At 42.1% G+C, this 72,089-nt stretch overlaps 2 protein-coding genes across 4 annotated transcripts; both read left to right on the top strand.

The window, feature by feature from the left end:
• The first annotated feature begins 11,483 nt into the window (after window positions 1-11,483).
• LOC129821895 (transmembrane protease serine 13-like) lies at window positions 11,484-23,673 on the top strand. Its single transcript, XM_055879624.1, has 13 exons — window positions 11,484-11,625; window positions 15,074-15,248; window positions 15,994-16,107; window positions 16,523-16,699; window positions 16,856-16,982; window positions 17,306-17,401; window positions 17,668-17,711; window positions 17,832-17,994; window positions 18,770-18,948; window positions 19,208-19,306; window positions 19,788-19,930; window positions 21,651-21,806; window positions 23,180-23,673. Exons 1-13 carry the CDS (start codon window positions 11,608-11,610, stop codon window positions 23,192-23,194), a joined length of 1,506 nt encoding a protein of 501 aa, XP_055735599.1. The 5' UTR covers window positions 11,484-11,607; the 3' UTR covers window positions 23,195-23,673.
• A 5,844-nt stretch (window positions 23,674-29,517) lies between these two features.
• fxyd6 (FXYD domain containing ion transport regulator 6) lies at window positions 29,518-50,741 on the top strand. 3 transcript variants are annotated; one of them, XM_055879626.1, is made up of 8 exons: window positions 29,518-30,058; window positions 45,023-45,076; window positions 48,390-48,410; window positions 48,567-48,608; window positions 48,718-48,810; window positions 48,897-48,939; window positions 49,058-49,107; window positions 49,323-50,741. In XM_055879626.1, exons 2-8 carry the CDS (start codon window positions 45,028-45,030, stop codon window positions 49,370-49,372), a joined length of 348 nt encoding a protein of 115 aa, XP_055735601.1. In that variant the 5' UTR covers window positions 29,518-30,058; window positions 45,023-45,027; the 3' UTR covers window positions 49,373-50,741. The 3 variants fall into 3 exon arrangements, with proteins under 3 accessions (XP_055735601.1, XP_055735603.1, XP_055735600.1); XM_055879628.1 differs by having other exon boundaries at window positions 29,520-30,058; window positions 48,387-48,410; window positions 48,718-48,792; XM_055879625.1 differs by having other exon boundaries at window positions 29,520-30,058; window positions 48,387-48,410.
• The last annotated feature ends 21,348 nt before the right edge of the window (window positions 50,742-72,089 follow it).

Below are 72,089 nucleotides of genomic sequence, written 5' to 3'. Positions count from 1 at the left end.
TGTCTCTGTTGGTTTCTCTTCTGAAAATGGACACCACCACGCAAATGCAGCTGAGTTGAGTTGAGACAATAGTGGTTTGGTGATCCATAACGAGGACCTCTAGCGGAGAGCAGTAGATAGCGCATGGTACATCGAATCTGGTGTCTATCTCCCTCTGGTGGTGATAAGTGGTTAATGCAAGTTAATTGTCAAGCTGAGGGCCACCTTCCCAATCTTTTGATATGCTTTTTAAGATGCACTCTCCTGGAAACATGTAAGAATCATGATACGTCTATGTCTTGTGAACAGATAGCATAAATTAACATATTTTCTCCTTTTATTATTATTACATTAGCCAACCGTTACCCATCCTCAAGGTCTGTGTTCATTGCTTTGTGTTAACATATGTACTGTTACATCGCCTCTGTAAATGCTGATTTCAGTTTTTAAAGTCTGCTTCATATTCTGCTGAAGGCGGCATCTTTTGTTATGGTAAACTTGACCATAGATGATTGTCGGTAGCTCCTTCCCTTTGTTAATTGTACTAGTGTCCAAAGTTTAGGAGGAAGCAGTGGTGGAAAAAGTACCCAATTTTCATACTTGAGTAAAAGTAAATATCCCTAAATAGAAAATGACTCAAGTAAAAGTAAAAGTCACCCAGTAAAATACTACTTGAGTAAAGTCTTAAAGTAAAAAAATTTAGAACACCCACTCACTCAAGGGTTTTTCTTTATTTTTACTATTTTCTACGTTGTAGAATAATAGGAAATACATCAAAACTATGAAATAACACATATGGAATCATACAGTAACCAAAAAAGTGTTAAACAAATCTAAATATATTTTATATTTGAGATTCTTCAAAGAAGCAACCCCTTTTCTTTAATGACAGCTTTGCACACTCTTGACATTCTCTCAACCAGCTTCATGAGGTAGTCAACAGGAATGCATTTCAATTAACAGGTGTTTCTTGTTACAAGTACATTTTTTGAATTTCTTTCCTTAATGCATTTGAGCCAATCAGTTGTGTTCTGATAAAGTACGGGTGGTATAGAGAAGATAGACCTATTTGGTAAAAGACCAAGTCCATATTATGTCAAGAATAGCTCAAATAAGCAAAGAGAAACGACAGTCCATTATTACTTTAAGACATGAAGGTCAGTCAATTCTGAAAATGTCAAGAATTTTGAAACTTTCTTCAATTGCAGTCACAAAAACCATCAAGCGCTATGATGAAACTGTCTCTCATGAGGCCTACCACAGGAAAGGAAGACCCACACCTCCAGACTGAGTAAGGGTTATTTGACCAAGAAGAAGAGTGATGGAGTGCTGCATCAGATGACCTGGCCTCCACAATCACCCGACCTTTTGATTTGTGTAACACTTCTTTGGTTACTACATAATTCCATATGTGTTATATCATAGTTTTGATATATTCACTATTATTCCCCAATGTAAAAAATATAAAAAAATAAAGAGAGATTAAAGAGAGGTTGACAGAGCGCATTTTTTCGCGCGCTCACGTAGGCTTTCCACTTTCCTTCTGAATTTATTTACCAAACGTGATAACACATCACACCGGACAGACAGACTCAGGCAAAAACTCATGACATAAATGTTGCGGCAGCCTAGGCCACACTTAAACATCAGAGATCTGACTTGCTGTATGGGATGAAAACGAGACCATTTTTCCTTCTGATCAACTGTAGGCTACTATTAAGAGCAGCTGCATACAGCCTATGTGCCCTGTCCATCTGGTCAGGGTAAACTAATTGGTAACGTTATGTATTTATAGTCCATTTGTGCGTCAGGAGAAAATGTGAACGTGATCAAATTATGTGTATATTAAAACGTGGGCTGACTAGGCTGCCTATACGTTTAAAATCCAAAATGATTAACTGGAATTAATCAATCAACATAATAGTGTAGACAGTACATTTGTTATAAGGCCTACAGTTGCATAGGCCTGCATAATGCAAACATGCATAAAAGCAAGCTCAGCCCTGTGAGTTCTATTGTCTATCAGTTGTTCTCTCTGTGTCCGGGTAGAGGAAATCCCCCTCTTAATCTGGTCTTAATATAATTCATATGAACAAGTAAAAGGTTGCTGCAGTTTGACAGGGTTTTCACACCCTCTAGGCCAGGAGTTTTTTTCAGGGCAAACTCCAAGTGGGCTGTCATGTGCCTTTTACTGAGGAGTGGCTTCTGTCTGGCCACTCTACCGTAAAGGCCTGATTTGTGGAGTGCTGAAGAGATGGTTGTCCTTCTGTTAGGTTCTCCCATCTCCACAGAATAACTGTAGAGCTCTGTCAGTGACCATCAGGATCTTGGTCACGTCCTTGACCAACACCCTTCTTCCTGATTGCTCAGTTTGGCCAGGCGGCCAGCTCTAGGAAGAGTCTTGGTGGTTCCAAACTTCTTCCATTTAATAATGATGGAGGCCACTCTATTCTTGAGGACCGTCAATGCTGCAGAAATGTTTTGGTACCCTTCCCCAGATCTGTGCCTTGACACCATCCTGTCTCAGAGCTCTACGGACCATTCCGACCTCATGGCTTGGTTTTTGCTCTGACATGCACTTGCAACTGTGGGACCTTATATAGACAGGTGTGCTCTTTCCAAATCATGTCCAATCAAATGAATTTACCACAGGTGGACTCCAATCAAGTTGTAGAATCATCTCAAGGATGATCAATGGAAACAGGATGCACCTAAGCTCAATTTCAAGTCTCATAGCGAAGGGTCTGAATACTCACAGTACCGGTCAAAAGTTTTAGAACACCCACTCACTCAAGGGTTTTTCTTTATTTTTACTATTTTCTACATTGTAGAATAATAGGAAATACATCAAAACTATGAAATAACACATATTGTCACGCCCTGGCCTTAGTTATCTTTGTTTTCTGTATTATTTTAGTTAGGTCAGGGTGTGACATGGGGGATGTTTGTGTGTATTTGTCTCGTCTTGGGTGGTTGTATTGTATAGGGGGTTTGTAGAGTGTATGGGGTTGTGTTCAGTATAGATGTTTAGGAAAGTCTATGGTTGCCTGGTTTGGTTCTCAATCAGAGACAGCTGTTTATTGTTGTCTCTGATTGGGAGCCATATTTAAGGCAGCCATAGGCATTAGGCTATTGTGGGTAATTGTCTATGTCTATGTTGCATGTGTCCACGTAGTCTGTTTAGCTTCACGATCGTTTATTGTTTTTGTTCGTTTGTAAGTGTTTGTTTATCTTCATTAAAGAAGATGTATTCATATCACGCTGCGCCTTGGTCCTCTCTTCAAAGTTACGACGATCGTGACACATATGGAATCATGCAGTAACCAAAAAAGTGTTAAATCTAAATATATTTTATATTTGAGATTCTTCAAAGAAGCCACCCTTTTGCTTTAATGACAGCTTTGCACACTCTTGATATTCTCTCAACCAGCTTCATGAGGTAGTCACCAGGAATGCATTTCAATTAACAGGTGTTTCTTGTTACAAGTACATTTTTTGAATTTCTTTCCTTAATGCATTTGAGCCAATCAGTTGTGTTCTGATAAAGTACGGGTGGTATAGAGAAGATAGACCTATTTGGTAAAAGACCAAGTCCATATTATGTCAAGAATAGCTCAAATAAGCAAAGAGAAACGACAGTCCATTATTACTTTAAGACATGAAGGTCAGTCAATTCTGAAAATGTCAAGAATTTTGAAACTTTCTTCAATTGCAGTCACAAAAACCATCAAGCGCTATGATGAAACTGTCTCTCATGAGGCCTACCACAGGAAAGGAAGACCCACACCTCCAGACTGAGTAAGGGTTATTTGACCAAGAAGAAGAGTGATGGAGTGCTGCATCAGATGACCTGGCCTCCACAATCACCCGACCTTTTGATTTGTGTAACACTTCTTTGGTTACTACATAATTCCATATGTGTTATATCATAGTTTTGATATATTCACTATTATTCCCCAATGTAAAAAATATAAAAAAATAAAGAGAGATTAAAGAGAGGTTGACAGAGCGCATTTTTTCGCGCGCTCACGTAGGCTTTCCACTTTCCTTCTGAATTTATTTACCAAACGTGATAACACATCACACCGGACAGACAGACTCAGGCAAAAACTCATGACATAAATGTTGCGGCAGCCTAGGCCACACTTAAACATCAGAGATCTGACTTGCTGTATGGGATGAAAACGAGACCATTTTTCCTTCTGATCAACTGTAGGCTACTATTAAGAGCAGCTGCATACAGCCTATGTGCCCTGTCCATCTGGTCAGGGTAAACTAATTGGTAACGTTATGTATTTATAGTCCATTTGTGCGTCAGGAGAAAATGTGAACGTGATCAAATTATGTGTATATTAAAACGTGGGCTGACTAGGCTGCCTATACGTTTAAAATCCAAAATGATTAACTGGAATTAATCAATCAACATAATAGTGTAGACAGTACATTTGTTATAAGGCCTACAGTTGCATAGGCCTGCATAATGCAAACATGCATAAAAGCAAGCTCAGCCCTGTGAGTTCTATTGTCTATCAGTTGTTCTCTCTGTGTCCGGGTAGAGGAAATCCCCCTCTTAATCTGGTCTTAATATAATTCATATGAACAAGTAAAAGGTTGCTGCAGTTTGACAGGGTTTTCACACCCTCTAGGCCAGGAGTTTTTTTCAGGGCAAACTCCAAGTGGGCTGTCATGTGCCTTTTACTGAGGAGTGGCTTCTGTCTGGCCACTCTACCGTAAAGGCCTGATTTGTGGAGTGCTGAAGAGATGGTTGTCCTTCTGTTAGGTTCTCCCATCTCCACAGAATAACTGTAGAGCTCTGTCAGTGACCATCAGGATCTTGGTCACGTCCTTGACCAACACCCTTCTTCCTGATTGCTCAGTTTGGCCAGGCGGCCAGCTCTAGGAAGAGTCTTGGTGGTTCCAAACTTCTTCCATTTAATAATGATGGAGGCCACTCTATTCTTGAGGACCGTCAATGCTGCAGAAATGTTTTGGTACCCTTCCCCAGATCTGTGCCTTGACACCATCCTGTCTCAGAGCTCTACGGACCATTCCGACCTCATGGCTTGGTTTTTGCTCTGACATGCACTTGCAACTGTGGGACCTTATATAGACAGGTGTGCTCTTTCCAAATCATGTCCAATCAAATGAATTTACCACAGGTGGACTCCAATCAAGTTGTAGAATCATCTCAAGGATGATCAATGGAAACAGGATGCACCTAAGCTCAATTTCAAGTCTCATAGCGAAGGGTCTGAATACTCACAGTACCGGTCAAAAGTTTTAGAACACCCACTCACTCAAGGGTTTTTCTTTATTTTTACTATTTTCTACATTGTAGAATAATAGGAAATACATCAAAACTATGAAATAACACATATTGTCACGCCCTGGCCTTAGTTATCTTTGTTTTCTGTATTATTTTAGTTAGGTCAGGGTGTGACATGGGGGATGTTTGTGTGTATTTGTCTCGTCTTGGGTGGTTGTATTGTATAGGGGGTTTGTAGAGTGTATGGGGTTGTGTTCAGTATAGATGTTTAGGAAAGTCTATGGTTGCCTGGTTTGGTTCTCAATCAGAGACAGCTGTTTATTGTTGTCTCTGATTGGGAGCCATATTTAAGGCAGCCATAGGCATTAGGCTATTGTGGGTAATTGTCTATGTCTATGTTGCATGTGTCCACGTAGTCTGTTTAGCTTCACGATCGTTTATTGTTTTTGTTCGTTTGTAAGTGTTTGTTTATCTTCATTAAAGAAGATGTATTCATATCACGCTGCGCCTTGGTCCTCTCTTCAAAGTTACGACGATCGTGACACATATGGAATCATGCAGTAACCAAAAAAGTGTTAAATCTAAATATATTTTATATTTGAGATTCTTCAAAGAAGCCACCCTTTTGCTTTAATGACAGCTTTGCACACTCTTGATATTCTCTCAACCAGCTTCATGAGGTAGTCACCAGGAATGCATTTCAATTAACAGGTGTTTCTTGTTACAAGTACATTTTTTGAATTTCTTTCCTTAATGCATTTGAGCCAATCAGTTGTGTTCTGATAAAGTACGGGTGGTATAGAGAAGATAGACCTATTTGGTAAAAGACCAAGTCCATATTATGTCAAGAATAGCTCAAATAAGCAAAGAGAAACGACAGTCCATTATTACTTTAAGACATGAAGGTCAGTCAATTCTGAAAATGTCAAGAATTTTGAAACTTTCTTCAATTGCAGTCACAAAAACCATCAAGCGCTATGATGAAACTGTCTCTCATGAGGCCTACCACAGGAAAGGAAGACCCACACCTCCAGACTGAGTAAGGGTTATTTGACCAAGAAGAAGAGTGATGGAGTGCTGCATCAGATGACCTGGCCTCCACAATCACCCGACCTTTTGATTTGTGTAACACTTCTTTGGTTACTACATAATTCCATATGTGTTATATCATAGTTTTGATATATTCACTATTATTCCCCAATGTAAAAAATAGAAAAAAATAAAGAGAGATTAAAGAGAGGTTGACAGAGCGCATTTTTTCGCGCGCTCACGTAGGCTTTCCACTTTCCTTCTGAATTTATTTACCAAACGTGATAACACATCACACCGGACAGACAGACTCAGGCAAAAACTCATGACATAAATGTTGCGGCAGCCTAGGCCACACTTAAACATCAGAGATCTGACTTGCTGTATGGGATGAAAACGAGACCATTTTTCCTTCTGATCAACTGTAGGCTACTATTAAGAGCAGCTGCATACAGCCTATGTGCCCTGTCCATCTGGTCAGGGTAAACTAATTGGTAACGTTATGTATTTATAGTCCATTTGTGCGTCAGGAGAAAATGTGAACGTGATCAAATTATGTGTATATTAAAACGTGGGCTGACTAGGCTGCCTATACGTTTAAAATCCAAAATGATTAACTGGAATGAATCAATCAACATAATAGTGAAGACAGTACATTTGTTATAAGGCCTACAGTTGCATAGGCCTGCATAATGCAAACATGCATAAAAGCAAGCTCAGCCCTGTGAGTTCTATTGTCTATCATTTGTTCTCTCTGTGTCCGGGTAGAGGAAACCCCCCTCTTTATCTGGTCTTAATATAATTCATATGAACAAGTAAAAGGTTGCTGCTGTTTGACAGGGTTTTCACACCCTCTAGGCTAGGAGTTTTTTTCAGGGTTTAAAAAAACAAACATTTGACCTGATTAGGAAAAACTGGTCCCATCATAGCCCATATAAAACCTTTTTACAACTGATTAATCACTGTCATACCTTATAGGGTCCAGAGTTTTCCTAGTTAGGTTAACAGATGAGGAAAAACTCTGGGTCCCAGGAGGTAAAAATTGCCCCACTGCTCTGGAACCTCTGGTGGCATCTGCTTGCAGTTGTCAGTTATTATCAGGTATGTGGATGATCAGGGCTTTATTCAGGAACGTTTCTTGGGCTGCTTTTATGTTTCAAGTGGGCGAGATGCGCAGTCTGTGTTTAACTTTGTGAATTCTGAGATGTCTGAGTTTAATTTCATGGAGAAACTTGTTGTCCAAACCTACGATGGCACAGTTGTAATGGAATGTCTCTTCTATTTGTATTTACAGCTAAGTCCCCTCCTGTTCCCTGATTAGGAGGTGATGACCACTCCACTCCTCAACCATTGTCAACTTTCTCCTGACATGAACTGAAGCCACGTCTCATGTGCTCACTCATCCACTGGCACATTGAATGTTTCCCCTCCAAGCACTGTGAGTACCCCTATCGATTTTCTCTCACTAATGTATGTAGAGTCAATCACATACACAAACACATTATTACACTGTGTAGTGTATTGTGTTATTGTTTTTTGTCTTCCCAGGACCCGTAAGTAAGCATTTTACTGTTAGCCTACACCGGATGTTTACAAAGCATGTGACAAACAAAATGTCATTTAATTTGATGTTTTTAGCTACTGCCTCTCTCGCTTTGTCGCCTGTCCACTTCCTTTTTCTAGTAATTCAACATCGGTACTATTTCTCTTTCGATCTATGTCTCTGTTGGTTTCTCTTCTGAAAATGGACACCACCACGCAAATGCAGCTGAGTTGAGTTGAGACAATAGTGGTTTGGTGATCCATAACGAGGACCTCTAGCGGAGAGCAGTAGATAGCGCATGGTACATCGAATCTGGTGTCTATCTCCCTCTGGTGGTGATAAGTGGTTAATGCAAGTTAATTGTCAAGCTGAGGGCCACCTTCCCAATCTTTTGATATGCTTTTTAAGATGCACTCTCCTGGAAACATGTAAGAATCATGATACGTCTATGTCTTGTGAACAGATAGCATAAATTAACATATTTTCTCCTTTTATTATTATTACATTAGCCAACCGTTACCCATCCTCAAGGTCTGTGTTCATTGCTTTGTGTTAACATATGTACTGTTACATCGCCTCTGTAAATGCTGATTTCAGTTTTTAAAGTCTGCTTCATATTCTGCTGAAGGCGGCATCTTTTGTTATGATAAACTTGACCATAGATGATTGTCGGTAGCTCCTTCCCTTTGTTAATTGTACTAGTGTCCAAAGTTTAGGAGGAAGCAGTGGTGGAAAAAGTACCCAATTTTCATACTTGAGTAAAAGTAAATATCCCTAAATAGAAAATGACTCAAGTAAAAGTAAAAGTCACCCAGTAAAATACTACTTGAGTAAAGTCTTAAAGTAAAAAAATTTAGAACACCCACTCACTCAAGGGTTTTTCTTTATTTTTACTATTTTCTACGTTGTAGAATAATAGGAAATACATCAAAACTATGAAATAACACATATGGAATCATACAGTAACCAAAAAAGTGTTAAACAAATCTAAATATATTTTATATTTGAGATTCTTCAAAGAAGCAACCCCTTTTCTTTAATGACAGCTTTGCACACTCTTGACATTCTCTCAACCAGCTTCATGAGGTAGTCAACAGGAATGCATTTCAATTAACAGGTGTTTCTTGTTACAAGTACATTTTTTGAATTTCTTTCCTTAATGCATTTGAGCCAATCAGTTGTGTTCTGATAAAGTACGGGTGGTATAGAGAAGATAGACCTATTTGGTAAAAGACCAAGTCCATATTATGTCAAGAATAGCTCAAATAAGCAAAGAGAAACGGCAGTCCATTATTACTTTAAGACATGAAGGTCAGTCAATTCTGAAAATGTCAAGAATTTTGAAACTTTCTTCAATTGCAGTCACAAAAACCATCTAGCGCTATGATGAAACTGTCTCTCATGAGGCCTACCACAGGAAAGGAAGACCCACACCTCCAGGCTGAGTAAGGGTTATTTGACCAAGAAGAAGAGTGATGGAGTGCTGCATCAGATGACCTGGCCTCCACAATCACCCAACCTTTTGATTTGTGTAACACTTCTTTGGTTACTACATAATTCCATATGTGTTATATCATAGTTTTGATATATTCTCTATTATTCCCCAATGTAAAAAATATAAAAAAATAAAGAGAGATTAAAGAGAGGTTGACAGAGCGCATTTTTTCGCGCGCTCACGTAGGCTTTCCACTTTCCTCCTGAATTTATTTACCAAATGTGATAACACATCACACCGGACAGACAGACTCAGGCAAAAACTCATGACATAAATGTTGCAGCAGCCTAGGCCACACCTAAACATCAGAGATCTGACTTGCTGTATGGGATGAAAACGAGACCATTTTTCCTTCTGATCAACTGTAGGCTACTATTAAGAGCAGCTGCATACAGCCTATGTGCCCTGTCCATCTGGTCAGGGTAAACTAATTGGTAACGTTAGGTATTTATAGTCCATTTGTGCGTCAGGAGAAAATGTGAACGTGATCAAATTTTGTGTATATTAAAACGTGGGCCGACTAGGCTGCCTATACGTTTAAAATCCAAAATGATTAACTGGAATTAATCAATCAACATATTGTCGGTAGCTCCTTCCCTTTGTTAATTGTACTAGTGTCCAAAGTTTAGGAGGAAGCAGTGGTGGAAAAAGTACCCAATTTTCATACTTGAGTAAAAGTAAAGATCCCTAAATAGAAAATGACTCAAGTAAAAGTAAAAGTCACCCAGTAAAATTCCACTTGAGTAAAGTCTTAAAGTATTTGTTTTAAAATATACTTGTATCAAAAGTAAATGTAATTGCTCAAATATACTTAAGTATCAAAAGTAAAAGTAAAAGTATAAATCATTTCAAATTCCTTATATTAAGCAAACCAGATGACACCATTTTCCTTTTTTTTAAATTTACAGATAGCCAGGGTCACACTCCAACACTCAGACATAATATACAAACAAAGCATTTGTGTTTAGTGAGTCCACCAGATCAGAGGCAGTAGGGATGACCAGGGTGTTCTATTGATAAGTTCATCAATTGGACCATTTTCCTGTCCTGCTAAGCATTCAAAATGTAACGAGTACTTTTGTATGAAGTAAAAAGTACAATATTTTTTTAAGGAATGTAGTAAAGTAAAAGTACAAATTGTCAAAAATATAAATAGTAAAGTAAATTACAGGTACCCCAAAAAAACTACTTAAGTAGTACTTTAAAGTGTTTTTACTTTAGTACTTTACACCACTGGGAGGAAGAGGTGTTTGAGCTAATGTAAATAAGCAACATTCTATTGAGGCTTTCAATAATGAAACTGAGGTAATTTGACTTTAAAATGTGTGCGTGCGTGCGTGCGCGTGTGAGTGAATACGGGTGCATGTCTGCATGCCTGTGCTTTCTCTAGTAGAAGGAATGCAGTCTGAGCTCATTTTTGTACACCGTGACATCACTAATGAAATATGTTCTACCTGCACCAAAGCATGTACACAAACTCAGTTACACACGGTGGGGGGGACAAAAAACACCTCACAAAATAAACACATTCTTCCCATAAGGAAGCTCTTGTTTTATGACAAAGCACTTTCTATAAATACTGTGGGCTCACGAAAGGCATATTGAGTAAGATATCTAAAGTCCGTTAACTGCGATGACACGGCGCCATTCTATTGGCTTCCCTAAGCACGGTTCATTTCATGAACATCCCTGTGTTACATGATTATGAAGATGAAGTATGTGTATGGGCAACACGATTGTACATTTATTTGAGTTTGATGGTTATTTAAACTCAATATTTCAATATAATGTCTACATATTTGATTGGATCAACTGCTCCGTATTTGGAACAACTGATTTGTGACTTTAGTGACAGAGTTTTTCAAAATGAGGTCCTGAGAAAAAGATCTGCCACATAGGTCAAACGTGGCTGTCTGAGAGGACGCCATTTTGGTTCCTGGCTCTGATTGCCCAGCTGGTGTCACCTGAGCCGGAATGGAGCAGGCCACACGGTGTGAATCAATCTTTGTCTCTCCTTGGCTGCCTTGAAACCGGTCTGGCGGGTGGGAAAGTAGCGCACTGGGACACACCAACTTCAGTGAAGAGGAGATGAGAGAGGGAGGGGTTGGATGGAGGGGGGCAGTCCCACCTGTGTGGCCTGGGTGGAGGTGTTCAGGGTTAGACAGTGAGAGGAAAGAAGGAGTGCCAAATGTGGCGTCAGCTCTGATCACCGTTCTGTGACTGTTTGAGTGGCCCTGTGAAAGCCTCTCCTACCAGGTCTCACCTCCACTCTCCTCACTGCTCCCCCAGCGTCCGATGGCAAAGCATGACCCTGTAAGTCCTTCCTTTATCCTCTCCTCCTTGTTCTCTGCTTCTCTGGTTCTCTATCTGTTTCCCCTGGGCTGACTTCTGTCACCAGCTTCCAAAACAAGACTCTTTTCTTTCTCACACACTGACCATGCTGTACTCGTACTCTCACTTTCACCTCTGTCAGGGTGGGTTATTTAACTAAAAGTGGCCTTTCCTTGTGTATTGCTGATGTTCTCAAAAGTTGTACTTTTTGCCACATTATGGACAGATTGCAGGATACGTGAACCAATTTGTGTTGATACCAGGAGACCGAGGCACAGGGTCAAGCTGGTGTGTAGCTGGAGCCCCATATGATCTCATTGCGATTGCCTCTGTCTCCGATCTCTCTACTGTGTTGCTTCGCATGGTGTTTTGAATTGATGTTGAATCCTCCATGTGGAAAATATTGTGTTGAAAGTCGAGGTTCTTCATCTAAATGGATAGCGGTTTTATGTCTCAAACTAGTCTATTCACCCAGTTTGTGGAACCAAAATACGGGGGTCAGATTGTGAAATAAGGCATTTGGTGGAAATGGACCTCACTCTACCCTGCTACTGTGATGTTCAGTCTGTAACAGAGAGGATTTATCTGTATCGATTAGTGAATCAACAATCAATATGGGCTAGTTCCATTTTACCTACACATCTACTATTGAGCTCAAAGGTACTCTTTGGAATTGAAGTTCAAAGTTACAGTATATAACGACTTCATTGTTTATATGTACGGTCTTCCCTTTGAAATGTAACCGAAACCTAAAACCTGGAACAATGTCTATTGACCTATGTCGATTCAGTTGGGAATTCAGGCAAGCCGGCTCTTCCACCGACTGAATATCCACCTGGGGCAGCATTCTGGTTCGATTGCGTTGGAGTTTGGTGCCCAATGGTCATGAAACTGGAGCTGTTTACCAAAGAAAAGGTTTAGGTTATAAACTGGTATTATTACTGACTGTGCCCTGGAGTCTTCTCTCTGTCACCAAGACAGACAACAGCAAGTCCCATCTCTTTGTTTATTGTTGTGCTCATCATCCTCAACCAGACAAACACTTCGATATGATCCACGTCTGCTGTAGACCTAAAGGATCTAGTGATCCTTGTGATCATCACTACAGCCTAGGCCCTCTGAAATCAAAACTCCACCTAAGAATTTTGCAATGATGTGTAAATCTCCACCAATCCATAGCACATCCACTGTAGATGTAGAGCAAGAGCACACTACTCATCCGTTGTGGCGTTGGGTAATCACTTCTGAACTTGAAATAGCCTTATTCATGTTACCAGGTTAGAACTGAGGGTGTGGAAATCTACTGAGTGAGAAAGGGGAGTGCAGGAAGAACATGTTATTGTTACGTCTCAGGTGTCCTAGGGGGGGGGAGAAGGGCCACAGTCTGGTTTCAGTCAACAGATAATGCAGGCCAGCCGTGATTTGGGGAGGAGTGAGGAAGTTGGGCCTAGGTCAGGTCAGATGAAGTGAGAGAACAGGCATCGCTAAAGTCCTGTCTAGCAACAGAGATGTATTGGCTGTCCAGATGTGCGAGGAGACTCCGCGTAGGAGGAAGTTATAAATATGTGCTCGTGTAAACATGTCTTTTCTGTGGAGCTGTTTGACCCGGTGGGTGAATAAACTTGGTTTGAGCTTTATCTAGTTGTCCGTTAGTTTTCATTCTGTTTATTTAGAACCTAACGTTGGGAATCAGTGTGGAGGTCATTTATGTGTGTGCCTGCATGTTGTACAGGAAGCAGATTCTTTCCATGTCGGTCATTGCAACATAAACATTGCCATGCGCAGATCAGCCAAAGTCCCAACATCAGAACCCGTTAGGGAAGTTAAAAGCAATGTCATCGTCATAAGGAAACATGACTGGAATCCACCCCACCCCCCACCCCCCACCCACCCTGAATAAACACAGTGTAAAGTGAAAAGGTGTCCATTTAGCGTCAAGGGAAAAGAGAGACAGAACTCAAAGGCAATATTGAACCCTGGCTGTCTGTCATCCAGCACCAGGGGGGGAAAGCACACTATCAGACTGACCGACCTGCACCTGTGTTTGAATGTGGGTTACAAATCACCTGCGTGTGTGATACAACCTGGCAGCAGCCAGCCAGGGACAGGGGGACGACCACAACTTCCTTTTGGAATTTGCTGTTCTGTTGTCTCCATGGCAGCCACCTTTCTTCTCCGTGGCAACAATAGAGACTCCTGGGGGGGGGGCAATGTGAGCTTGTCCTTGGCAACGTTGATTAGCTCTATTGTCTGAGATGCTTGATAGCGCTATGAGGAGCAGATGAATATAAAGCAGAAATGAGAGCATGATAAAGAGTGGAGGAAATGAATAAGGGGCCAATTGGGAATCTCGGCACATTGTTGCCTAGAGACATGGGACCTTCCATTGTGCTTGAGTTGGTTATTCAGGTGTTGGGATCTCACACTTGCTCGATGAGGATGATATGATTATGGCCGACAATGAGTTATATCTAACTTGTAGATACTAGAATGTGGTTGTTTTTCACCAATCATCAACCATCTGTAAGCCCTGTTTGCAATCAACATGTGTCCTCTAGGCAGCACCCCCATACACTGTTGTTTATGGAAGAATCGGGGTTCCTGCATGGAAGTTGTTTTACTGGGGATTATTAAAGGCCCAATGCAGACGTTTAAAAAAAAAATCTCAATATCAAATCATTTCTAGCAAACAATTCAGTGCCTTTCTGTAATCGTTTTGTAATAGTTTGTAATAGTAAAAAATTAACTATTTAGCAAAACACTTTCTCAAAAAATACTTTTGCTAAGATTGTCTAGGAGTGAACTGAGTGGGGAGGAGAAACTGAAAACTAGCTGTTATTGGCAGAATGGTTTTGAACTCTGTTATTGGTCTATTAAATATCCAATCAACATTTTCATCTCAATATCAAATAATTTCTGGCTAATAATTAAGTACCTTACTGTGATTGTTCTCAATTAAAATGATCAAAGACAAACGAATAGCTTTTTAGCAAAGAGCAATTTCTCAAGCAAGAATTTTCCTAGGACTGTCTTGGAGTGGTCTGAGTGGGGAGGGGAAAACGCAAGAAAAGCTGTTATTGGTAGAGAGGTTTAGAACCCTCTTTCTGCCATTTTCATATTTTGTACAATTTCAAAGTATTATTATATGAAACACAGGGAAATCACAGTTTTGACTGCACTGGGCCATAAACCTATACCGCCTAGCGACGTCATTTTGTAGGTCCTGTGTAGATTGTATTATCAATCACCAACTATCAGGAAATAAAACTGATTAAATGTTTTTTTTTTACACTTTTACAGTGTTAAATATATACAATATGATACAAAACACTGGGACTTTAAGTTCCCACATGGGCGTTTGATCCGAATATTTCTTTGAATGACTGACTGCTTAACCTTTTGTCTTTTCCCTCTGTGTTCTCCCCTGCAGAACGAGCTCCCTCCTCCATACTACTCCGTTGAGGTGCACACCGCCCCGCCCCTCCAGTCCTATGAAGAGGCAGTCTATGGGGCGGATCCGCGGCACACTCCTCCCAACCAGCTATACTACATCCCCCAGCACCCCCCACCAGTGGCTGCGCAGCACATCTGCCAGCCCAGTATATGTGAGTCGTACTCTCGATCTGCTGACTATCCCAGTTCTGTCCCCGTCTAGTTCCCTCCATTCCTTATTTGCTTTCAGGGGACTACTAACCACCAGTGAAAGTAGGTGTAAAATAATCAGAATTTCAACAGAAGTACAAAAAATACAATACAAAAACATCCTTGAGAAAGAAGTGTGATTTTAACTCCCTAGTTATCTGTCTGCATTATGTGGAGTCTATACACTGAGTGTATAGAACATTAGGAACACCTGCTCTGTCCGTGACGTAGACTGACCAGGTGAGTCCAGGTGAAAGCTATGATCCCTTATTGATGTCACTTAAATTTAAATCCACTTCAGTCAGTGTAGATGAAGGGGGGGAGACAGGTTAAATAAGGATTTGTAAGCCTTGAGACAATTGAGACATAGATTGTGTATGTGTGCCGTTCAGAGGGTGAATGGGCAAGACAGTAGGTGCCAGGCACACTGGGTTAAGTGTGTAAAGAACTTCAATTCTGCGGGGTTTTTCACGCTCAACAGTTTCCCGTGTGTTTCAAGAATGGTCCACCACCCAAAGGACATCCAACCAACCTGACATAACTATGGGAAGCATTGGAGTCATCATTGGCCAGTATCTCTGTGGAATGCTTTCGACACCTTGTAGAGTCCATGATCCAATGTTTTTGCACACTCAGTGTAATGTTTGTATATGGCCTCCTGGGGAAGATATATCTGTTTTGATGTGTATGTTGTGTGTGTTGTTCCAGCTCTTCCTGACAACAAGAAGAAACACAAATGCTGCAATCATAGTGCCAAGTGCTTTGGTGGGTCAGGAGGCATCGTTCTGCTGCTCCTCCTGGCCATTGCCATCTGGCTAGGAGGTAAGGCCAGGGTTGTCGTCATATCTATTCATATGCTGTTGTTACTCATGTATGTGTGCCTGTTTACTCATTTATTTGTAAGCTACTCTCTGATTCAGGAGGGGTTGGGTTAAATGCGGGAGACACATTTCGGTTGAATGCAATTCAGTTGTGCAACTGACTAGGTATCCTCCCTTTCCCTTCTGTATTTGTACAGACATTTACAGTCTTCCTCTGCTACCACTTCCTCTGTCTCTCCTCTTCTCCCCACCCTTACACGTTCTCCGTGCCCCCCAACCTATCCCATCCAACCCTTCCCCTGCCTCTCTCTATCTGTCTCTTATAGCTAGCTACATTATAGGCCTCATGAAGGCTGTTTCAAATCAGCTGTGACATCTCTCTCTCTCTCTCTCTCGCACTCTCTCTCTCTGGGTAGTGCATTACGGTACCAGGTTGGCAACAGCGGCTGCCACCGTCGACCACCATGACAGTGAGGATGAGGAGCACCATGAGAAGCAGTTGAGCGGGCCCGTTCATGACACCTGCTCCAACTCCACCGTCCAATGTGACGCTCTGCGGGACTGCCAACTGGGCACGGACGAGTCCAGCTGTGGTAGGCACACTCTCACACACGACACAACAGACAGACATACGGGCTTGCAGGTAGGTGTACAGAAATGAAAGCCAGGTGGACGAGGTATGACAAGCAGAGAAACATAACCCTTTTCGTATCTTGTTATTCTATCCCCTCCTCTCCCTCTCTCTCCAGTGAGGTTTGGGGCGGACGGTGCTCTGCAGGTCAGAACGTCTCAGGACGGTCGTTTTCTCCCGGTGTGTTACCAGGGATGGGACCAGAGCTACGCCGACCGTACCTGTGCCCAACTGGGCTTCAGAAAGTAAGACATCCCCTTATTTCACAACAGCCATTTTATAAGCTACCTTTAGAGAGCAATCACTTTCTCTCACAACAGCCTTTTTTGTATACGCTACCTCTCAAAGCAACTACTTTCTCTCACAGACATTTGCTCGGTGACGTTTAATTTCACTGCTGCCATTTTCAGTATTTACTCTCAGATTGAATCGCTGCGCTCCTCTCTCTCTGGGGTTGGTGTGCCTGTGGCAAATTGACTTTCTGGGAATGCTTCATGGGAGGGGAATTGATTCTCGTATTGCTTTGGCCGACAGAATCTAAATGTGTTTGTGTGTGTCGACCATGCAGGTCCTTTGCAACCAAGGCAGTGAAATCCCAGCAGTCAATTGGTCTAACCCTGAACAACAGATCGTCTTTACCCATCCAGGGCCAGGTCAACGTCAGGTAAGAGAACTCCTCTACAAACCTTAGCACATATGTATTTACTCATTTTAGTCCCATGTAATGTCGAGGGAATGATGGCGTTAAGTCACACACTGTCGTTATCTGTCATGACTGGTCGGGATGTAATGTTACGGCATCATTATAGCTGCATTATAAGCCTCATGAAGGAAGTTTCAAATCAACTGTAACCACGCTGCACAAATCCCAGTGTGGTTTAATGTTAGATCCGAAGTTCCTGACATGGCTGTGCTTCTGTTGCTGTGTAGCTCGTCCTGCCCAGACCAGAATACTGTCTCTCTGAAGTGTATTGGTAAGGAGCCCTCATCTGTTCATATTTCACCAGGCAGGTCTATATCAACCTTCTATTTGAAGTCTGACTTCTAGTTATAATTAGATACAAACATTTGATCACTTCTTCCCCTTTTCCAAGATTGTGGACGTCAACAGTTGTCCTCCCGGATCATAGGGGGCAGTGTTGCCAAGCTGGGCCAATGGCCCTGGCAACTCTCTCTACACTTTGGTGGATCGCACATATGTGGAGGGGTCCTGGTGTCCCCTGACTTTGTGGTGACAGCCGCCCACTGCTTCCCCAGGTCAGTGACTAGAGGACAACAATGCTCAGTTCCAAACGGATCCCTTGGTTCTAATTCTAGACGCGCTATGTAGACCCTTGGTAATAGCTCCACCGTACCCTCTCTGCTGCGTTCATGAATAGTCGGAGTGAAATCCGACTTTTTTTGAACTCGTTGAGAATGCCAATTGACTAACGGCAAGCTAGCTGCTCCAACCATAAACGGAAAGTACAGCTATAATGCTCGTGAACAGTGTAAAAAACAACAACATATAAATGGATTGTTTTTGATGAATGAAACAACAAAAAGTCATTTAAAGTCCAAAAATGCTGTTGTCAAAGTAATTTCCTAAGTCAGAGTTCAGCATATCCAAAAACACCGGAGTACTCAGGCGATGCTAGGGATTCTGACTTTTAATGACCAGTTAGAGGACAATTCAAATGGATTTTTCCCCCCACTCTGAAGCTTGTATTTCCCGAGTTTCCGACAGGGTCATGAACGCGCCACTAGCCTCAGGAGAATGTCAGTCCTTTTACTTGCACATATCCATATAAAACACAGACTAGTAGTGAATCTGTGCAGCAACTCGCTCAGCACGACTCAAGAATAAGCAGCATGGCAACCCCTCATCACCTCAACAACCCTCACCTTGACAACCAATCTCAACTCAATTATACACCTTATTACCATAATAATAATAATAATGATAATAACATAATCTGTCATAAGCTACAGCCTTGGTTTGAGAAGTAAAGTAATATATGTTTTATTGTATTTTTTCCCGTGCCCATTGAAGGTCGTTCCCCCCGGTTCGTGATGCCAGTAGGTGGCGTGTGTACGGAGGAGTGGTGTCACAAGACAAGCTTCCTTCTCCCTACCTCGTGGAGAAGATCATCGTGAATGAGAACTACAACAATGTAACCAACGACCAGGACATCGCCATACTGAAGCTGGCCTCACCAGTGGACTTCACTAGTGAGTCCCGGCTCTATTCCTTCAATATCAGAGAAACGCTAGGGAAACGCTAGCATCAATGTTGGTACAGCACTGTAAAAATGTTTGACCTTTGAACTCTACATGTCCGGGATGCATCCACACTCAGAATGGTAACCTCGTACGGGTGTGTGTGTGCGTACGTGTGTGTCATTGTTTGTAACTGTGTGTTACGTATGTGTCTGAAGTCAGAATGCCCACTCTGTTTATCTAACTTACTGTTTGTCTTTTTTTGATTCAGATGCAGTTCAGCCTGCCTGTCTGCCAGCCTTTGACCAGACATTCCCCCATGGAACCAAATGCTGGACCTCGGGATTCGGAACAACAGATGAGGGGGCAGGTAGGAAGAGAGACAAGGGAGTGAGAAATGGACTGTACTAAATTAAATAATGCTTATCTAGAGTGACAGGGACAGACAACAGGGACAGACTGGGACCAGAATTCGGACCGGGTATTTCTCACACACTGGCCCATTTCTATCCTCGAGGCCCCCACACCAGCCCTTTTTTTTTATCATTTTGCACAAGAAACAACAACAATCTGGACAGGCCCACTGGGTTAAAAATGAACCAGCCCATCTGGCATTTCCCAGAATTACCAGAATTGCCGTCTCTGTGCTATAAAGAGAGTGATGTGGAGAAAGGAGGCTACACGTGCATCATTAATCCAATCTCAATGTCTTTTCATTGCAGGAAACACATGCTATATTCAGTAGAGCAACAGTTCACATAGTGCAACTAGCCATAGTGTCGCTAGCTGAAGTGTGTGTGTGTGTGTGTGTGTTTGGAGAATGACCGTGTACTGTATGTGTCCCTTCACAGCGAAACCCTCCAAAGACCTGATGGAGGTGGCCGTTGACATCATCGACGTGCGTGTGTGTAACAGCTCCAAGGTATACTCCGGCAGTGTGTCCACCAACATGCTGTGTGCCGGAGATCTCAACGGGGGCAGGGACTCCTGTCAGGTACATGTCCCCATATTGCAGTTGAATTCTTCTATTTACAGGGCTTGGAACTCATTTTATAAACATTGTGTACGTACAAAATATACCCCAAACCATGCGTGCTGCAGTTTTACCGCAAAAGTTGGCATTTATACAAACTGAACTCGGCGTGAGAATATGCTTACCTCCACGCAAACGTCAGACCATGCCTAAACACATTTTCTAGTGCTTGAAGTATTGTATTGCCAGCAGGCAAATAAGTATTTTGTGCAAATACGGGATATGATGACGCGCTTACTATCTAAAAAAAGGGGAATGAGATGCAGCCATTTGCCATTAGTGAGAAGAGCGAAAATGTTTTTTTTGTTTTTGGAATCTAAAATAATTAGACACATCGATTTCCTATTTTATTTCATTATTAGAACCATTGCAGAATAAATTCCTCACCTTTTTTTGGCCGTGATGCATTCACGAAGTAGCCATTTAAAAAAATACCATCCACATCTCATTTAATTGGGCCTAGTAGCCTAGTAAATAGATAGGCTATGTATTTCAAGTTTTTCTGTAGCCTATGCGATCCCATAGGCAGCACGTACAGTTGAATTGAACAGGTGAACAGACAGTTGAATTGAACAGGTGAACATTACAGTTGATATTTTACATTGCATAATGTATGCAACTACTGTGAGAAGCCTACTGTAATTTAAAATGTTTTGAGTAGCCTAGACAATGTTTTAGAATTCGCAGTCCGGCATATTTAGGTTGGGGGGAAAAGTCAATGCAAAACATTGTTGAACTAAAATGTTCTGCTGGCAGGTCCACAACAATTAGCCATTGTTTTCTCTTTCAGAAACTGTCCCAGTTCTTTGCCAGATACAGCATGAGTTATTGCAAAAGATTAAACATTTCTGCCAACACCTCCAAAAACTTCGCAATTGCTCTTTCTTTTAGAAACTGCCGTGGCCTAATTCCAATAGTTCCAAGTTATACAGAAAATAGAAGGCTTTAGTGTTACCATAAAAGTTGAATGGAGGGTGTTTTCCAGGCTGAGTTATAATGCTTGTTCACACGCGCAGTTTTACGTCAAGTCTGATTTATAACGGGAAACGTGTATGTAAGGCTTACACCAAGTTTATAAATCTCAATATTTTTTTGTGTGAAATTTACGCAGCGGTTAGAAATGAGGCCCCTAGGGTGCTCTAGAGGTTTAAGCCGCTGCCTCTAGAGCACATGTACAATGTGCCCGCTGTCAGCATGGCTTCCATTTTGACCGACTAGTCTTTCAGCCTTCCTTCTCCTACCTTTCACCTCAATCTCTCTCTATTCCATTAACATACAAAAAACTTTAAAAACATTTTTTTATTTTTTATTTTACAGAGCCATAAATGCTGAGTTTGTCAAACTGACCTCCGTAAGGACACCAGATGTTCCATGACAGCAACATTCTAAATTCTTCCCAGAGTCTAACTAACTGTCTTAGAACGTTTGGTGCCAACATTACTCATTCAAATTCGGAATTTCGGGAATCCACAGCTGTCCTCTCCTGCTACTCACCAACTCTTGTCCTCATCTTAGACGCCTTTGGGCTGAGAAAATCGTCTCTCCCACTACTCAAATTCCCTTCTACCTCATCTGCTATCCACGACATGAAAACATTACAGTATATTGTAGCAGGTGCTTTCCACACCGTGGCCCCTCACTTCAACTGTTCATTCATCCATTCTCTCCTCTTCTCTCACAGGGAGACAGTGGTGGTCCTCTGGTGTGCCAAGCCAGTGACAACCTTTGGCAGCTGGTGGGCGTGACCAGCTGGGGCAGCGGCTGTGGGCAGAGTAACAGGCCGGGAGTCTACACCAAAGTGTCCAGCCTACTGCCCTGGATCTACAGCAAGATGCAGGTGAGATGAAGAGAAACTACCTGGATTGCCTGTGTTCCATCAAACCACACCATGCAATACACACGTAATACACAGCTCACCTTCCATTGACTTACACTACTTGACCAAAAGTATGTGGACACCTGCTCGTCGAACATCTCATTCCAAAGTCATGGGTATTAATATGGAGTTGGTCCCTTCTCTGCTGCTATAAGAGCCTCCACTCTTCTGGGAAGGCTTTCTACTAGATGTTGGAACATTGCTGCGGGGACTTGCTTCCATTCAGTCACGAGCGTTAGTGAGGTCAGGCACTAATGTTGGGCGATAAGTCCTGGCTCGCAGTCGGCGTTCCAATTCATCCCAAAGGTGTTTGATGGGCTAGAGGTCAGAGCTTTGTGGAGGCCAGTCAAGTTCTTCCACACCGATCTCGACAAACCATTTCTGTATGGACCTCACGTTGTTCACGCGGGGATTGTCATGCTGAAACAGGAAAGGGCCTTCCCCAAACTGTTGCCACAAAGTTGGAAGCACAGAATCGCCCGGGAACAGTGGGTTAACTGCCTTGCTCAGGGACAAAATTACGGATCCAACACTCCTACCTGCCAGGCTACCTGTCGCCCCAACTAAGGGATCTAGCTCAAACTATGAAAAACAGCCCCAGACCAAGTTTCTTCCGCCACCAAACTTTACGGTTGGCACTATGCATTCGGGCAGGTAGCATTCTTCTGGCATCCGCCAAATCCAGATTCGTCCGTCAGACTGCCAGATGGTGAAGCGTAATTCATCACTCCATAAAATGCGTTCCCACTGCTCCGGAGTGCAATGGCGGCGAGCTTTACACCACTCCAGCCGACGCTTGGCATTGCTCATGGTGATCTTAGGCTTGTGTGTGTCTGCTCGGCCATGGAAACCCATTTCATGAAGCTCCTGACGAATAGTTATTGTGCTGACATTGCTTCCAGGGGCAGTTTGGAACTATAGTGAGTGTTGCAACCAAGGACAGGTGATTTTACACGCTAGGTGCTTCAGAACTCACCAGTCCCGTTCTGTGAGCTTGTGTGGCCTACCACTTTGCGGCTGAGCCGTTGTTGCTACGAGAGGTTTCCACTTCACAGTAACAGCACTTACAGTTGACCGGGGCATCTATAGCAGTTTAGAAATTTGGTGAACTGACTTGTTGGAAGGGTGGCATCCTATGACGGTGCAACGTTGAAAGTCACTGAGCTCTTCAGTAAGGGCATTATACTGCCAATGTTTGTCTATGGCTGTGTGCTCGATTATATACACCCGTCAGAAACGGGTGTGGCTGAAATAGCCGAATCCACTAATTTGAAGGGGTGTCCACATACGTTTGTATGTATAGCGTATGTTAACTCTCATTGTTCCCTCTGCAGCTGGAAAGTCTGTGATGCCACCTCCTTTCCAGTGACCTCGCCGCATCCTGTCTCTAAAGACCGCTGGCGGCCCTCTTTGTCCTTCCACTCTGAACATCGCACCATGAAGTCTTCTCAGAATGATACTAGATTGACAGATCAAGATGGATAGATCGAAGGGTCGACAGATGAAAAGATGGCTACTAGCTAAGGGAGTAGCAGGAAAGGCATACTGCACTTTAACACAAGACCATGGTTCTTGTGTTCTTCTGTACCTTCTAAAATCACAAAATGCATTGTATTTACTGTAGTAATGCCCAATGGCTGCTACACTATGTATAATATGTGAATCTAGGCCAATCCATTCTGGGCTCCGATTCCAGTGTTGGGTTTGAATGATTCTAAATCCCATCTGTTTTTCTAATCTTACAGTAAAGATATTTATGACATTTACCTGAGACAGGAGGTTCTCTCCTATGTTTAAAAAAAATTATTAAATCTAATATTTTGGGGGAGACTGCATGCTTATTTCTGTTGCATCTATAAGGAATGTAGAGTGCTTTGTGATTCATCTCCAGAAATGATTTAGTGTTAATTATGTGAAACTCATCGGAAAGAAAGGAGTATAACTACTGTAGGGGACTGCACCTTGTTTATAATGAGGGATACCTGACGAAAACCAGTTACAACTGAAGTATCTGATCAGCGATGAATTCAAGAGAAACACATTTGTGGTTTAACACAGCTGCCGCATATCATCAGGTAGGGCCTAGAAACACTTGTCACATGGTATTGTTGTCACAGAATAGATTTGTGTTGACTCTGGCATAGGAATATGAACTCGGCAAGAAAAAGAAACGTACTCTCACTGTCAACTGTGTTCATTTTCAGCAAACTTAACATGTGTAAATACTTGTATGAACATAACAAGATTCAACAACTGAGACATAAACTAAACAAGTTCCACGGACATGTGACTAACAGAAATTGAATAATGTGTCCCTGAACAAAGGGGTCAAAATCGAAAGTAACGGTCAGTATCTGGTGTGGCCACCAGCTGCATTAAGTACTGCAGTGCATCTCCTCATGGACTGCACCAGATTTGCCTGTTCTTGCTGTGAGATCTTACCCCACTTTTCCACTAAGGCACCTGCAAGTTCCCGGACATTTCAGGGGGGAATGGCCCTAGCCGTCACCCTCCCATCCAACAGGTCCCAGACGTGCTCAATGGGATTGAGATCCGGGCTCTTCGCTGGCCATGGCAGAACACTGACATTCCTGTCTTGCAGGAAATCACGCACAGAACGAACAGTATGGCTGGTGGCATTGTCATGCTGGAGGGTCATGTCAGGATGAGCCTGCAGGAAGGGTACCACATGAGGGAGGAGGATGTCTTTCCTGTAACACACAGCGTTGAGATTGCCTGCAATGACAACAAGCTCAGTCCGATGATGCTGTGACACACTGCCCCAGATAATGATGGACCCTCCACCTCCAAATCGATCGTGTTCCAGAGTACAGGCCTCGGTGTAACGCTCATTCCTTCGACGATGAACACGAATCTGACCATCACCCCTGGTGAGTCAAAACCGTGATTCGTCAGTGAAGAGCACTTTTTGCGAGTCCTGTCTGGTCCAGCGACGGTGGGTTTATGCCCATAGGCGACGTTGTTGCCTGTGATGTCTGGTGAGGACCTGCCTTACAACAGGCCTACAAGCCCCCAGTCTAGCCTCTCTCAGCCTATTGCGGACAGTATGAGCACTGATGGAGGGATTGTGCGTTCCTGGTGTAACTAGGGCAGTTGTTGTTGCCATCCTGTACCTGTCCCACAGGTGTGATGTTCGGATGTACCGATCCTGTGCAGGTGTTGTTACACGTGGTCTGCCACTGCAAGGACGATCAGCTGTCCGTCCTGTCTCCCTGTAGCGCTGTCTTAGGCGTCTCACAGTACGGATATTGCAATTTATTGCCCTGGCCACATCTGCAGTCCTCATGCCTCCTTGCAGCATGCCTAAGGCACGTTAACGCAGATGAGCAGGGACCCTGGGCATCTTTCTTTTGGTGTTTTTCAGAGTCAGTAGAAAGGCCTCTTTAGTGTCCTAAGTTTTCATGACTGTGACCTTAATTGCCTACGTCTGTAAGTTGTTAGTGTCTTAACGACCGTTCCACAGGTGCATGTTCATTAATTGTTTATGGTTCATTGAACAAGCATGGGAAACAGTGTTTAAACCATTTACAATGAAGATCTGTGAAATTATTTGGATTTTTACGAATTATCTTTGAAAGACAGGGTCCTGAAAAAGGGGCTTTGCTAGGCTAAATGAATGGAGGCATGCATTGCTCACCGCATGATCCTCAAACGTGTTTCTTAAAGTGAATTCAAAGGCACTTTACAATGACTGTAATGCCCGAGAAGCCAGTGTTTGTGTCACGGCCGTCAAAAGGAGGAGACCAAGGTGCAGCGTAGTACGCGTACATTCTTCTTTATTCTAAGAATGAACACTGAACAAAACTAACAAAATAACAAAACGAACTGTGAAGCTAGTGCAGACAGGCAACTAAACATAGAATAAGAACCCACAAAATACCCAAGGGAAAATGGCAACCTAAATATGGTCCCCAATCAGAGACAACGATAAACAGCTGCCTCTGATTGGGAACCAATTCAGGCCACCATAGACATACATATGCCTAGACTTACCAACACCCCTAGACATACAAAAAACCCTAGACAATACAAAACAAGCATACACACCCTCGTCACTCCCTGACCTAACCAAAGTAATAAAGAAAACATAGATAACTAAGGTCAGGGCGTTACAGTTTGGAGGACCTCAATTACCTCGACGAACCGGTATCCCGGCACGTTGACTCTATCGGTACCCCCTGTATATCTCCTCGCTATTGTTATTTTACTGCTGCTTTTTAATTATTTGATACATGTATTTATTTTTTTAATGTATTTTTCTTAAAACTGCATTATTGGTTAAGGGCTTGTAAGTAAGCATTTCACTGGAAGGTCTACCTGTTGTATTCGGTGCATGTGACAAATAACATTTGATTTTATTTGATATTGGCACTGGTGTGTCAAGGGCTGGCAAACCGTGCCAATAAATCCTCCAAACACTGGCTTCTGGGGCATTATCCTTTTACTAACATATTCAAATAATGATTGACATATTTTCATAAAAAACTTTATTTTGATGAATTTATTCATACTATTTCATCCTTCCACAAGATATAGGCCCGACACAAATCTAGGGTTGCTAATCAAGCCAGCTGGATGTTCGTTCTATCGGTTCGGTTGCCACACCCAGTCGTTAAGTCTTTTTGTTCTGTATCTATGGACGCGACCCAGTCTTTAGATCTAAATGTTCCATTGCCATACTTGCTGGCAACGTTCTCATCCCTTGCTTGCTAACTAGCCAAATACGGCTAACTTACTGTCAGAATAACAGCACAGTAGCTGCATTTGCATTTGTTTAAGCTGTGTTGTGGAAATTATACACATGGACAATCTTAAATGAATCATTGTTTTTTAACAGTTAACTGGAGAGGTTCCAACAAACTTGATGCACCATAGTACACGTCTGTTAGGAGCTCTATCGGGGAAGTCCCGTTAGATCTCTTATATACTGCTTACAGATACGTTACATAGGCATGATTTAGCTTATTCATCATTCATAATTAAATCATCATTAATGTTTGATTCATGCATGTGACCGACCAATACTGATGCATGCATGTGACAGACCAATACCTCACAAGGTTTGGGCTTACTGCCAAATTGCAGATACTGATAGTGAGGAGTCGTTCAATCAGTCACTTGCATAAACACAGAAATTGGTTATTAAATAAGCACAAACATAACATTTTCCATTACAGCTGTTTTCTAGTGACATTTGGATACATCCACAACAATGAGTTAATGAGGCCCGATTTTGCCTGGTTAAGAAAATGTGCTCACTCGTCAGGACACTGTTGTCCAGAGGAGCTAGCCAACAACAAAGTAACACAATCCCTTGAAACTGAAGCTGGAAAGACTGCAAACTAGCTGTACTTCATTTTGTTTTACCTTTTTTCAATGGACATGTTTTTGTATATATCCATAAAAAATGATGCCAGTTGATTCATGATTTGGCTGAGTAAGACTGGCTGAGTAACACTGCCTGCCTGTCTGTTTGGTCCCGACTCTCCGCTGCTGAAAACGAAATGTTAGTCTAAAAGAAATGTGAGATAATGTCTAGATGCTTTTTATAGTGGAGATCAAGTTTATAAATTGCTTGGCTGGGCTGATGAGACAGTGGATTGCACAATCAGATGGAACAGAGTAAATAGGCATTTTAACGTCGTAGATTTAGCCAGTGATAACTTGTGGAATAGACACCGGCTGGAATGCGGTTTTAACCAATCAGCATTCAGGATTACACCCACTTGTTGTATAAAGTTTAAGGCATTTTCATTTCATTATTATTTAATTCTAATTATGTTTTATTTTTGTAAAATTTTAAGCTAACAAGGTTACCACCGGCTAAATCTATGACGTTGAAAAGGCCTATGCTTTTAGCCATATTCTTTAACAAAAGCCAAATTACCCTCTCATACCCTCTCAAGTCGAGCCCTGGTTTTAACTTAACACACCACGATCTTCACTGACACTGAGATATTTAAGGAGTGCATGGTGACTGAAGGAATTGGCTGACAAAATCTAAATATATTCATAGTAGACTAGAATTTTGTCTGTCAAATAGGAAGGCCTAGCTCTTATTCTTTGAATGGGAAGAAATAGGCTCCAACACAAAGCCCTCCTGTTGTTAGTAGCCTAAAGTCAAATTAAAATGAAGACTGTTTACCGAATTAGGACTTCTCGAAGCCTTTGACTCAACTCCTGAAGTGCCACCATACACAGCACAGTCACTGGTTAGGCAGAACAAAAGGGTTTACATCCAGCTACGTCACTGGTGATAGAAGTCAGTATTCGACATTCATCCATGTCTGAGGATGTCGGGAGATGACATGGAAACCAGACACTAGGGGCAACAGTAAGCGGTGTTACCTTCAAGTAGGTAAGCTTCTGCCTCTGGTGCCAAAAGTTGCATGTTCTAATCCAAAAATCAAAAGTTGCATGTTCTAATCCAAAGATCAAAAATTGCATGTTCTAATCCAAAAATCAAAAGTTGCATGTTCTAATCCAACGATCAAAAATTGCATGTTCTAATCCAAAAATCAAAAGTTGCATGTTCTAATCCAAAGATCAAAAGTTGCATGTTCTAATCCAAAGATCAAAAGTTGCATGTTCTAATCCAAAAATCAAAAATTGCATGTTCTAATCCAAAGATCAAAAGTTGCATGTTCTAATCCAAAAATCAAAAGTTGCATGTTCTAATCCAAAAATCAAAAGTTGCATGTTCTAATCCAAAAATCAAAAATTGCATGTTCTAATCCAACGATCAAAAATTGCATGTTCTAATCCAAAAATCAAAAGTTGCATGTTCTAATCCAGCGATCAAAGGTTGTTTTTGAGATGTTTGTTTTAAGCCTATTTCAAACCTTAACCCTTACTTTAACCATTCAGGGGTTAATGACTAACTTTAAGATTTTGGTATAAATGCCTATATTTTAACCCTAACCTTAAAAATGTGGAGTTAGTGCCTAAACGTAACCTTAATCACTTTGAAATGTAATGTTTGGAACAACTCCACAATGTGACGTTTGAGAAGCATGGATTAACGTCTAATGGCTGTGAAACTGTGAGAGCTTGTTGGCTGGGGCTCATGATTGGAAAGGCCTATCCATTGCCATGTGTAACGCAGTGTAGCTAAGTTCTATACACACCATCCCAAGAGTGCAAAAACTCAGGAAGTACATTTTCTTAGAAATATAACTTAGTCATGTGCTTCTCCGAAGCACGCTCTTCTTATGGCATACAGTACAGGCTATGGATCATTTTATTGAGACCACACTAGGCACACTTGATATTGCACACCCAGCAAAGAATCAGGGATGAGGGGCATCATCGGGCAAACATCGAAATACTATAAATAAGCAACTAATTCTCAAACCCTGAGCAATACCACATTTATGTTATTACAAATCACATGACCCTCCCCTGGATTAAATAAAATAAATACTAACCCTGACTGAAATTGAATAAACATGACCCTCCCTCATTTTCCTCTAGGGAACAATTGTGTACATTTAGACTGCTCCCTAATGTAAATCTCTGTCTCTTGTTCTCTGTCTGTCTGTCTTATCAAACCCCGAGCAATATGATATTTAATCATTACAAATAACACAACCCTCCCCTGGACTAAATTAAAAAAATACTAAGCCCTCCCACTGAGTGAAATTGAAAAAGCCTGACCCTCCCCCATTTTCTTCCAGGTAACAATTGTGTACATTTCCACTGCTCCCTAATGTAAATCTCTCTGTCTCTCTCTCCAGTCTCCAAATAGTAATGGTTTAACACGGTAGCCTACATCTAAAACACAATCAGTGTATATTTGTAACCGGTTGGGTACACCATTCACCGACCGGGAGACGCGCGCAAAGCTACGGGTAGATGGCTAGATGCTCACGAACATCATCAGTGGTCGTGTGTGTGAGGCAGAGAGAGTGAGAGACAGACAGACATAAAGTGATAGACGTCAAGAGACAATTTGGAACCAATAAAAACAGAAGAAACATTGCGATTCTTCAACAAAGACTTTGGCAAAACTACGTTCATGTTTTGCATTCTAAGAGCGCGACTCGACCAAGAACCCTTCGTGGACTGCAATTGAACAGTGAGAAGGCACAGATTATACAAATTGGAACGCTTTGAGAGAAGAAGCTGATCATTGTCGTTGATTGGATTGTGGTCAATCAATTTGTAGCTTAAAGTCAAGATAATAGAAACAGGTAAGAAGATCAATTGGGCATGTTTTCGACATAATTCTAAAGAGGCGTGTGCGTTCTTATATCTACAGTGTGTTATTGTCTGCCTAGTTGGAGCTACATTTTTGTAATGTGGTTTCTGCTCAAACGTGCTAGGGGGAAAAAATGCATTGTTTCTTAGATGTGGGTTTTACTGTGAGTAGGGTGTATTTGCTAATCAATAATATAGGCAACATTTCATTTCCTGAAATATTGATGTGAATCATTTAAGAAAACGTAAACTTCTCGCAATGTGTATAGGCATATAAATTGCATGATGGATATAAAAAAAAAACTATTCACTCATTGCATTTTATTTTATTTCGCAAAAGTAATGTCTGTACGAGCATCATATTTTTTCAAATAGGCCTCAACTATGTGGTGTCGAGAGTTGTTTTTGGGTGCCATCTATTCTAGCGCCATGAGGGTGTGTCCTTTTCACAGTGTGATGTTAGATTAGCCAAATCGTCTCGTGCAGTGCTGCAGAGCAGACACAGAACATGCAACAGTTTGTATAATTAGTCCTAGGCTAAATAGATCTAAATGGTATATAGAACGAATTATTTGAAGCGCTTGAATACTCCTCTGTCTACCACAATACTGGCAAGTCTAGTGGTAAAGCCACAGGTTAGGATCGGAGAAAGTGGCAGACTCGCGGAGCTCGCCATGATGAGCTAGTCTCTTGGCTATGCACATTCTAAAACATGCACATTCTAAAACATATTCATGCACAGTTATGCAAACTACGGCTGTGTCGTAATATAGGTAATATCAGAGACATACTAGGCAATATTATAATATACCAACCGATAAAATTATTCGGGAGTTATTGTCTCTCCATGTCTCCATTTGGCCAGTGACAGACAACGGTCGGGTGCGCGAAAAAAGCTTATCTGCAAATGATGGATGTGGTACAGTAAATAGGCTACAATTATAAAAACGGAGGCACTTGTATTAATCTGGTTGTCATGAGCTGTTGGGTCATTCCACCAAATGAGTACCTTTTGGCTAGTGTAACTTAGTATTAATATTTTTTTTCACCTTATTTTAACGTTCTTTCATGAATAACACGTTCGATTGAATAAAAATGTTTTAGCATCTCAAGAGGTTAAATTGAAAAATGACTATAGTAAGTGCCTATTAAATGCCAACAGGATTGACCATAACAGGGTTGACTGTAACGGGGTTGATGATTTCATTTTAAATAAGCCTTAAATCCCCTTGTGACAGGGGGAATGGAAGCTTGTTGTGTGTATCAGGGAGTGGCAGTTAAATGCAACGTTCATTTTAGCCGGTCTTTCTGGGTAACAGGGTTCATTTGTTATGGTCGACCCGCATAGTTTCCCACCACAAAACACAAGAAAATCGCTAAAAGGAGGAGAACCAGATCACCTGCTTTTACACTATGATTTGACTATTAGATGTTCAAAGTTTTTGGTGGAAAAATATTTTTAAAAGGAATAGTTTTACCATATTGTAACGAGCGTTCAGTTCACGTAGCAGGGTAGATCTTAAAATAAAGGACGAACATTTCATGAGATTGGATGAATCACTAATCACATTAAGTCAATTCTAATCTTCAGAAATGACTTTGTCACTTTGTGTTTTACAATGATGGGGAAGACTTCTTCGAGTTAAGTGGGTTAAAATCTCCCTAGAAGTCAGAGGGTGCACCAAGGTACATGTCAAAATGCTGAATTCTGGCACTTTAGCAAGTATTTTTCCAATATTAAAATCCGATTTATAGAATTTTCCGTGTGGTCTGTATTAATTGAAGCGCACTTAATATAATAGATTTTTCAAATTAAATATTGGTGCACAATTTCTACTGAAAATATGAAACGGCACTCTTTTAGTTTAACGACCCTGTTGTATAAAGGCTTATGTTCAGCGTGAACACGCGTGAATGAACATTTTGAATCTCATCACTGTGCGCTACCTCTTTTTTCTCCTCTCCTCACGTACTAGTGTTTCTTGACGCTACCATTTCCAGCCCACCTCCCTCCCCTCGGCACACATTCCTCACCGACAGTATTTGGTACTTCTAATAGGAGTCACCTGATGGAAACAGTTGCCATAGCAATACCCGGCACCGTGACAGGAGGCACGTCCAATGTCTTGTTGTCATGGAGATTTACCATCATCATGATGGCAAAGATGTTAAGCCAAAAGCCATGAGTCTTGCTCCAGAAAGGATCTTGATGACATGTATATTGTCCTAATTCATGATTTGCTTGTTCGGTTTGAGCAAGTTGTAGTAAAGTGATAGATGAGACACACAAACACACACACACCCCAGAGCTAATCAGAGGCAGTTGCATTGTGAAGAGCTACAGGTAACTGCCAAAATAAAGGAAACACTTGAGTAAATGAGGGTTCTGGCAGCTCTGTTATGGTGTGGAGTGCTATGTCCTGGCATGGTTTTAGGTCCTCTCAACCCCTTAGAAGGGCAAGGCAAACGCCAATAAATACACAGCCATTTTGGGTGATCACTTTCAACCTATGGTGAAACATTTCTATCCTGACGGGGGTCTCTTCCAGGATGATGATGGCTATGCCCCCATAGGATGACAATGCCCCACCCCCCCCCCCCCCCTCCCCATCCACAGGGCACGAGTGGTCACTGAATGGTTTGATGAGCATGAAAGCGTTGTAAACCATATGCCATGGCCGTCTCAGTCACCAGATCTCGACCGGATTGAACACTTATGGGAGATGATGGAGCAACGCCTGAGACAGAGTTTTCCACCACCATCAACAAAACACCAAATGATGGAACTTCTCGTGGAAGAATGGCGTCGCATCCCTCCAATCGAGTTCCAGACACTTGTAGAATCTATACCAAGGCGCATCGAAACTGTTCTAGGGGTCATGGTAGCCCAACACCCTTTTAGGCACTTTATGTTGGTGTTTCCTTTATTTCCTCAGTTACATGTATCTTTCATCAGCAGAGAGGCACTCTAAAATCATATTGTCAGTAATAGCGGGGTTTGTCTCAGGTAATAGCAGCTGTTTTTGTTCCCAGAGTCAGACCGAGTGATGGGGTAAATAGATTCTCATTCTGCACTCTCCAAATGCCAATCAACACCTGACCTACCTCCCAAACACATAGATTTGGGAGCTTTTACATGAGCCTGGGTGTCCCAGAGAGATAGCAGTTAGTGTCAAATTGACACAGAAATATCCATAATGGGTACGATCAAGAGAGAAAACAAGCTCCACCGATCAGATCACAACGCTCCCAGATATCATTTCACATAACCATATCTACACACGGAAAATGGTTAGGTCCTAGGTAGAACCCTTTTGAGTTCCATATAGAACCCTTAACCCAGAGGGTTCTACATGTAACCCTAAAGAGTTCTACCTGGAACCAAAAATGGTTCTATCTAGAACCAGAAAGGGTTCACCTGTAGGGATAGCTGAATAACCCTTTTGGGTGTTGTTTTGACCATGGCCTAGACACTTGCAAACAAAGGTGTGAGTGTTCAGGTGTGAAAAGATTCACACACACACAGAGAACGAAGATAAACAACGGGTCACAGCATTTCCGCTATGATGTTTATTTCTATGTTTTTCCCTCCCAGTCCGTCTTCTCCCATATGCTTAATTCATAAGTCATGTCTTGGGCTTGAGTCATAGCTCCGCCCCTGGGTTTGTTGCGTCTACAGAGGGTACCGCTGCTTCTACCTCATTTTCTGCCTGCCCTTCCCCTTCTCCCTCAGACAAAGGGAAGTGCTGGCAGCACCATGGGACTGAAACACGACACCGACAAAACAGCGGGGTGACAAAAGTGGTTTAAGGAGAGGCATAGAGGCCAGTGCAACGGGTGGCACTTCTCATTTCTAGCGAGGGAGGTGAACTTGAGGGTCTGTGTCACTAGCACTGGCCTGGCAGGCAGTGCCACTCCCCAACAGCAGCTTTCCCACGGGATTCTGAGAGATACGGCCAACTTGGCAACCTCTGATCTGAGAGGTTGAACTGGTTGCATTGCACTTTTCAACTGCGTGGAATTTCAAACTATTAACATTGTGTTTTTCTTGCCCACCGTTCCTGGTCGTTAGACAGTAGACAGCCAGTCAATCCTCACTCTGTCAGTTAGGGCTAGGCGATCTATAGAATTAATTCAAATGATTGTAATTCATGTTTAGCGCAATTCCAAATGCCTGTATCGCAAGAATCAAGTAATTAAAATATATATTAATATATGAGTTTTTATGTCCGCTTGTTCTCATGTTGTCTTTTTGGTCTTATCTCCTTTTCTCCTTCTGTTGTGTGCAACTTCCCATGTACACACACGTACCAAGCCCCTCCCCTTGCTACTCACAACAACAAAGATGAGAAATGACTTCTTCCTCACTGGCAAGCAGTTTCAACTCGTTATTTGCATTTGAGGTTTGGTCCAACAGAATCGGTCATAATGACACCAAAACACATTGAGACAATATTTTACCGTAATATAGGAGAAGATAACCTTTCTAATGAGACCCTTTTTATGTCTCAACTCCTCAAATTGTGCGCAGAGCAGACTACTGAAATGGGAGTATCAATGAACATTGATTCTGGTAAATGTAGCCTAACATGCTGACCACACTGCTCGCGTTACGTGCACGGAGCATTGCAAAATACATTTACACATGTTATTCAACGAGCATCTGCGTAGCCAGGCACTAAAATAGAACTTGGTTCTATTTGTGATGCTTAGCGCTCTGCAAGTCCTGCCTCTCTCATCTCCTCATTGGTTTTACCCACGTGTAGCAAGTGCTGACTTGCTACACCCTCGATAACTTCTGTGATTATTATTATTTGACCATGCTGGTCATTTATGAACATTTGAACATCTTGGCCATGTTCTGTTATATTCTCCACCCGGCACAGCCAGAAGAGGACTGGCCACCCCTCATAGCCTGGTTCCTCTCTAGGTTTCTTCCTAGGTTTTGGCCTTTCTAGGGAGTTTTTCCTAGCCACCGTGCTTCTACACCTGCATTGCTTGCTGTTTGGGGTTTTAGGCTGGGTTTCTGTACAGCACTTCGAGATATTAGCTGATGTACGAAGGGCTATATAAAATACATTTGATTTGATTTGATTTGTGGGTGATTGAAAGATGAACTGAGGTCCACACTCCAGTCCAGTTGGTGGTGGTAATGTACCTTAAAGTTGTTTGCCAACCACCATATAAAGTCCAAAGAAGAAGACTGAAGGAGGAGAGATTACTAGATTACTCAATTTACCCTTTTATCTGTGGATTAATTGTCGGAGTAGAGAACCTTGTGCATTTCAGGTAAACTAACAACCCAATGTTTATATCCCAGGACAAATTAGCTAGAAACAGCATGCTAGCTAGCTAAATTATCATAAATGTTTAATGCTTTTCGACCTGGTTAATATTTCGTTTTTGATATTTCCACCTACGTGTGCTGATCGAGTCTCACGTGGATGGACAAAATCAACATGTGCATGCTGAGGCACGCGTGCGCCCGATCTAGTCAGCATATAAGTATAATTTCAAAAGCCCTGAATTCATTAGATTATTGCTGACTCTTTGAAAGGCAGTGTATTTGACCTTGAATTGTGAAACAATGTTTATTTAGAGAAAACATTTAAAAAGGAGATATACAGTTGAAGTCCGCAGTTTAAATACACTTAGGTTGGAGTCATTAAAACTCGTTTTTCAACCACTCCACAAATTTCTTGTTAACAAACTATAGTTCTGGCAAGTAGGTTAGGATTTCTACTTTGTGCACGACACAAGTAATTTTCCCAGCAATTTTTTGTCGAGATCATTTCACTTATTTCACTGTATAACAATTCTAGTGGGTCAGAAGTCTATATGCACTAAGTTGACTGTGCCTTTAAACAGCTTGGAAAATTCCAGAAAATGATGTCATGGCTTTAGAAGCCTCTGAAATGAACATAATTTGTGTCAATTGGATGTGTACCTGCGGATGTATTTCAATGCCTACCTTCAAACTCTGTGCCTCTTTGCTTGACATCATGGGAAAATCCAAAAAAATCAGCCAAGACCCCATAAAAGAATTGTAGAGCCTCCACAAGTCGGGTTCATCCTTGGGAGCAATTTCCAAACGCCTGAAGGTACCACGTTCATCTGTACAAACAATAGTATGCAAGTATAAACACCACGGGACCACGCAGCCGTCATATCGCTCAGGAAGGAGACGCGTTCTGTCTCCTAGAGATGAACGTACTTTTATGCGAAAAGTGCAAATCAATCACAGAACAACAGCAAAGGATCTTGTGAAGATGCTGGAGGAAACAGGTACAAAAGTATCTATATCCACAGTAAAACAAGTCAACATAACCTGAAAGGTCGCTTAGCTAGGAAGAAGCCACTGCTCCAAAACCGCCATAAAAAAAGCCAGACTACGGTTTGCAAATGCACATGGGGACAAAGATCGTACGTTTTGGAGAAATGTCCTCTGGTCTGATGAAACAAAAATAGAACTGTTTGGCCATAATGACCATTGTTATGTTTGGAGGAAAAGGGGGAGGATGGCAAGCCAAAGAATACCATCCCAACCGTGAAGCACGGGGGTTGCAGCATCATTTTGTGGGGGTGCTTTGCTGCAGGAGGGACTGGTGCACTTCACAAAATAGATGAAATCATGAGGAGGAAAATTATGAGGATATATTGAAGCAATATCTCAGACATCAGTCAGGAAGTTAAAGCTTGGTCGCAAATGGGTCTTCCAAATGGACAATGACCCCAAGCATACTTCCAAAAGTTGTGGCAAAATGGCTTAAGGACAACAAAGTCAAGGTATTGGAGTGCCCATCACAAAGCCCTGAACTCAATCTCATAGAAAATTTGTGGGCAGAACTGAAAAAGCGTGTGCGAGCAAGAAAGCCTACAAACCTGACTCAGTTACACCAGCTCTATCAGGAGGAATTGGCCAAAATGCACCCAACTTATTGTGAGAAGCTTGCGGAAGTCTACCTGAAACATTTGACCTAAGTTAAACAGTTTAAAGGCAATGCAATCAAATACTAATTGAGTGTATGTAAACTGCTGACCCACTGGGAATGTGATGAAAGAAATAAAAGCTGAAATAAATCATTCTCTCTACTATTATTCTGACATTTCACATTCTTAAAATAAAGTGGTGATCCTAACTGACCTAAAACAGTGCATTTTTACTAGGATTAAATGTCAGGAATTGTGAAAAACTGAGTTTCAATGTATTTGGCTACGGAGTCTGTAAACTTCCGACTTCAACTGTAGATACTTATTGCAGAGATATTTATTTGCTCAGATTGATCTGATCAGGTGCGTGTGTGTTTGTTTCACTTGTCTTACTTTACCACTGTATGTAAACTTCGAACTTCAACTGTAGATCGTGAATCGGCAATAAAAAATTGAGGTATGATTTTTGGCCTTATCGCAGAGCCCTACTGTCAGTATAAAGATACTACTCTGAGGTAAACACTACGGAATGGACCTCAGTGGGTTGAATTTGCTATCATGCCCCAGCCTCCTCCCTCGCCTTATTCGCTGTCATCCTTTTCCTATCCCTCCTTTTCAGCTTGTTAAATGGAAAACGTTAAAAGCTTGTACTTTACTCCTCAGTCCTGTGTTTTTATTGTGTCTAATATACAATGCATTCGGAAAGTATTCAGACCCCTTGACATTTTCCACTTTTGTTATGTTACAGCCTTATTCTAATATGGATAAAATAAAATAAATCCTCATCAATCTACACACAATTCCCCACAATGACAAAGCAAAAACATGTTTTAGAAATTTTTGCAAATCTAAAAAATTATGTAGAACCTTATTTACATCAGTATTCCGACCCTTTTCTTTGAGACTCGAAATTGAGCTCAGGTGCATCCTGTTTCCATTGATCGTCCTTGAGATGTTTCTACAACTTGATTGGAGTCTACCTGTGGTTAATTCAATTGATTGGACAGTTCCCAGTGCATCTCATAGCAAAAACCAAGCCATGAGGTCGAAGGAATTGTTCGTAGAGATCAGAGATAGGTTTGTGTCTAGGCACTGATCTGGGGAAGGGTACCAAAAAAGTTCTGCAGCATTGAAGGTCCCCAAGAACACAGTGGCCTCCATCATTCTTAAATGGAAGAAGTTTGGAACCTCCAAGACTCTTCCTAGAGCTGGCTGCCCGGCCAAACTGAGCAATCGGGGGAGAAGGGCCTTGGTCAGGGATGTGACCAAGAACCTGATGGTAACTCTGATAGGGCTCCAGAGATCCTCTGTGGAGATGGGAGTACCTTCCAGAAGTGCAATAATATCTGAAGCACTCCACAAATCAGGCCTTTATGGTAGAGTGGCCAGACTGAAGCCACCCCTCATTAAAAACCTCTTTGGGCTAGGTGGGACACTAGCGCCCCATCTTGACAACATCCGGTGAAATTGCAGAGCGCGAAATTCATAATACAAAATCGTAATATTAAACATTTATGAAAATACAAGTGTCATACATCATTTAAAAGCTTAAACTTCTTGTTAATCCAGCAGCTTTGTCAGATTTAAAAAAGACTTTAAGGCGAAAGCATACCATGCGATTATCTGAGGACAGCGCCCCGCATACAAAAGCATTAAAAACATTTTCCAAACCAGCAGAGGCGTCACAAAAGTCAGAAATAGCAATAAAATAAATCACTTACCTTTGAAGATCTTTCTCTGTTTGCAATCCCAAGGGTCCCAGCTACACAACAAATTGTTATATTGTTTGATAAAGTCCTTTATATCCCAAAAAAGTCAGTTAAGTTGGCGTGTTTGATTCAGTAATCCACCCATTCCACTCATTCAACGTGCATACAAAGGAATCCCAAAAGTTACCAATAAACCAAACAAGTCAAACAACGTTTCTAATCAATCCTCAGGTACTCTAATATGTAAATAAACTATACAATTTAAGACGGAATGTAGTATGTTCAATACCGGAGAGATAAATAACGAAGTGCGCCCCTCATCCACGCGCGCACAAGACTACAGTCCAAAATGAGAGCCACATTGAAAAATTACAATTACTAACTAATTTTTCAAAAAACAAGCCTGAAACCCTTTCTAAAGACTGATGACATCTAGTGGAAGCCATAGGAACTGCAATCTGGGAGGATTTCCTTTGAATATCCCATAGACAAGCATTTCAATGGGTGGTGACCTCAACAAAAAAAACAATTCCGGATGGATTCTCCTCTGGTTTTCGCCTGCCATATCAGTTCTGTTATACTCACAGACATGATTTTCTATCCAATGCTTATGCATATCCTAGCTTCTGGGCCTGAGTAAAAGGAAGTTTACTTTGGGCACATCAGTCATCCAAACTTCCGAATACTGCCCCTTAGCCTTAACCTCTCTAGGGTACGTGAGACGGTAGCGTCCCACCTCTTCAACAGCCAGTGAAACTGCAGGGGACCAAATTCAAAACAACAGAAATCCCATAATTAAAATTCTTCAAATATACATGTATTTTACACCATTTTAAAGATACACTTGTTGTAAATCCAGCCAGTGTCCGATTTCAAAAAGGCTTTACGACGAATGCAAACCAAACGATTATGTTAGGTGAGTGCCTATTCACAGAATAACACAGCCGTTTTTTCAGCCAAAGAGAGGATTCACAAAAAGCAGAAATATAGATAAAATTAATCACTAACCTTTGATGATCTTCATCAGATGACACTCATAGGACTTCATGTTACACAATACATGTATGTTTTGTTCGGTAAAGTCTATATTTATATCCAAAAATATTAGTTTACATTGGTGCCTTGCGTTCAGAAGTTCCAAAACGTCCAATTTACAGGAATACCCATAATAAATATTGCTAAAAGATTCAACTGTTATGCATGGAATTTTAGATGCACTTCTTCTTAATGCAACCACTGTGTCAGATTTCAAAAAAGCTTTACGAAAAAAGCAACCCATGCAATAATCTGAGTCGGCGCGCAGAGCCCAATCAAGACACAAATATAGCCGCCATATTATGCAGTCAACAGAAGTCAGAAGTAACATTATAAAAATTCACTTACCTTTGATGATCACTGCGCCTCCCGGGTGGCGCAGTGGTCTAGGGCACTGCATCGCAGTGCTAGCTGCGCCACCAGAGTCTCTGGGTTTGTGCCCAGGCTCTGTCGCAGCCGGCCGCAACCGGGAGGTTCGTGGGGCGACGCACAATTGGCATAGCGTCGTCCGGGTTAGGGAGGGTTTGGCCGGTAGGGATATCCTTGTCTCAGTATGTAAAAATGTAATAAAATGTATGCACACTACTGTAAGTCGCTCTGGATAAGAGCATCTGCTAAATGACTAAAATGTAAATGTAAATGATCTTCATCAGAATGCACTCCCAGGAATCCCAGTTCCACAATAAATCTTAGTTTTGTTCGATAATGTCCATCAATTATGTCCAAATTCCTCCTTGTTGCTCTAGCTTTCAGTACACTTTCCAAACTCACGACGCGCGGGCAGGTCCAGCGGAAAGTACGGACGAAAAGTTAAAAAGGTTATATTACAGTCCGTAAAAACATGACAAACAAAGTATTGAATCAATATTTAGGATGTTTTTAACATAATTCTTCAATAACGTTCCAACCGGAGTATTCCATTGTCTTCAGAAGTGGAATGGAACAGAGCTCGCTCTCACGTGAACGCGCATGGTCAGGGCATGTTCAGGTCATGATAGACCTGACTCATTCCTCTTTCCTTCGGTTCCACTTCACAATAGAGGCATCAGACAAGGTTCTAACGACTGTTGACATCTAGTGGAAGCCTAAGGAAGTCCCAAATTACCAATATCCACTATCTTCACTAGGAGCTTAGTTGAAAATCAACCAACCTCAGATTTCCCACTTCCTGGTTGGAATTTTCTCAGGTTTTTGCCTGCCATATGAGTTCTGCTATACTCACAGACATCATTCAAACAGTTTAAAAAACTTCAGAGTGTTTTCTATCCAACTCTACTAATAATATGCATATTCTAGATTTTATGGCTTTGTAGCAGGCCGTTTACTCTGGGCATGCTTTTCATCCGGACGTGAAAATACTGCCCCCTACCCTAAAGAAGGCTAAAGACTCTCAAACAGGCTTCCATTCTGGACTTAGCACTTATTCTGAATGCAAAAAAAACCTGTTGGATTGTAGATTTAACACGGCCCTGTTGTCTAACAAAGAATTCTGTGACTTTATTTCAACCAACATACAGTGAGGGAAAAAAGTATTTGATCCCCTGCTGATTTTGTATGTTTGTCCACTGACAAAGAAATGATCAGTCTATAATTTTAATGGTAGGTTTATTTGAACAGTGGGAGACAGAATAGCAACAAAAAAATCCCAAAAAACGCATGTCAAAAATGTTATAAATTGACTTGCATTTTAATGAGGGAAATAAGTATTTGACCCTTGTTGGCAATCACAGAGGTCAGACGTTTCTTGTAGTTGGCCACCAGGTTTGCACACATCTCAGGAGGTATTTTGTCCCACTCCTCTTTGCAGATCTTCTCCAAGTCATTAAGGTTTCGAGGCTGACGTTTGGCAACTCGAACCTTCAGCTCCCTCCCCAGATTTTCTATGGGATTAAGGTCTGGAGACTGGCTAGGCCACTCCAGGACCTTAATGTGCTTCTTCTTGAGCCACTCCTTTGTTGCCTTGGCCGTGTGTTTTGGGTCATTGTCATGTTGGAATACCATTCCACGACCACTCAACATAACAAAATGTGGAAAAAGTCAAAGGGGTCTGAATACTTTGTGAATGCACTGTAGTGTCGACTAGTAGAAGTACCCATAGAGGTCATCCAAGGTGTCACTTAGACTTTAGTCTTTACCCTCGCTGTGTTAATGAGCTATCAGTGCCATTAACAAGGTAGCTATGTGTAAGAGTTCTAAGTGGGCTCCTCTTCCTCTCTCTCTCTCTCTGTATACCTCTATGCCTCCATCTATCCATCCATCCCTCTATAACTCTCTCTATACATACCAGATGGGTAAAAAGGACAGGATATGATGATTGAATAAGGAAGAGGAGAACAGAGCGGAGCTTCAACGGTGTCAGGATCTTCTTTATTGAGGTTGTAGACTCAATCGCAACGCAGATGAACCCTTTCCCCTCTTTGAGAAGACCTCTGGCCACATCTGTAGATGTCTATTAGCCTTCAAACCACATCATCATCCACACTGTAGATGTCATCTCCCTGCCTGTGTGTTTCTCCTCTAATGAATAGCCCAGGGCTATAGGGTCGGGATGGGCGGTGACTGACTGAATGAGAGGATCATGAATACAACACTGTCCTATTTAGTGCAGCTAGGGAGGGTGGTGGGAGTAGACGCAACATCACAGAGCCAGACATAACAACCCACTTACGTCTGCTCCATAGTGGCTGGCGGTTGACTGCTATTGTCCCAGTCATAACCCCAAAACCTGTCTGGATATAGACAACAGCAGGCATATAAAGCACACATACAGTAACCGGGTAGAATAGTGATAACATGCAACCAGGTAAAACATTCAGCCAGTTTACAGACAAAAATTCATCCACATAATTGCGTACAGAGACTTACTGTGCTCGACTGAGAGGTCAGTTTGGCTTTTACATGCAATGTTCTTAATGCCATGAATGACATGTAAAATGTGTAGCTCTGTGAATATTTGCCTGGATTCAACATGACAACATAATGTGTGCTGTGAGGCCACTCTCCCAGTTCAATTAGGCCATTTGTTGCTCAATTACTATCAAGTGCCCTATCATCAAGCAAATTACCTGCCTCCTGAACATGATTCATCCTAAGAAACTTCAACGTGTGACCATGAGGCTGGGCTCGCCACCTAAAGCTGTTTCAAAGGCAAGGTCACACCTCTTATCCTTAAGGGATCGGACTCTTTTTTTAAATTTTCACCTAAAATGACATACCCAAATCTAACTGCTTGTAGCTCAGGACCTGAAGCAAGGAAATGCATATTCTTGATACCATTTGAAAGGAAACACTTTGAAGTTTGTGGAAATGTGAAATGAATGTAGGAGAATATAACATATTAGATCTGGTAAAAGATAACAACACAAAGAAAAATAAAATACAATTCTCCATCGTCTTTGAAATGCAGAAGAAAGGCCATAATGTATTATTCCAGGTTAGGCACAATTTAGATTCTGGCGATTAGATGGAAGCAGTGCATGTGCCAAGTTTTAGACTGATCCAATGAACCATTGCATTTCTGTTGAAAATGTTGTATCAAGACTGCCCAAATTTGCCTAATTGGTTTATTAATACATTTTAAAGTTCAAAACTGTGCTCTCTCCTCAAACAATAACATGGTATTCTTTCACTGTAATAGCTACTGTAAATTGGACTGTGCAGTTAAATTAACAAGAATGTAAGCTTTCTGCCCATATCAGATATGTCTATGTCCTGGGAAATTGTTACTTAAAACATAATGCTAATCACATTAGCGCAAGTTAGCTTAACCGTCCCGTGGGAGGACACCGATCCCGTAGAGGTTTTTAAGGGAGTTTGGAGCTGACAAACAGCATCTGGACTGTGATGCTAAGCGACTATGCTAATGACTTAGGTCCTGTCTAGCCAAATGTATTCTCTCCCCCACAATCTGCATTTTGGTATCAGTAAAGGATTTGGCTCCATGGGAAGTGGGGCACATAACATGGAGGAGATAGATGGTTAGAGAGATGGGAAAATCTGGGAGAGGAGAAGAAAAGCAATGGGGGGATTGTTGTCATCTCTTTGCCTCGAGGGCAAGTTTCTTTCCATGAAAAGCCTGAATCCAAGTAATCTACTGTAGTATTGTAACCTGTCTTTTGTCTGTAATTATCTCATCTTCAACCCATTACTCTAATATCTCTGTCAGCTTGGCAACTTTCACTTCTAGTTTCTATTCCCATCAAGATGTCTGTGTAGTACTGGTTTGAGAATGTAACTGAAAATGAGACACATGATTGGTGTTGATCCATAAAAAAAAAATGTACCACTCTTTCTGCAGGTATCACCGCTGCCTGATTTAATGTCATTATCTGTCTACCAATGGATGTTTCACACCAATGTAAATAAAACATTCCTCTGCAGAGCACCCATTTGGAGTAATTTCTAATAGAGAACCGTACAGCCTTGAGATGAGGGGACTTCCAGTAGCAGCTCAAAGTCTGAAGGAGAGAGAATCATTCTCTTATGAGATTCTCTTATGATTTCTTACAACATAATTCAGAACTATTATGGTCTTTATTGGCACTTATATGAGCTGCAGTAAGTTGTCACATCCAGAGCTTGGATAGGGCTCTTGACAGGTTACAGTATTCACATCCAGTTGTGCAATGGCACTGGCCTTGTGGATTATTAGTTGAATGGGTCGCCTCAGTTGTCTCCCGTCCTCCTCCCCTATTCTATTCTTCCAACCCTTGCTCCCCGTTTCAATTAATTTCCTAAATTCCCATCAGCAAACACTGTCTGGCCCATTGCGCAAGTTTGTGTGTAAAATACGAGGTATCCACCATTTTAAGCGTGTGTTACTTGGAACCTGAAAGACCAAGGCTGGACGAAAGAGAACATTTCTCTGAGATTGCACCGTTGCCATCTCTTGACTTGTAATGAGGGCAATTAGTGGGCTGTGCCTGTGTGTGGTCCTCTGTGACGTTGTGGTTTTGTGTATATGTGTGTGCGTATGTGACATATGGGGAAGTAGGCCAATTCACTGTGGCCTCCATAGGGAACTAGGAACAATCCAAGAGTGTCCATTCCAATATTCTATACATGTGATGTTATGTAAGAGGAATAAAGGTTAGTAGGGTTACGCAACAGATTGGTTCAATACAAGAGAGATGATGAGTGGGGAGGGGGTGTTTTCCATACTTACATACTGTATGTGTCTGTGTGAACATGTGTGTCTTGGTGTGTATCTGTGTGGCATGTTACCCACTAACACGCTTCTCTCTCTCTCTCTCGCTCTGTTTCTTTCTCTCTCTCTTTCTGCAGTTACCATGGAAACTATTATGTTCTTCCTCTTTTCACTCCTGGTGTATGTGGCTGGTAAGTGCCCCCTCCTCCCCTCAGCCACTACCAACACCACTACCACTAACACCAGCACGACGACCGCACGATCCACAGGGAGGCAGGAGACACAGGGGAGGGCCGTGGCATGACATGGCAGGCATGGGGTTTTGACTGAACATTAGTGGATTGACTTATTCTGGAGCCTGAGACTTCCTTCCTTTGCATGCGTAGTACAGTGTGTGTGTGTGTGTGTGTGTGTGTGTGTGTGTGTGTGTGTGTGTGTGTGTGTGTGTGTGTGTGTGTGTGTGTGTGTGTGTGTGTGTGTGTGTGTGTGTGTGTGTGTGTGTGTGTGTGTGTGTGTGTGTGTGTTATTTATATCCCAGGTATAATGTAATATGCTGTATATCACAAGTATTTTTAGGCCATGACACACATACAGTAACTGTTTAACTCTGCCGCAGGTCATAGGTACAATACATCAGTTGAGAGAGCAACTGAGCCATCCATGTTATTTATTCTTCTATAGAAGTCTGGTGTTATACATACTGCTTGCCTCTCACTCATTCTTGTCTGTCAATCAGACTAACCTTCCACATTCTATTGCTTTGGTGTTTTCCCACCTCTCTTCAGTTCTCATTCGTTTCGACCGCCCTCTTTTCCTGCCTTCCTGTCTTTTTTCCCTGACATCCATGCTGTACTTTCTCCATTCTTTCATCTGTGTTTTGTTCACACTGTCTGTTCTGGTTTCTCTTTCTTTCTTCCTTTCTTCTTTTGTCTCCAGACTATACTATATACATCTCTCCTTTTCCCCCGTCCCTTTCTCCATCTCCAGATGTACATTTTCCTCTATCAATCTCCCTCCCACTATAATTCAGTGTTTTTCATACTCGCACTCCCCATTCTGTGTGACTCCCTGTCTGTTGATATGAATACACATGCTGAGTAGAGTACACACACACACACACACACAGTCTTGTACAGCTAACCTTGTGGGGACACACAATTCAGTCCCATTCAAAATCCTATTTTCCCTAATCCCTAAACCTAACCCTAACCTGTACTCCTACCCTAACCCTAACCTTAACCCAAGAACCTAACCTTAACTCTAACCCTAACCCTAGCTCCTAACGCTAACTCTAAAACTAACCCTAGCTCCTAACCCTTAATGTAATTCTAACCCTAACACTCATTCCAACCTTAACCCTAAACCCCCTAGAAATAGCATTTGACCTTGTGGGGACTAACAAAACATCCCCAGTTGGTCAAATGTTGTTTCGCTTGGTCCCCACAAGAATAGTTAAACACGTCCACACACACACACACACAATGGGGGAGCAGAGCAGAAGGAAGGTCTGGGGTTTGTGCAATGGGCCAGACAGTGTTTGCTGATGGGAATTTAGGAAATTAATTGACACAGTGAGTGAGGGTTGGAGTAGGGGAGGAGGAGGAGGAGGACGGGGACGGGAGATAACTGAGGCGGTCAATTCAACTAATAATCCACAAGGCCAGTGCCATTGCACAACTGGATGTGAATACTGTAACCTGTCAAGAGCCCTATCCAAGCTCTGATGTGACATACTGTAGTTCAAATATGAGCCAATAAGAATTCTGAATTACAGTGCATTCAGAAAGTATTCAGACCTCTTGACTTTTCCCACATTTTCTTACGCTACAGCCTTATTCGAAAATGCATTAATTTGTATTTTTTTCTCATCAAACTACACACAGTACCGCAAATGTATAAAAAAATAAATAAAACTGAAATATGACATTTACATAAGTATTTCAGACCCTTTACTCAGTACTTTGTTGAAGCACCTTTGGCAGTGATTACAGCTTTGGCAGCCTCGAGACATTTAGAGACTTGTCGTTGTCTTGTCACCCCAGTCTGAGGTCCTGAGTGCTCTGGAGTCGGTTTTCATCAAGGATCTTGCTGTACTTTGATCTGTTCATCTTTCCCTTGATCCTGACTAGTCTCCCAGTCCTTGCCGCTGAAAAACATCCCCACAGCATGATGTTGCCACCACAATGCGTCACCGTAGGGTGGGTGCCAGGTTTCTCCAGACGTGATGCTTGGCTTTCAGGTCAAAGAGTTCAATCTGGTGTTATCAGACCAGAGAATCTTGTTTCTCATGGGCTGAGAGTCCTTTAGGTGCCTTTTGGAAAACTCCAAGCGGGCTGTCATGTGCCAATTACTGAGGAGTGGCTTCCGTCTGGCCACTCTACCATAAATGCCTGATTGGTGGAGCGCTGCAGAGATGGTTGTGATTCCTTCTGGAAGGTTCTCCCATCTCCACAAACTCTGGAGCTCTGTCAGAGTGACCATTGGGTTCTTGGTCAGCGAGGTCCTTCTCCGTGATTGCTCATTTTGGCCGGGCGGCCATGCTCTTGGTGGTTCTAAACTTTTTCCTTTTAGGAATGATTGAGGCCGCTGTGTTCTTGAGGACCTTCAATGCTGCAGAATGCTTTTGGTATCATTCTACAGATCTGTGCATCAAGACAATCCTGTCTCGGACTCATGGCTTGGTTTTTGCTCTGAGAACTGTGGGACCTTTCGAAACACGTCCAATCAATTGAGTTTACCACAGGTGGACTCCAATCAAGTTGTAGAAACATCTCAAAGATGATCAATGGAAAAAGAATGCACCTGAGCTCAATTTCGAGTCTCATAGCAAAAGGTCTGAATCCTTCTGTAAACAAGGTATCTTTTTTCCTGAAAACCTGTTTTTGCTCTGTCATTATGGGGTATTGTGTGCAGATTGATGAGGGAAAGCATTTATGTAATCCATTTTAGAATAAGGCTGTAACGTAACAAAATGTGGGAAAAGTCAAGGGGTCTGAATACTTTCCAAATGCACTGTATGTTCTTAGTGTTGGGTTCTAATTATTAGAGTAAGAACTCGACGGACACTGTGAAAGCTTAAGCCAAGTTCATTGTTCCCAAAGGTTTGAACAGCTGAATCGACGAAAACATGTTCACACACTGATATTTAACCCTTTCTCCTCTGCTCAGTTTCCTCCACATCTGAACAGCCAATGCATCTCTGTTGCTAGACAGAACCTTAGTGATATCTGTTGTTCCTCACTTCATCTGACCTGACCTATGCCCCAATGCGATCACTCCTCCCCAATTCACGGCTGTCATGGTGACTAGTACCAGACTGTGTCTCTTCTCCTCCCAGAGGATCCCTCCCATATGATCCCTGATGGCTAACAATAACATATCCTGACATAATCTCCCTCAGTGACATGAATAAGTCTCTCTCTCTCTCTCTCTCTCTCTCTCTCTCTCTCTCTCTCTCGCTCTCGCTCTCGCTCTCGCTCTCGCTCTCTCTCGCTCTCTCAGCAGTAGCAGACCCAAGTGCCGAGGGTGAGTAACCTGTGTGTAATCAATGTGTTTAGCCATGTTAACCCCAACCTCGTTATAGTCTTTGGTATGTACAGCATTGAAAACTGCTATGGTTGTTAGATGTCCGATATGGCTAGTATCTCATCGCCTTGCCTTTCCCTGTGCCTGTATTTTCAGATGGTAAAAAGGAGAAGAAAGAGGTGGACCCATTTGTCTATGGTAAGTAGACCACTGTTAGTGCGCCTTGATGCTCTTCCCCATCAACTGACAGTGTTCCAATAGCCAAGAAAGAAGACTTTCTTAAGTAGACGTCTGTGTCTCTGTGTAGACTATCATAGCCTGCGGATCTGTGGACTGGTCTTTGGCGTGGTACTCTTTGCGCTGGGCATCCTCCTCATCCTCAGTAAGTCTTCATACTTCAGTAAGTCTACCTACGCAGCACGTGTACTTTATGGGCCTTCGATTGTTGATTTTTAAGATCGGGATGATGATTTGTTGTCGTTCTAGGCCGAAAATGTCGCTGCAGTTCCAATCAGGAGAAGAAGCCCAAGTAAGTCGGCATTTGCTCCTGATCCGTAGACTACATTTCTGCTCTGTTGTTTTTGGGCTGTGTTCTCCATCTCTGGTCACCATGACAACCAACATCTGTCCCCTTGGTTCTATCGCAGGGCCCCTGGAGACGAAGAGGCTACGGCAGAGACCCTGATCGTGTCCAAGGGTGAGAGAACTGTCACTCACCCCTTACACACACCCCTTAGAACACCCTTGATGCCAGTCCATAGTCGAGTTCAACCTTTGGGAATGATCTTTCGTAGTCAATGCCTAGGTTCCCCCTATGTTACGGCCACTGTTTGAAATGACTACCCCAACCTCACTGGCTTTTCATGAAGTCATGTGAGTTTCCTTGATTCCCCCTCTTCTATCCAATCACAGCTAAGGAGCCAGAGCCAGAGCCAGAGCCTGAAGCTAAGGCTGAGAACTGAGTCAGCCCCGACCAGACTGACCCCCACCTGACCGAATCAACCATATCTGCCACTGAACCACTACCTAATGACCAACACAACAACCATGATGATGATGGCGGCGGCTACAAAGATGATGATGCTGAAAAAAATAATGATGATTAATGAAGATGATGCAAAAGGAATACTGTGCGACCACTGGGTAGAGGATAGGAGTGTGTAGAGGGGGGTGGGGGGGATAATGCAGATGTAAATAGACTTCTAACCTATTGTTCCGTGCTCTGTGCCCGTGTACGTGTCTCAGTGATCTCGTGTGTGCCTGTGCCTTTCTGCGAACACTCTGTCTCCAGTTTGTTGTCTTAGCCGGTGACACCTTTTTACAGATCGCCTTTACCCCAGTTCTTACCCCAGAGATTTGTCAAGAAATGCTCGTCTTGTTTGTGTTTAGCTTAAATTCTGTGTTTCTATCGTCTTTAGATTCTAGAGGTTACTGTTTGCTATATTTTTGTTGTTGCTGTTATCACCACCGCTCTTGCTGTTTTTCACGTAGTAGATTCTATACTATATATGCATGCATATATATTAGTATAAATAGTCTATACACAGTACACAGTTATAGCTATATATATTTAAATATATGTGTGCCTGTGTGGGTACATGAGTTTGGGTGGTGTGTGTGTATGTGTGTGTGTCTGAGTGGTTGTGTGTATTTGACTGTGTTGCGCCTTACACACGAGAATCCAACTGCCACAGTTTGCTGACCAAGCACAAGAATGCATCAGAGTTAACTAGGAGCTCACCAACAGTACTTACTGTGGTAAAGTGAGCTCCTACATCAGCTGTATCACTGCCTTGTCCTAGAAAAACCGTCCAATCTAGTCTCCTCCTCTGCCATTGGCTGAGCCGGGCGATACCGCCCTCAGAGGCAGGCTAGGATTGGCCGGTTCCCACACCAGTGCCGCAAATCTGTGTCCTCTATCGTTTATTTGAGAAGTTACAGTAGCTGATTGCAAAATCAGTCTCTTAACCAATGGCGTTTCGCTGTTTTGTATTGTATGATTGATTATGCATTTAGTTAATGAGAAAGCGGGCCTGTGTGTGAGTGATAGAGTGTGTGTAGATACTAAGTGTGCCAGAGTCATAGTTTTAGATGCCAAATTAGGTGAAGAAAATAAAAGGAAAATATAATTTGCTCTGTATCAGATGTCAGGTAAAGTTTATGTCACGCAGTCCGATATATGGAGTCTTATGCGGAGTATCATTGTTACAAAAAAAAAAAAAACACTGTCACAACAATAAGTAACTACTCTGTTCATTCTGTGCATGAGGTTGTATTGTATAGCTGCATTTTGTGCTTTTAGCATAGAAATAAAGTGTCTATCACCAATAACCTTCACGTATTTGTTAAGTTATACAGTTTTAATTGTAATGTTATGTTAAGGTTTACTTGTATAGTTGACTTATATGGAGAGAAATAGCCACCAGCCACTGCTCACCTGTGATTCTGGTCATAATTGTGGTAAGCTACAAAGTCACACTACCAAGAACTACAACACAATGACAATGCAATAAACTTGCCAATTTCCGAACTCAAAGTCACGCAAGGTTGTATGAGTGCTACTTCAAAGGTAAGGTACAAAATGGCGTGCATTTCCTCCTAGTTTAGTCACAGTGATGTGAACACTGCCTCAATGATTCCAAAGGTTACCATCTCACACTATTTATCAGGTCTGAAGGCCACGCTTTATCGGCCTGTAAACATGTAAGCGACTGGCTGATGGGGTAGGGCCGACCGGCTGAATTATGGGGGAAGGAATGGGGTAGACGGGGCAGGAGGTGACTGGAGTGCAGCTGACTACAGAGACAGAAGGAGACACCTGAGAGGATCTAACAGCCAGAGGAGCCTTCTAGCACCACAGGTGAGTCCAACCTGGTTCAACCAAACGCTATGACTAGAGATTGATAGACCGTTGGTACTTCAAATACGTAATAGGAGCACTTGGATAAATGTATACTTACTTGTTGAATTATTGCTTATTTAACTCAAGCAACTCATAAGCAATCACAGCCAGCCAATCGTGTGTAGTTGGGAAATACTGTGTAGGGGTTGGGAAAAGGGCCAGCTTTTCATAAATCATCAGATTTTGATCCCGATCTTTATAATATCAATAACATGGTGTATTACTCTTCTATACATACATATTGATCAGTGGAAGGGAAAATTGTGCTGGTGTATAATTACACCGAATACTATTATCGAACTAGGAATAAGCCTTTATTGATGTTGACTTTCTCAGAGTGTTCTACAACACACACATGACATTTGACTTGTCCCGTGAGCCGAAGACAACGGTGTGAACTCGACCGTGAAATGCTTGCTTTACGAGCCCTTCCCAAAAATGATAACAATACCATATTGAGTACGTTTTACATTGAGTAAAAGCAGAAGCATTCTTGTCTAATATGAAAGGCTTTTAGAGGGTGATTGTAGGGGGGCGTCAAGGTTAATGAATTAAGCGGACAATTAGGCAATACATAACTTTTCCATATGCTAAAGTATGTCACCCATGCATTGAAAAATCACACACAGAATACTGAAACACATACAGTACCAGTCAAAAGTTTGGATACACGAACTGATTTCAGGGTTTTTCTTTATTTTTACTATTTTCTACATTGTAGAATAATAGTGAAGACATCAAAACGATGAAATAACACACATAGAATCATGTAGTAACCAAAAAAAAGTGTTAAACAAATCAAAATATGTTTCCTATTTGAGATTCTTCAAAGTAGCCACCCTTGGCCTTGATGACAGCCTTGCACACTCTTGGCGTTCTCTCAACCAGCTTCATGAGGTAGTCACCTGGAATGCATTTCAATTAACAGGTGTGCCTTATTAAAAGTTCATCTGTGGAATTTCTTTCCTTCTTAATGCGTTTGAGCCAATCGGTTGTGTTGTGACAAGGTACGGGTGGTATACAGAAGATAGCCCTATTTGGTAAAAGACCAAGTTCATATTATGGCAAGAACAGCTCAAATAAGCAAAGAGAAATGACAGTCCATCATTACTTTAAGACACAAAGTTCAGTCAATCCATAAAATGTCAAGAACTTTGAAAGTTTCTTCAAGTGCAGTCGCAAAAACCATAAAGCTCTATGATGAAACTAGCTCCCATGAGGACCGCCACAGGAAAGGAAGACCCAGAGTTACGTCTGCTGCAGAGGATAAGTTCATTAGAGTTTACTGCAGCCCAAATAAATGCTTCACAGAGTTCAAGTAACAGACACATCTCAACATTAACTGTTCAGAGGAGACTGTGTGAATCAGGCCTTCATGGTCGAATTGCTGGAAAGAAACCACTACTAAAGGACACCAATTAGAAGAGACTTGCTTGAGCCAAGAAACGTGAGCAATGGACATTAGACCGGTGGAAATCTGTCCTTTGGTTTGATAAGTCCAAATTTGAGATTTTTGGATGCAGAGTAGGTGAACGGATGATCTCCGCATGTGTGGTTCCCACCGTGAAGCATGGAGAAGGAGGAGTAGGTGTGTCTAAACCTTTTGACTGGTACTGTATGTCTACACACACGCAAATACACTCTCACATCTTTCACAGCTCGTACTTACACACACGTGAGACTAGCCGAACAAAATTGACTCAGGGGACGTTTTAATCTCACAATCCATGCAATTAATGATTAAAGGCATAGAGATTTAGATCAAAAGAACAGAGTACTGATTATGTGTGTGTGTGTGTGTGTGTGTGTGTGTGTGTGTGTGTGTGTGTGTGTGTGTGTGTGTGTGTGTGTGTGTGTGTGTGTGTGTGTGTGTGTGTGTGTGTGTGTGTGTGTGTGTGTGTGTGTGTGTGTGTGTGCGTGTGTGCGCGTGTGTGCGTGTGTGCGTGTGCATGCATAAATCAATATCTCTATTAACGTCTCTAGGAATTAGTCAGATATATGAAGACTAAGAACCCGCTAAAGCAATTTGTTTGGACATCTAGTGTTCCTTATCCTGTCAACGGACTTTCATAAAAACTGGATAAACCATTAAAAACCATTCCTCAGATTTATTAAAAACAGATTATTGAAATGTAATCTGTCTGAATCCATAACCACATGAGACAATGGGTTTCAGAACTAACAGAATGCCTGTTAGTAGTGCTACTGAGATAAATGATTTGCTAACTAGACAAACTAAAATCTGTTACATTTTAACCCCTTTTGCCCTGTCAGCAACGCCGGTGTCAAACCAAAAACAGATTTTCTAAGCATACCATACTACAGTGAATGACTAGGGATCCAACAAATGTTATTGTAGACACGGATACAGCTTTTGTATAGCTCTTACTCATTTCCTTCATCCTAACAGACACTCACACAGACCAGCCACCATGTCCGCCGCTGGAGGTACGTTTTACACTGCTGAATTTCAATTATCGGTCATCGACACAAATAGCTAGGTCTAAAGTTTTGACTCACTATGTTATATTATAGTTCATGGTAATTGACCATAATACATTTAATTTGTCCTATATGTATATATATATATATTTAAAAAAATGGAGATCATGCCCATAGGTGTCCCCTCTAGTCCCAGTTTTCTCTGATACCATGGTTTTATCAGGCAAGAGCCACAACCTGTGGCCTGATCATGTTTCATGTACATCATTAGCCAGTCAGGTAACGGGCAGAAAGCCACAGGGAATCATGTGCTAGCTCGTTGTTCTAGCTACATAGTAAACGTTGATTTACTATGCTATAGCTATCGAGACCGACACAAGCTAGCTAGCTTCGCAGTGCACTGTGAGACATACAGTAGAAATCCCAAAGCACCTTCACGTAGTCAAACAAACCACTCAGTCACCACTACTTCCCGTTGACTGAGTGAGACACAACATATTAGCCTGCTCCTTATCTATGTGTAACAGTATAACTTTAGTCCGTCCCCTAGCCCCAACCCGGGGACCCTCTGCACACATCAACAACAGTCACTCACGAAGCATCGTTACCCATCGCTCCACAAAGGCCATGGCCCTTGCAGAGCAAGGGGGACCACTACTTCAAGGTCTCAGAGCAAGTGAGGTCACTGATTGAAAGGCTATTAGCGCGCACCACCGCTAACTAGCTAGCCATTTCACATCCGTTACATTTGGAGCGGTCAAACAAAGCAGGTACCATGGATCGTCAAAACAAATTGGCGTGACCTGCTCTGGGAGATTTACATTGACTTTCTGTGGGTCAGGTTGACTTTTGAGTCAGTCCTGTATTATTAGAAACCGGGACATTCGAGCCCTGGATGCTGATTGGCTGAAAACCATGCTACTGTATATTAGATAATATGGTGTATGTTTGTTTATGTACACTGCATGGGGATCATCAAACTGCATGGCATTTGAAATTGGGCCACAGAAAATCCACAACCGTAAGCATAGACAGGAGCCTCCTGCGTAGGCAGCCATTGACGCTTACCCAGATCCATGTAGGTAGAGGATCAGAGGGGACCATTTTACTTCTTTACCCCTCTCATGGGACTACAGTATGTTTCTTTGTCTACTCTATTTCTGTCACTCCTCTGAGTGCACCGGCCTGTAGAGTGTGGATATCCTCTTGGAACACACCTCATTTGTTCTCTGCTCTCTCCTCAGCTCCTGAGTACGACCCTGATGCAGAATTTGTGTACGGTAAGAGACAACAAAATGGTATTGCAGGAAAGGATTATCAGATAGACAGTAATTTGGTAATTTGATAACGCCTAATGGCAAGGAGAGAATGAGTGAGCTAGAGAGCGAGAGAGAGAGAGAGAGAGAGAGAGAGAGGGAGAGAGAGAGAGAGAGAGAGAGAGAGAGAGAGAGAGAGAGAGAGAGAGAGAGAGAGAGAGAGAGAGACAGAGACAGAGAGACAGAGAGACAGAGAGACAGAGAGAGAGAGAGAGAGAGAGAGAGAGAGAGAGAGAGAGAGAGAGAGGGAAAGAGAGAGGGAAAGAGAGAGAGAGACAGAGAGAGAGACAGAGAGAGAGACAGAGAGACAGAGAGACAGAGAGAGAGAGAGAGAGAGAGAGAGAGAGAGAGAGAGAGAGAGAGAGACAGAGACAGAGAGACAGAGAGACAGAGAGAGAGAGAGAGAGAGAGAGAGAGAGAGAGAGAGAGAGAGAGAGAGAGAGAGAGAGAGAGGGAAAGAGAGAGCTGTTGCCACAAGAAAAGGGCAACCAGTGAAGAACAAACACCATTGTAAATACAACCCATATTTATTTTGATTTCTTTTCCCTTTTGTACTTTAACTATCTGCACATAATATCACCTTTGTTTGGAACTTTTTGTGAGTGTAATGTTTATTGTAAAAAACGTTTGTTTCTTATCTATTTCACTTGCTTTGGCAATGTAAACACATGTTTTCCATGCCAATAAAGCTCTTAAATTGAATTGAAATGAAATTGAGAGAGAGAGAGAGACAGAGACAGTGACAAGAACAGAGAGAGAGAGCGAGAGAGAGAGAGAGAGAGAGAGAGAGAGAGAGAGAGACACACAGACATACAGATGGATAGAGATGTTGCCATGAGTGAGCTTATGATGAGTGTGTCCTCTGTGTTCTAGACTACCAGACTCTTCGTATTGGAGGTCTGACCTTCGTTGCAGTCATCATGATCCTGTCTGTTCTCCTGCTGGCCAGTGAGTCCCCAGACCAGACTGTGTGTGCGTGTGCGTGTGCGTGTGCGTGTGCGTGTGTGCACTCTCTCCAACCTGACTGACATCTAACAACCCCATTTTAAACCAATTTAATGATAGTATTCTCTATTGCCTTGCTGTCTGTTAGGGGCATGGGGAGTGCTGTAATAGACTGTATCATCAGTACTCACTGATTGTCTTTCTCTCTCATCCCCTAGGCAACAAAATCCGCCAATGTGGAAAGCCCAGGGTGAGTGTCCTGATATCAGACAATGGAATACAAAGATGAGATACAGGCTACATCTTGAATGAGAGGCAGTCCACATCCCTCCGTCATTGGTCAAGAAAGTAAAATGTAGTGTTGTTGATACCAGTGACCCATTGAGCAAGTTGCTCTCAGGGAAAGCAGTTGTGAAGCAGTATTTAAGTGACATCTGCTGGTCATTTCGAGACATAGAGTAATGGGTCTGGAAGACTTACTTGACTGAAGCACTCCTACAAGGAGCATAGGCCGTTGATGAATGCCATCCATCTCACTCGTTTTGGGCCAAGTTTTTCCAGGTCAAACCAGTTGTGGCATCTCTCAATCATTTCTGCCTGAATGTCTAGCTTCCAAGTGTTTCTTGGGTCCTGGAAGAATGCGAAATGATTTGTGAATGAGGAATGTACATGATGTACATATTACTATACGTAGTAGTATGAGTCATTTAGGCTTTCATTCACATTCATACCAAAATCCATTGGTTAAATTCTTGACTATGTTACATCTATCTACTACACCTGAAGGGAGGAATATAATTGGCATTGTAACGTTCACTATTTTACAAGTCACTATTTTTACAAGAGAATATTCTGTGAATTCTATTGTTAATGTCCTGCCCTTCTGCTATGTGGGTTCCAGCAAAGAAGGATTGAAGAGGTTCACCTACCGTAGGACGGCTGGGCACTTGTATGTTGTTGACTGTATTGTGTGAGACTGCGTTCCTTTTTGTATTGATAAACTGTAGACCCACTGTAGCTGTCCTGTGTTGATTACAAAGTAAGTTGAAAATTAACCTGTGTAAATTTGACAAAGTGTTATACTGGGTTGCAGATAGCCTATTAGTTACCAAAAGGTCACTCGTTTGAATCCCAGACGTGACAAATCTGTCCATGTGCTCTTGAGCAAGGCACTTAACCCTAATGGCTTCGGTATGTCGCTCTGGATAAGAGCATCTGCTAAAATGTAAATTAGTCAGTGAGATCATGTAATTCTGTGGTATTAGGCCTTTACTGGCCAAGTAGTACTGTAGCCTCTATGTTAGCAGAAGCCTACAATGAACCACTGCCAAGAGGTCTGGATATTAATGGCTCAGGAAGATAAGTACCCAGTAACCGTAAATGTGATGGTTCAAACCCTGCTGTCCGCTCTCAATCATTTCAGTAGTGAATTAATACCGTATGTGGCCACGAGATGGAAGCAAAACATTATTTGTCCATGACCATAGACTTGTCTCATGCTATGAGCAAACCTGAAAAACATCCAAGGGTGTATTCATTAGTTGGATTCCGTTGCAAAATGTTTTGTCTGTTTAATCCAAAAGCTGTCGAGTTCCGTTTAGTTCTTCAATGGAAATTGTAGTTCAGTCCCTCTTTAAAAAAAAAATATGCGCGTGGAAGAAGTTGGATTGAACCCCGCAGACTTCATTCCACTTTGGAGCATGGAAGAATTGTTCAATTATACATGTGCAGCTTGTGCCAAACACTTGGCAGACTATTCAGATTGGAATGGCAATGAGTGGAAACCATACATTTAAAATTAACTACAACTTTCGTTTTTAAGAACTCGGCAGCTTTTACGAAACGTTGAAGAGCGTTCGGAGCAAACGGTTTCTGTTGTAAAACGTTTTGCAACAGGCAAAACGTTTTGCAACGGGAACCCAACGAATGAATACACCGACATTTTAATAGACTCGTAGGCTTAGTCTACTCACCTCTCTCTTTGTCCCTTTTGTGCAGCTCCTGCAGGACCTCCTCTAGGTCAAAGGGCTCAGCAGTGTCATTCTGTAAACACCGTCCTCACCCTCACAACAGCTACACTGTATTAGGGTGTGAATACACACATATACACACATACACAGAGACTAATTTACCTATCATCGTCCTGTTGTGATCATCATCTTTCTCACTCTTTTCCATTTCCTTGATCACCATCTCTCTCTCTCACACACACGCACATGCATGCACGCAGGCAGGAACACACTCACACACCTACCTGTAGGCTAAATGGGTGACTATCCTGTGGACATTTAACAAAACAGCCAAGAGTTTTTGGCTTATAGTTCTCTGAACTATCAAAAATCATTTAATGTTTTAAAATCATTTAACCTTTAATGTGTTATCCTTTCCATGAATTCCCATGATCTTGGAACATTGTCCCAGGAAAGGCCTAGATAGGGACCACCTCTACCGACATTAAATTTGACCTATTTTATAGTCACATAATTATCAGCCTAAGCTAAAAGAATGGATGTTATTGTACAGTTTTCAATGTAACTGACCGTAGGCCATGCCTAGGCTGTAGACGAGGCCTAGGCGACGTGAAACGTGTTGCACCCAATGACCGTATACAGTATATGACTGTATCACGCCACACGCTGTTGTTTTTACTGAGATATTGAACTCGTTTTGAAGTGCATCATCTCGCTATAGGCTACAGGCAGTGTTGGATGATTATATCGTGCTGACGATGACAAAGTGCATTAATCATGGCGCCAGGGCCGCGCTTGACTAATTATCCCAGAATAAATAAGTTGTTACAGCCAGGGACGGTAACTGTCAGTGGAAAGTCCACAACACCATGACGACGGCAAACATCTTCCTTCCTGAAACAAGGTTATTTAGCCTAGGCAACATAATATATTCCTCCATCTCAATCTTTGTTTCAGACTTCTAGAACAACAAAGAGGAAGAGGCAGTGAGTCGAAGCACCGTCTCTGCTTTGGTTTTCGAAATGATTGGTAGGAGCTGTATTTTACATATTCATTTATTCGGAGCACATTTCACTTTTGTTGGCGTTGTCAATTCTTGCTAATTCTTTTCAAAATACACTATATATACAAAAGTATGTGGAAACCTCTTCAAAATAGTGGATTTGGCAAATTTACCCATACCCGTTGCTGACAGGTGTATAAAATCGAGCACACCGCCATGCAATCTCCATAGACAAACATTGGCAGTAGAATGGCCTTCCTGAAGAGTTCAGTGACTTTCAACGTGGTCGCATTATAGGATGGCACCTTTCCAACAAGTCAGTTCATCAAATTTATGCGCTGCTAGAGCTACCCGGTCATCTGTAGGTTCTATTATTCTGAAGTTGAAACATCTAAGAGCAACAATGACTCAGCCTCGAAGTGTTAGGCAACACAATCTCACAGAACGAGAACATCTGTCCTCGGTTTCAACACTCACTACCGAGTTCCAAACTGCCTCTGGAAGCAACGTCAGCACAATAACTATTTGTAGGGAGCTTCATGAAATGGGTTTGATTGGCCGAGCAGCCGCACACAAGCCTAAGATCACTATGCGCCAGCTGGTGGGGTGTAAAGCTTGCCGCCATTGGATTCTGGACGAGTAGAAACGCGTTCTCTGGAGTGATGAATCACGCTTCCCCATCTGGCAGTCCGACGGACAAATTTGGGTTTGGTGGATGCCAGGAAAACGCTACCTGACCGAATGCATAGTACCAAATGTAAAGTTTGGTGTAGGCGGAATAATGGTGTGGGGCTGTTTTGCATGGTTCGGGCTAGGCCCCTTAGTTCCAGTGAAGGGAAATCTTAATGCTACAGCAGACAATGACATTCTAAACGATTCTGTGCTTCCAACTTTGTGGCAACAGTTTGGGGAAGGCCCTTTCCTGCACAGAGCCCTGACCACAACCCCATCGAACACATTTGGGATAAATTGGAACTCAGACTGTGAGCCAGGCCTAATTGCCCAACATCATTGCCCAACCTCACTAATGCTCTTGTGGCTGAATGGAAGCAAGTCCCCTCAGCAATGTTCCAACATCTAGTGGAAAGCCTTCCCAGAAGAGTGGAGGCTGTTAATACAGCAAAGGGGGGACCAACTCCATATTCTGTCTGCAAGCCCGAGGCCGGCCACAATATGACAACAGCCACTTCAAGTGCAGGGCGCGAAATTCAAAATATATTTTTTAGAAAGATTTAACTTTCACACATTAACAAGTCCAGTACAGCAAATGAAAGGTAAACATCTTGTGAATCCAGCCAACATGTCCGATTTTTTAAATATTTTACAGCGAAAACAGCACATGTATTTATGTTAGCTCACCACCAAATACAAAAAAAGGACAGACATTTTTCACAGCACAGGTAGCATGCACAAAGCCAACCTAACTAACCAAGAACCAACCAAACTAACCAACAAACAACTTCATCAGATGACAGTCTTATAACATGTTATTCAATAAATCTATGTTTTGTTCGAAATATTTGCATATTTCAGGTATAAATCATAACTTACATTGCAGCTACAATCAGAAATTGCACCGAAAGGAGCCAGAATAATTACAGACACCAACGTCAAATACCTAAATACTCATCATAAAACATTTCTGAAAAAAACATAGTGTACAGCAAATGAAAGACATCCAGCCAATATTTCCGATTTCTTAAGTGTTTTACAGCGAAAACACAATATAGCGTTATAGTAGCTTACCACAATAGCCAGAAACACAAGCCATTCCCCAGTAGCAAAAGTTAGCGATCGTAACAAACCAGCAAAAGATATATAATTTTTGACTAACCTTGATAAGCTTCATCAGATGACAGTCCTATAACATCAGGTCATGCATACACTTATGTTTTGTTCGAAAATGTGCATATTTAGAGCTGAAATCAGTGGTTATACATTGTGCTAACGTAGCATCTTTTTCCCACAACGTCCGGATATTTTTCTGACACTTTTTCTGACACACATATTCTGACCAAATAACTATTCATAAACATAACAAAAAAATACATGTTGTATAGGAAATGATAGATACACTAGTTCTAAAAGCAATCGCCGTGTTAGAATTCTAAAAATAACTTCATTACGATATGCAGTTTACGTTATGGCGAGAGAGTACCCAAAAGCTGGGCGCAAGCGACTAGTTCACATGTACGACAGATACATGAAATAACATCATAAAATGGGTCCTACTTTTGCTGATCTTCCATCAGAATGTTGTACAAGGGGTCCTTTGTCGGGAACAATAATTTTTTGGATTTAGAAAGGCCTTTTTCCCTCTCGATTTAGCAAGCACACTTGCCAAGTGGCGCGAATCTCTCCATCGTCAACAAACTCAGAGAACAGAACACGGCAAAACTCCCGAAAAAATGTCAATAATCTGATTAAAATATATTGAAAAACATACTTTACGATGATATTGTCACATGTATCAAGTAAAATCAAAGCCGGAGATATTAGTCGTCTATAACGACAGCTGTACAGAAGGCAAATCCAGGTCCCTTGACGCGCTCTCCCGAAAACAGGAAACTGGTGACACGTCATACAAAGAGCATTTATTCGAGCCCAGATCAAGTTACACACTCCATTTCTTCTCTCACTGCTTGTCGACATCTAGTGGAAGACGTATGAAGTGCATCTAAACGAATAAATATCAAGGACTTTAATAGGCAGGCCCTAGAAGAGAGCATCGATTTCAGATTTTCCACTTCCTGTCAGGAAGTTTGCTGCAAAATGAGTTCTGTTTTACTCACAGATATAATTCAAACGGTTTTAGAAACTAGAGACTGTTTTCTATCCAATAGTAATAATAATATGCATATTGTACAAGCAAGAATTGAGTACGAGGCCGTTTGAAATGGGCACCTTTTATCCGGCTACTCAATACTGCCCCTGCAGCCCAAACAGGTTAATGCCTATGATTTTGGAATGAGATGTTTGACAAGCAGCTGTCCACATACTTCTGGTCATGTAGTGTACTGACTTTTATGTTCACTAGCTAGACAGGCAAACACTGCCATGTACTAAACAGAAAACAAATCAAACTCGTGTACAATCCAGGTACCATCTATGCTGATCACGTCTGCCAATCACAGTCTCCGTACCTAAGGCACTAAACACAGCTGGTGACAGCTTGAGAGGGATCTCAGTCTGGCAAACTGCTATGGGTAAAGTATTTTTTTATATTTGTAATCTATTTAGTAATAGAAACATACTCCCAACTTGACTTAAAACGCACAACCTTAGCAACGTAGATAGCTAGCTACAAGAAGTAGACCTGTTACTAGCTAGCAGGAGCAGATGGCTTTAAACTAGCATTTCATTCCGGTACAGGGAGTTTTAGCTATCGTTGTTCCAAGTAATAATTTAAGACTTCAAAAATCTATAGAACAAGTATTGTAAACCTAATACAATCATCAAGGCAGGACTCACTCATTTCATTCATACTGACGAATAAGAAATGCCACATTGTCCCTGTCAATAGGCATAGTTGGAGTAGGATGCGGAGCACCATGCCTATATCGTTTTCCTTGCAGACTGGTTCATTGGCTCTGTCGGTGACAATCATACCCATAACATGATGCTGCCACCACAATACTTGAAAATACAGAGGATCAACAACATTGCTTTCCCTCCAAAGTACTGTTCTGTAGGACAAAGTGAAAAGAAGGGAGCTTGTGTTAAACAAAATCCACTCCAAATCCTCGATTCTGTTTTCAACAAGGCCGTTAGGTAATACTGCAAGACAGCGCGGCAAATAAATGAACTTTTTGGCCTACATTAAAAACTACAGGCTTGGGTCAAATACAACACAACACAGAGTAAAATCCTCTGTATTAACAAGTATTGTGGTAGCAGAATCATGTTATTGGTAAGGTTGTCACTGACAGGGACTAGGGACTTTCGCTGGATCAAAATGAATATGAAAAGAGCAGGGCCCAGTTAGAGGAAGTTAGAGGAAAACCCACCTGAGTCTTCTGGTCCAGTCTCAGTCATGACTTAAATCTGCTTAAAAAAATATATTTTTGCATATGCCCCCATGTGTTTTTGCATATGGTTTTTGTTTCTTTTTTCAAAATACTTGCTGGATTATCTGATTTCCATGTGGTCTTGGGTGATGACATGAACACAACACTCAACCCGACAATGGATAAATCTAACAAATCGGGTACTGCACCACCACCCACCATAGCATTGTGAAATATGGTCTCTGATTTTACACTAGCAGATATATGGGGCGTACATAACCCACAGCTGAAGAATATACTTTTTACTTCGCTAGACTGATCATTTTCAAGAATAGATTACATATCACTTTCATCACAGTTAGTGCATCTAGTTCAGAAGGTGAAAATTGTACATATGTCTATGTCTGATCATAATGCAAATGTATGCAAATTGCCTATAACCAATGCTCCAAATCGTGCCACAAGGTGGAGATTTAATCAGACACACTGATTTACATGAATTTATCCTCCGCAACAAAGAGTCTGTGATTGACAAGATATTCCTGTGGGATGCCATTCAAGGGTTCATTATAAACAATACAATAGCGTTTGCTTCTGGTTTGAACAAGTCTCAACTAAAAGAAATAGCCAAACTGGAGTCCACTCTATCGTTACTAACAAATCAACAGCAGAACAGTTTCTCAGCAGAGAAAGAGAGAGAATTATTCATCATAATATCTGAGTTAAATTCCTCACTCAGATTAAGCGCAGAATATCTCATTCATAGAGTCAGACAAACTGATTATCTGGACAGTAATACACCTAGCTTCCTCTTAGCTAGTAAATTACGCAATAAGGATAGGCCCTCTATGGAAAGACGAGACTCTCACAAACACAATGTTGTTTTTTTGCTCCCTGATCTGGCATCTTTTGTCTGTAGCATCCAAACCTTTTGGGCTACACACTAATATAACCCCTCTGTGCAAATGTGAGACTCTCGCAAACATGTAAATGTCAGTGGTTTTGCTCTAGAGCGCCCACAGGCCTCACAAGACTCGTCTCAAGGTCCCCCGGTACCAGTTGAAAAAAATGAATGGAAGTACTGTATACAGTGCATTCGGAAAGTATTCAGACCCCTTTTTATGTTTTCCACATTTTGATACGTTACAGCCTTATTCTAAAATTGATTTAATTATTTCTTACCCTCATAAATCTACACACAATACCCGGTCATCCTTGAGGTGTTTCGACAACTTGATTGGAGTCCATCTGTGGTAAATTCAATTGATTGTACATGATTTTCAAAGGCACACAACTGTCTATGTTAGGTCTCACAGTTGACGGTGCATGTTTAATGCCAAAAATATGGGGTTAAATACATGCAAAATCAGTGCAAGTTTAGTGCCAAAAATATGGTGTTTAAATACATGTAAAAAATACACTGCTCAAAAAAATAAAGGGAACACTTAAACAACACAATGTAACTCCAAGTCAATCACACTTCTGTGAAATCAAACTGTCCACTTAGGAAGCAACACTGATTGACAATAAATTTCACATGCTGTTGTGCAAATGGAATAGACAAATGGTGGAAATTATAGGCAATTAGCAAGACACCCCCCAAAACAGGAGTGATTCTGCAGGTGGTGACCACAGACCACTTCTCAGTTCCTATGCTTCCTGTCTGATGTTTTGGTCACTTTTGAATGCTGGCGGTGCTCTCACTCTAGTGGTAGCATGAGACGGAGTCTACAACCCACACAAGTGGCTCAGGTAGTGCAGTTCATCCAGGATGGCACATCAATGCGAACTGTGGCAAAAAGGTTTGCTGTGTCTGTCAGCGTAGTGTCCAGAGCATGCAGGTGCTACCAGGAGACAGGCCAGTACATCAGGAGACGTGGAGGAGGCCGTACGAGGGCAACAACCCAGCAGCAGGACCGCTACCTCCGCCTTAGTGCAAGGAGGTGCACTGCCAGAGCCCTGTAAAATGACCTCCAGCAGGCCACAAATGTGCATGTGTCTGCTCAAACGGTCAGAAACAGACTCCATGAGGGTGGTATGAGGGCCCGACATCCACAGGTGGGGGTTGTGTTTACAGCCCAACACCGTGCAGGACGTTTGGCATTTGCCAGAGAACACCAAGATTGGCAAATTCGCCACTGGCTCCCTGTGCTCTTCACAGATGAACGCAGGTTCACACTGAGCACATGAGCACATGTGACAGACGTGACAGAGTCTGGAAACGCCGTGGAGAACGTTCTGCTGCCTGCAACATCCTCCAGCATGACCGGTTTGGCGATGGGTCAGTCATGGTGTGGGGTGGCATTTCTTTGTGGGGCCGGACAGCCCTCCATGTGCTCGCCAGAGGTAGCCTGACTGCCATTAGGTACCGAGATGAGATCCACAGACCCCTTGTGAGACCATATGCTGACACATGCACATTTGTGGCCTGCTGGAGGTCCTTTTGCAGGGCTCTGGCAGTGCACCTCCTTGCACTAAGGCGGAGGTAGCGGTCCTGCTGCTGGGTTGTTGCCCTCCTACGGCCTCCTCCACGTCTCCTGATGTACTGGCCTGTCTCCTGGTAGCGCCTGCATGCTCTGGACACTACGCTGACAGACACAGCAAACCTTTTTGCCACAGTTCGCATTGATGTGCCATCCTGGATGAACTGCACTACCTGAGCCACTTGTGTGGGTTGTAGACTCCGTCTCATGCTACCACTAGAGTGAGAGCACCGCCAGCATTCAAAAGTGACCAAAACATCAGCCAGGAAGCATAGGAACTGAGAAGTGGTCTGTGGTCACCACCTGCAGAATCACTCCTGTTTTGGGGGGTGTCTTGCTAATTGCCTATAATTTCCACCATTTGTCTATTACATTTGCACAACAGCATGTGAAATTTATTGTCAATCAGTGTTGCTTCCTAAGTGGACAGTTTGATTTCACAGAAGTGTGATTGACTTGGAGTTACATTGTGTTGTTTAAGTGTTCCCTTTATTTTTTTGAGCAGTGTATATATATATATATATCTCAGATATAGGAGAAACACTTCAGAACGAACTTATTTTTGTTATTTTTGGGGACTATCTGTTATTCCATGTAGTGAATCTGTAATTCAAGGCATTTGTATGGGCTAGTATGTAACGGCTGTCGTCTTCCTCCTCCTCGGACGAGGAGAGGAGAGAAGGATCGGTGGACCAATACGCAGCGAGGTAAGTAGACATAAATGAATTTATTTGAAATACAAAGACGAATACGAAAACACTTGGAAAATTACAAAATAAGAAAACGACGTAGACGAAACCTGAACATGAACTTACATAACTACACGTAGAACTCACGGACAGGAACAGACTACATCAAACGAATGAACAGCCAAACAGTCCCGTGTGGTGCACATACACAGACACGAAAAACACAGGAAACAATCACCCACAAACAAACAGTGAGAACAACCTACCTAAATATGACTCTCAATCAGAGGAAATGCCAAACACCTGCCTCTAATTGAGAGCCATACCAGGCAACCCTTTAACCCAACATAGAAACACAACACATAGAAATGCCCACCCAGCTCACGTCCTGACCAACAAAACAAAGGATTAACACAATAACTAGGGTCAGAACGTGACATAGTAGCAGTAAGGCCCACCAAAAAACAGAGCACAAAAGATGTTGATATAATTTTTTGATACTTTAAGGGGGCTTAAAATTCCAAATCAAATAGCTAAATGATCCTTGATATGACTGTCGTGGAAATTCACCACTGTGGACTCAAACTCAATGTGCATGAATCAATCTTTATTATCACAGCCGGAGAGGTTCACAAACTCAATCCAAACTTGATGAAAACTCTGAAAAGGCCGTTCCCTTTCAGTTCTTATATACTGTTACACAAACAAGTCATATCAGCATGATTTACATGATTAATTATTAACTTTGCTCCTGCGTGTGGGGCGGCAGGTGGTTAGAGCATTGGACTAGTAACCGAAAGGCTGCTAGAGCAAATCCCCGAGCTGACAAGGTGAAAATTTGTCGTTCTGCCCCTGAACAAGGCAGTTTACCCACTGTTCCTAGGCCGTCATTAAAAATTTGAATTTGTTCTTAACTGACTTCCCTAGTTAAATAAAGGTTTTAAAAAATGAGGCTTCTACTCTCAAATCCTAAAACTGAGATGTTCCAATTGGTCTGAGGAGGAGGTCACATCTCTTCAGACAACAACATTTCCCCTCACATTCCCTCCTTTTCTCACTCTGTGATAATTATTGTCACATTTTAAGGTTAGCATTATCTTACGGCTTAACCTATCAAAGGATGTTCTATACTTCTATCAAAGTAAGCAAAATCAACACATAAAACCAGACCCTTTATCCTTTCAAACCCTTCACTCTGGGTTGTACAATCTAAAATATACACAGATACACAAGGGATCTGTAGAACCAGAGGTAAATAAATCTCTCAAGGTTTAACCATTGTTTCCATAGCTCTCACCACAATCGGGTTTCATTGACCTGTTCTGTACTAACTGTTCCTGGAACATAAACTAGTCAAAATATAAAACCTGTTGTTTAACAAATCTGCTAGTGCCTTCAAAAAGTGGGTGTTGACTCATCAGCTCAATATTCAGTCCTAAAACATTTAAATGGATCTGCTCCAATTCTGGACAGTGTTTCACACAATGGAAAGAGATTATTGTTTTTTAGATGACTTTACCTTACCATTTAATTCACTGGTGTTATTGAAACTATCGAATTAAGAAATAATATTTGGAAATGGTCAAAAACGTATCTTATTCAATGATTCATACCTGTGTCCCTTACAGCCTGAGTTCAGCGAGTATCACTCATTTTCACCGGCAGCCAATCTGTTGGTCCACCGGAAGTTTATCTTTAACCCAAACACCAGATGGCAGCCTCTAACTTAATATCAGTCCCAGGGCTCAATTCCTCTGTTTACTTCTTCAAATTACTAAGATATTGCATTATTACAATGCTATCTGAAAGCCACTTTTCCGGATTGACTGACCTTCATGGGTTAAACGCATTAAGAAGTGAAGACATTCCACAAATTAACTTTTAACAAGGCACACCTGTTAAATTGAAATGCATTCCAGGTGACTTCCTCATGAATCTGGTTGAGAGAATGCCAAGAGTGTGCAAGGCTGTCATCAAGGCAAAGGGTGGCTCCTTTGAAGAACCCTTGAATGAGTAGGTGTGTCAAAACTTCTGACTGGTACTGTATATAAAATGACGGTTGTTGATGTGTATGTCTGCATTTCAGATACATTTTGTGCATTTGAATGTTGCAGTAATAGCACTTAGGCCTAGGGTTTGAGCGAGTGAGAGAGAACATAATTTTGATTGCAAGCCCTGATCCCATTGACTCGACTGCCCCCGCACAGAGAGAAAAATAACCGTTAATTTTCAGCCACTCACAAGGCTCATTTGAATTTCCTGATGCATCGGAGTTATACGTGCAAAAAGGAATTAAAACATTGTGATTGTTAAATTATTAGCAATTTTTTCTCAATAACCAGTCCAATCACATTTTTTGTTGAATTTCCATTGTGATTGGTCCCTGATTGGTCTCTGAACCTGTAGTTGGTCTTTCGAATTATATAAAGTGTCCTTAATTATTCCATCACAGGATGTTGGTGGCATCTTAATTGGGGAGAACGGGTTCGTGGTAATGACTGGAGCGGAATTAGTGGAATGGTATCCAATACATCAAACACATGGTTTCCATGTGCTCCATTACAGCCGTTATTATGAGCCTCTTCCCCCTAAGCAGCCTCCTGTGTTTTCCACCTATAACTCCGACAAGGCCGAAACTCATTTGTTTTACTGAAGCACCTTTATCAATTTTCACTGTCCTCTAAGAGTTGCTGAATTTCCTGTTAACTGGCCTATTATAGAACCACAAACACCAAAAAGTTTCAGCGTGTGAGAACAGCATCAATCTCCCTCCAAGGCAACTTGCTGGATCAGCATGGTGAATACTGTACATGGGCTGCTTTGACACGTGGGCTCTCCCTCCCACACCTGCCTTGCTTTGCACGAAGACTTCACTTAAGTTAAGCATGAGAGGCCATTTATCAGACTGTTCCCTGTCCTGATAATGTCTTTAGTACTGTGCGTGTGCTCACGGACCTGAAAACACAATGGACAGGTGCTGGGTTATGTGAGAGGGCAGGTCAGATATTGTGTCCACAGGTAAGGTAGGTAGCCTAATTGCCAGCCTCTGTGTGTACTGCATATGTCAGATTATGACAATGTCAACAAGTTTGCAGTTGAATTGGTTATAGCGCAAAACCGGTTATAGCGCAAAGCATTGGGGTGAAACTGAGGTAAAACAACAATATCGGAACAGCTAAATCAAATGTCAAACGTTGAACTGTCAAAAAGGCTCTAATCTAATTTACAGATCTGAAGAATCAGCAGGAAGATCTTTCAAAAATTGGATGTCTGTCCATTACCTGAGGATGCCGGGAAATGCTTTCAAAACCGGCCACTAGGGGCAACAGTGAGCTCTATTACCATCATATACTTGGCAAAAAAAGAAACGTCCTCTCACTGTCAACTGCGTTTATTTTCCGCAAACTTAACATGTGTAAATATGTGTATGAACATAACAAGATTCAACAACTGAGACATAAACTGAACAAGTTCCACAGACAGAAATTGAATAATGTGTCCCTGAACAAAGGGGCGGTCAAAATCAAAAGTAACAGTCAGTATCTGGTGTGGCCACCAGCTGCATTAAGTACTGCAGTGCATCTCCTCATGGACTGCACCAGATTGGTCAGTTCTTGCTGTGAGATGTTACCCCACTCTTCCACCAGGCACCTGCAAGTTCCCGGACATTTCTGGGGGGAATGGCTCTAGCCCTCACCCTCCGATCCAACAGGTCCCAGGCGTGCTCAATGGGATTGAGATCCGGGCTCTACATTGGCCATGGGAGAACACTGACATTCCTGTCTTGCAGGAAATTACGCACAGAACGAGCAGTATGGCTGCTGGCATTGTCATGCTGGAGGGTCATGTCAGGATGAGCCTGCGGTGTAACGCTCATTCCTTCGACGATAAACGCGAATTCGACCATCACCCCTGGTGAGTCAAAACCGTGATTCGTCAGTGAAGAGCAATTTTTGCGAGTCCTGTCTGGTCCAACGACGGTGGGTTTATTCCCATAGGCGACGTTGTTGCTTGTGATGTCTGGTGAGGACCTGCCTTACAACAGGCCTACAAGCCCTCAGTCTCTCTCAGCCTATTGCGGACAGTATGAGCACTGATGGAGGGATTGTGCGTTCCTGGTGTAACTCGGGCAGTTGTTGTTGTCATCCTGTACTTGTCCCGCAGGTGTGATGTTCAGATGTACCGATCCTGTGCAGGTGTTGTTACACGTGGTCTGCCACTGCGAGGAAGATCAGCTGTCCGTCCTTTCTCCCTGTAGCGCTGTCTTAGGCATCTCACAGTACGGACATTGCAATTTATTGCCCTGGCCACATCTGCAGTCCTCATGCCTCCTTGCAGCATGCCTAAGGCACATTCACACAAATGAGCAGGGACCCTGGGCATCTTTCTTTTGGTGTTTTTCAGAGTCAGTAGAAAGGCCTCTTTAGTGTCCTAAGTTTTCATAACTGTGACCTTAATTGCCTACCATCTGTAAGCTGTTAGTATCTTAATGACCGTTCCACAGGTGCATGTTCATTAATTGTTCATGGTTCATTGAACAAGCATGGGAAATAGAGTTTAAATCCTTAACAATGAAGATCTGTGAAAATATTTAGATTTTTCTGAATTATCTTTGAAAGACATGGTCCTGAAAAAGGGACGTTTATTTTTTTGAGTTTATAGGCTTGTGTTCTGCTAGGTCGTTGTGGATGGGGGTGGGCAATGGGCGTATTCTCATGACACTGTCAATCCCACAAATGTCATGTTCAACCCCTAGTCGTGGACCCATTTTTAAAAATATATATTTTTTTTTTTACTTATCCCAAACCTTAACTCTTAACTTAACCATTCGGAATGAGTGCCTACACTTAATGTTGTAACCCTATCCCAAACCTTAACCCTTACCTTAACCATTTTGAATGAGTGCCTTAACCTAACCCTTAACTTCAAATTAGATTTTTGGAGAAATGGAACAATACAGAGCAGCACAAGGAATGCAATAAAAACACTTTGAAATGTGACGTTTGGAGCAACTTAGAAATGTGCAGTGAGACTGTGAGAGCTCGTTAGAATCGGAACATGCGGAGATAAGGAGTGTGTTATTTCCACTATTTAATGCCAGTTAAACGCTCAGGGCAATGCTTGTTTAACCTGTCAAGGTGATGAAGCTCCTTGTTTACTGTGGGTGAGTGTCGGTGTGGCGGGGGGAGTGTGAAGCGTGGGAAAGTGATAAGATCTGAGCATGGGGGTCAAGATGGAAAGTCTTCTCTCAGCAATGCTCTGCGTGCCTTCTCACACACACACACACACACACACACACACACACACACACACACACACACACACACACACACACACACACACACACACACACACACACACACACACACACACACACACACACGGATAAAGAGAGGGGTAGGAAAACTGACACAGTAGCCCAAACTATTTACAACACGGCTTCCATTCAGGGCCTTTAAGCCCAAACCCTTTTCCCTCGGTCATTCTGTCCTGATATGAACAGATCTGAAGGATCTGAAAGGACAGAATACCTATAGGTGTAAGCAATATGGCAGGACCCAAATACCCTTGTGAAAGGCTAGTTAGTTCGGGTCATCCCATAGTGTTTCCCCCTCCAGTCTTTTCAGATCTGATGACATAGAACGAGAGTTACTGGGTATGTAACTCCAGTTCTATGAGTGGAGCGGAGCCCCATAGGGGGCGCTCCTTTTGGTTTACCCCGCTGCCTTGGCAGCCAGTTGCCAATTGCCTATGGGGCTCCACTCCACTGATAGAACTGGAGTTACATACCCAGCAACTATCGTTCTATATTGTAGAGGAGCCCCATAGGGGGGCTTGGCTCCTATTGGTTTTAGGGCGAGAAAATTAGAAAAAAAGCTCAGGCCCAGCTGTGTCTGTAACCAAGTATGACAGAGTGTAGAC

Source organism: Salvelinus fontinalis, chromosome 24, assembly GCF_029448725.1.
Source record: "Salvelinus fontinalis isolate EN_2023a chromosome 24, ASM2944872v1, whole genome shotgun sequence".
Taxonomy (NCBI): Eukaryota; Metazoa; Chordata; class Actinopteri; order Salmoniformes; family Salmonidae; genus Salvelinus; species Salvelinus fontinalis.
This window is presented reverse-complemented; position numbering and strand designations above follow the sequence as displayed.

Bases quoted from the DNA above. Each gene is read 5' to 3' on its own strand.
- LOC129821895 (XM_055879624.1), top strand. The intron at 15,249-15,993 runs GTGAGTCGTACT...GTGTTGTTCCAG, and splicing joins CATCTGCCAGCCCAGTATAT to CTCTTCCTGACAACAAGAAG. The intron at 16,700-16,855 runs GTAGGCACACTC...CTCTCTCTCCAG, and splicing joins CACGGACGAGTCCAGCTGTG to TGAGGTTTGGGGCGGACGGT.
- fxyd6 (XM_055879625.1), top strand. From the start codon at position 45,028: ATGGAAACTATTATGTTCTTCCTCTTTTCACTCCTGGTGTATGTGGCT. The intron at 45,077-48,386 runs GTAAGTGCCCCC...TCGCTCTCTCAG, and splicing joins ACTCCTGGTGTATGTGGCTG to CAGTAGCAGACCCAAGTGCC. The intron at 48,940-49,057 runs GTAAGTCGGCAT...GTTCTATCGCAG, and splicing joins AATCAGGAGAAGAAGCCCAA to GGCCCCTGGAGACGAAGAGG.